The 72,089-nt window shown below is 33.4% G+C and overlaps 4 protein-coding genes across 5 annotated transcripts; 3 read left to right on the top strand and 1 right to left on the bottom strand.

Moving 5' to 3' along the window:
* The first annotated feature begins 24,472 nt into the window (after nt 1–24,472).
* Nucleotides 24,473–27,589, top strand: LOC103502929 (uncharacterized). The gene is made up of 3 exons (XM_008467051.3): nt 24,473–25,030; nt 25,230–26,316; nt 26,878–27,589. The coding sequence occupies exons 1-3, from the start codon at nt 24,654–24,656 to the stop codon at nt 27,166–27,168; spliced, it is 1,755 nt and encodes a 584-aa protein (XP_008465273.1). The 5' UTR covers nt 24,473–24,653; the 3' UTR covers nt 27,169–27,589.
* A 16,825-nt stretch (nt 27,590–44,414) lies between these two features.
* LOC103502928 (ubiquitin-activating enzyme E1 1) lies at nt 44,415–53,638 on the top strand. 2 transcript variants are annotated; one of them, XM_008467050.2, is made up of 7 exons: nt 44,415–44,769; nt 44,999–45,393; nt 46,089–46,306; nt 50,127–50,921; nt 51,185–52,053; nt 52,156–52,588; nt 52,751–53,638. In XM_008467050.2, the coding sequence occupies exons 2-7, from the start codon at nt 45,015–45,017 to the stop codon at nt 53,345–53,347; spliced, it is 3,291 nt and encodes a 1,096-aa protein (XP_008465272.1). In that variant the 5' UTR covers nt 44,415–44,769; nt 44,999–45,014; the 3' UTR covers nt 53,348–53,638. The 2 variants fall into 2 exon arrangements, with proteins under 2 accessions (XP_008465272.1, XP_050947653.1); XM_051091696.1 differs by having other exon boundaries at nt 44,463–44,769; nt 45,002–45,393.
* Nucleotides 53,639–55,293: 1,655 nt separating this feature from the next.
* On the bottom strand, nt 55,294–59,288 carry LOC103502927 (LRR repeats and ubiquitin-like domain-containing protein At2g30105). The gene is made up of 10 exons (XM_008467049.3): nt 59,039–59,288; nt 58,850–58,944; nt 58,367–58,528; nt 58,173–58,283; nt 57,991–58,091; nt 57,739–57,876; nt 57,493–57,541; nt 57,293–57,358; nt 55,822–55,941; nt 55,294–55,665 (listed from the first exon to the last, which is right to left on the bottom strand). Exons 1-10 carry the CDS (start codon nt 59,220–59,222, stop codon nt 55,555–55,557), a joined length of 1,137 nt encoding a protein of 378 aa, XP_008465271.1. The 5' UTR covers nt 59,223–59,288; the 3' UTR covers nt 55,294–55,554.
* A 5,868-nt stretch (nt 59,289–65,156) lies between these two features.
* LOC103502926 (uncharacterized protein At5g39865) lies at nt 65,157–66,482 on the top strand. Its single transcript, XM_008467048.3, has one exon. The coding sequence runs from the start codon at nt 65,497–65,499 to the stop codon at nt 66,271–66,273; it is 777 nt and encodes a 258-aa protein (XP_008465270.1). The 5' UTR covers nt 65,157–65,496; the 3' UTR covers nt 66,274–66,482.
* Nucleotides 66,483–72,089: the final 5,607 nt, after the last annotated feature.

Genomic DNA, 72,089 nt, shown 5'->3' with positions numbered 1-72,089 from the left:
CTTTTGAATATGAATCTAAATTCATATTTTTAATACTTAAATCACATTTAAATAGAAAGCTCTATCTCAAACTAATAATCGACAACTATATCACATATATTTCTCGATTTCTCTCTCTTTACCTAATTTGAATAATTCAAATTATTCTAACATATTGTTCTAATTTAATTCTATATGAGCCAGCACGGGATCCTAATGGACCAATAGATCATGGACCCCAATGATTCGAGATTAACTGGCTATACCCTTTTAGACCGACCTAATCAACATTCGTTAACTAACGGGTTATTCTATTAAAGTCTTGTAATTGCACTCCACTCACTATAGATATATTTTTGTCCATATTATATAACCATGATCAGTAAGTTAATACTTCACAAGTTGTTCGTAACCTCGATTAGGTCAAAATACCATTTTAACCCTGAGACTACAACTTGCTCCTTAAGTCCCACTAATTCTAGTATTAAACAATTGGTTTAAGGTCTAACCTATAAACCAAACAACCTATCTACTAACCCTAAAGCAGGTAGGAGGAAATTCTATCTTGCACCCTATGCCCCTAGCCATCCACTTGGTCTTACCCTTAAAATGGGAGGCTTATTGGGCCAGTGCCATTAAGCTGCCCTTACCTATGCAGATCTAAGGATAATTCCTTATGAATAGAAGTTCATAGTTAGCTCAAGATTAAGATTAAGTTACCTAGGTCATCAATAAACGAAACAGTTAGTTTTATACAGTTAACATTGTTATAACTTAAAATTGACTGGTTCCAGTCTTATGTAAGCTCTTTACATAGAATGCCCCACTTTCATGTCTTTACATGAACGATTCAGGATCAAATCATTTGTACTAACTACAAAGTGGGTCGCATCTATAGTGTCCCCAGAATAAGATGCCCAACGTTATTCATACATTATAGACTGTTTGAGTTATTTTCTCAAACTTGATCAACGATTATGGCTCTACATAAAATTCAAGTCTAGACTTGATAGTCTCGGGACCTTAGTTTATTAGATACAAGATTATAACATTCTATTTTCACTAATAAGTTCTCAATAACCACTTTTTTGAATGGAATATAATTTAAACTACAAACTCCCACTTGGACTAAAACTCCTAGTGTGAGAAAACAATGTTGAATTTAACCATGTGAGAATAAAACATATGAGTATGATTAAACGTATGAATATAATAAACTAGGACATACGTTCAAAAATTCTCTCACTTGTCCTAGTTCATAAACTTCGTAGACCTAAAATATATAGGTGGCCTTCAAACACTTTAGCCGAGAAGGACTTTCTAAACCAAACAGGCATGATTTGCTCAACAAGTATCGAGGTTACTACAACGTCACCACAATGCACAATTACCCGAATAAGCTTGTACAAATTGACCGTGCGCTTCTTCACACTATTGCTCCTCTATTTTGAGTGAACACTTATTTCGACGTAGACTTTCGACCATCCTTAGAAATAAAAATCAGTGTATCCAATAAGGATAAGATCCTTAACACTATATAACGAGCACATAGTCTTTTAACTTCCTAAACTATTTTAGGATATTCTTAACGGATGTTTGGGCAATTAATAACCCATTTATTTGAACATTATTCTCAATTTATAGTATACATATAGTCATTATTTTGATATTTTAGTGCATAATATGAAAGAAGGCTTCGAAACGAACCTAACACAATGAAAATCACCTAAAACGAAGTCCAAACGAAGAAGAACAAGTAATTTGAAGATCATGGGTAAATTGGTAAATATTCAAAAAGTCATGACACGTGCCAGCCATCCGTACATGCGAGCCACCCTTAGGTCACGAGTTCAAACCCCAAGCACCGTATTATTTTTTGGATTTTTTAAAGCCAAAACGTCGTCGTTTTGATCCTTTTCGCGCAACCAGACGTCATTGGTTCGAACCTCACGCAACGCGAAATAATTCATAATTATTTGATCCCACCGGTCTCCTTTTCCATGTGTTGTAACTAGAGCGCGCGCCTCCTCCCCACCTGAGTTCAAATCCCCAACGCTGCATTTCCTTTTTTTATAGAATTTTAGTGGCAATTTCGTAAAATTTTAGCAAAAATCTGAAAAATAACTTATTTCTCTATCAATTGAAGCGTGCGCACGAGTAAGAGATCACGGAGTTTGAGCCTTCTGAGTGATTATCTCCAAAAAAAATTCTATACATACCCATCCCCCCCCCCCCTCAAATTCATCAAAAATTCACCATCAATTCACCAAAAAAAATCTCAAAGTCTCCCAAAGTTCTCTCAATTTTTTCCAAAATACTTTCCCGTATTTTGCCTTTTTTTCTTCCCTCAATTAATTTCCAACAATCTTTTTTCAAGAGGTAAGTTTTTCTTGTAATTTTCCTTATTAATTAGACATGATTGAATCTTTGAATTTCTTGTTGTTTTTGTGAAATCTTTAATTTTCTTGTACCAATAACATTTCCTTCTTTCAACCACAAGTGTTCCTTGCAATTTAATTCTTGAAATTGTTCTTGTTCACCAATTTGTATGCAAGATACTCCTTCCTCAAAAAATTAATGCAAGATTGATTTGATTATCCTTATCTACACAAAAAATCAATTTATATCTTGCTTATAATCAAACATGTCAAATCTTGAAATTGATTCTGAAAAAACAGTGAGATAATCAATTTGAACTCCAGTTAATATTAAAGCTAATAACAGTTGTAATAGTTAGAGGGACAGCAGAGGAGAATAACACATGAAACTTTGTTAACCCAGTTCGGCTAATATTGCCTACGTCTGAGGAGCTGCGTACAGCCCTGATGAGTAATCTTTATTAATATTCACTTGAGTTAATATACATCGATACAGCATATGGTACTCTATTCAATAATATAACTTAATAACATGCGTCTTAACATCAGACTCCAGGCTCCCCCTGAGTTACTTATCTTCACGATGTCTAGCTTCAGGCTCCCCTTGAACAAGTGAGTGAATATCTTTGGTGACGTCTTTAGATCCCTCTAAAGATCCTCGTGATCATACCAATCACTTGTTTTTTTCTGTTACTCATCAATAATTGTTACTACGATCAACATAACGACCTCGTTGACATAAGATCATCGTACCTTTTTAACTCTATAGCTTCTGCGAACGACCTTGATGCAAAAGACTATCTTCAACTTGTATTTTTGCTTTTTCGCCGCAAAGCCTCACTACTACGTAATGTCACATATATAATATATGTATAGATCTTTTACTCTTCACAAGATTCCTAGAATAGTGGAAAATCTTTTTATCTCTTAAATATCTCATCTTTTAATTCATTAATCAAAGATAATTAGTCAAAGATATTCCATAAAATCTTTTAGACAAAAACTCCAACAAACTCCCCATTTTGTCTAAAAGAGAATTTCTTTTCTGGTTCAACTGAGTCGCTCATTCGAGTGATAACAATGTGTCATAAACCACAGACTTCAGCACTGATGAATTAATTTCTAAAAAAACAAACTACATGTTTTCCATTTCTTTAGTAAAAAAAACTTCTGTTAACATAGTAAACAGTCTTAAGTAAACAATCTTCAACCAAAAAAGAATAACAAAAACAGCAACAAAAACAGAAACACTATCCGCCTGCACCAGCACCATCAACACTCCCCCTTTGAACCAGAAAAAAAGGTTCCCTCGGCTTAAAGAAGGAGCAAAAGTCTTCAGATGTTGAATAAGAGAGTCAATTTCCAAACGCCGTTCAGACATCAGACTAATGGCAGTAGCTAGTGAACGAGACTCAGCTGTAAGAAAATTTAGAATTCTGGAAGCCAATTCTTTATCAACAAAGAACCCATCAGTAGCTTCATCCCAGTCTGTCGTATCAAACACTCGAGACCCGAGAAACGGATGCACGTCATGATCTATGCACATGACTGCCCTGAAATAGTTTGTAGCTCAGTGACAATGTCTTAGGATCAGGGCCAGGTGCGTCCGAGGTGGTCAATATAGCAGCTTTTAAATGTAACAGTAACCCCGAAAAGAACCTTAGTAGAGCAATCGGAAGCTTGACTCCAAAGGATCCTACATGTCTTAATAGATGATTGTAGATAAATGCACCAGCGTCTACTCTGTCATCATTGTAGATGCGATACAAGAAGGTGCCCAACGCAACAGAAACACTAGAGGCATGGGATGAATGAAACCAATTGGCAATACCAATTTTATGCAGTATGGCATACTTAGCACTTAACGCAGCAGCAGGTATACCACTCACAGGCCACGGGGATAATGTCCCTCCAGAAAATTCAGAGGCCAAAACATCGGTTGACGAGGATAATGGAGCAAAGTTAATGGAGACAGCATTACCCAGAAAACCATTTATAACAGCCGGAGTAATTGAAAACTTAAAGCCCCTAATATGAACCATCTAATAATCCGGGCTACTAGGGTTATTGAAATCAGTTGGCAAATTAACTACAAATTCTCTAATAAGTTGAGGATAGAACGGGCTCACATCCGAAATAGTTTTAGATAGTTCAGCCTTCGCAATCAGATTCATATTGCTCACACATGAATGATGTTTGTCCGAAATATTCACCTCGTCTGCTATCCATCGTTGCACAACAAACTTCCAACGCTGTACATTTTCTTCAAGATGAAAAGATATACCATCAATTGGGACAGATGGAATATTGAGAGGAATTTTCTTTCGACTAGCTTTAGTGGTATTGTTTCGTCGAAGTTATTGACCTTTCTTCCTAGACATCTTTGGTTATGTAGGAACTGAAGGAGTTTCTTGTTAAGCACTTGGATCGACAAAATCAACAACATGAACTTCGTCATTATGATCCCAAGGGGCATCAGGCTCAACATCGTCAACATTATCAGGAGGGGTGACATTTTGATCAATTGGAGCTTCAGTTCCTTCTTCAGAAGCAGCAGGCAGAACATCCTATGAATCAGTCAGAGCAGCAATGTCCGGAATAGGAGGCTGAATTAGAGAAGAATAAAGCGATGGGCCTGGTTCTACAGAAGACGTTTGACGAAGACTAAGGGTAGGGACGAACACTCCCTCAGACGATGAGCTCTCTTGGGAGTGATCAGACAAGACATTATCATTAACATTTTTAGGAATAGCATTAGGTGCAGTAACCTTCTTCACTAATCGGGCCAGAGGTACATCATCTAGGTCTTCAGAGTCCAGGTCAGAGAGATGAGCCTCAGATGCAGCCGGTGCAGTTTCGACATCCTTCATAACATTCCCAGAGACTATTTCTTCGAGTACCGATTCAGTCGAACCATTAGGAATGTCTACGTGTGCTTTTTCAAACGGAAGTTTATACGGTCTCCGTGGCGAACTGCTTTTGAATCGCCGCCCACGAACTCGTATGCCATGCACAGCTGCTCTTGGACTCGGAGGTTCAGGCACATCCTTAGTGGACTTGTAGGTTCCCTTTCGAGTGTTCACCATTATTGAATCTTCTTAAGAGTAATGAACTTCAACTAAGATCACAATTGAATATATGAAGGGGAAGAAATATGTCGATTCGAGAATGAAACACGTAGCTTAAAAAGCCCTAAAGCCTTCGTAATTACTCTCTCTTACCAAGGAGGATCTCCACAGAAGCCGAAGAGACAGGCGTTAAACCTATTTTGGTGCAGACAAGTCCATCATTACAAAACGTGCAATAGTGCTCCGTTATTTTAGCTAATTAAGGAGCTATATTTTACAAACTCCTAAACACGCACGTAAATGCTCAAACGTGGTTGCATCAAGGGGTTTAGTGAAAATGTCAGCCAATTGTGAGTTCGAGTGAATGTGTTGTAATGTAATGACTTTATTTTCAATGAGATCCCTAATAAAGTGATGTGTTATATCAATATGCTTAGTGTGACTATGCTAGACTGGATTTTTCGAAATATCTATGGCACTCATATTATCACAATACAAGGTCATAACTCCTTGTATAATCCCACATTCATTTAACATATTTTTCATCCATATCATTTGTGTACACCCACTCCCTGCAGCTATATATTCCGCTTCATCTGTTGACCTAGACACAATTTTGCTTCTTACTGAACCATGAGACAAGATTATTCCCCAGAAAGAAACATCCACCAGAAGTGCTTTTTCTATCATCAGTAGAACCTGCCCAGTCGGCATCACAATATCCCACCAGAATCAACAAACCCTTTAGGTTGTGCTTCATAGACTTCCTCATTTAAGTATCCATTCAGGAAGGTACTTTTAACGTCCATTTGAAACAAATTAAATTTTTGGAAACATGATATACAGAGCAAGAGGCAAATAGCTTTAAGTCTAGCCACAGGTGCAAAAGTTTCATCAAAATCCACACCTTCTACCTGTGCATAATCTTGAGCTACCAAACGGGCCTTGTTTCTTATTACACTTCCATATTCATCAGTTTTATTTTTAAATATCCACTTAGTTCCTATGACGTTCGCCCCATTAGGTTTAGGAACCAAAGTCCAAACGTTGTTACGCTTGAACTGTAATAACTCTTCTTGCATGGCATTTATCCAGTATTCATCCTTGAGAGCATTTTCAACAGATGTGGGTTCTATTGCTGATACATAGCATAAATCAGCAATCAATTTCATGTAATCTACCTTTTCTTTTCTTCTGGTAGTAATTCCAGCTGACGGATCGCCTATTATGAAACTTGATGGATGATTCTTTTTCACATGTGCAGAGGGGACAAGCACAGTTTCATTGTTTATGACCTCATCAGTTATGTTTGAATCGGTCTTAGCACTGTCTGGCTGCGAATCACCTTTAGACATTTCATCAAGGGGAGTAGAAGTAACTTCAGGTGTAACATGGGTAGTCATCCTCAATATTAAACTGATTGACATTAGACTCAAAATCATTAACCACGACATTGATTGTTTCCATGACTGTTCTGGATTTAATATTGAAGACTCTGTACACTCGAGTATTCTGAGAATAACCAAGAAAGATCCCTTGATCAGATTTCACATCCCACTTACGATGATACTCTCTATCGGCTCAATTGTAACAAGTACTTCCAAAAATATGAAAATACTTAACATTTGGTTTCCTTCCCTTCCATAATTCATACAATGTAACTGTCGTACCAGATCGTGTAGTGACCCTGTTGTGAATGTGACATGCTGTGTTTACAGCTTCTGTCCAAAAATTCAAAGGTAAATTTTTGGCATGTATCATAACTCGAGCCATTTCTTGTAACATTCTGTTCTTCCGTTCAACTACTCCATTTTGCTGAGGAGTTATGGGAGCTGCAAATTCATGATGGATTCCTTCAGTCTGACAGAATTTATTCAGATCTTCAATATCAAATTCCTTCCCATGATCACTACAAATCCTGATTATCTTTTACCGCTTCTCACATTGCAAGTTCAAACATAGATTGATACATAGTTTAACAGTATCTAATTTTCCTTTTAAGAACCGAACCCAGGTGAATCTGGAGTAGTCATCCACAACAACTAACACATACTTCTTTCCCCCCAAACTTTCAGTTTGCATGAGACCCATGAGGTCAAGATGTAGAAGTTCAAGTACTCTGATTGTATAACATTCCTTTATCCTTCTATGGAAGGTTCTAGTTTGCTTTTCAACTTGACAGTCACCACAAAAGAATTTGCCATTTATGTCTAACGAAGGAATGCCTACAACTGCCTTGTTTCTGATAACTTTATCTAAACTTCTCAAGCTGATGTGCCCCAATTTCCTATGCCACAACCAGGTTTGATCAACTTTAGTTAAGTGACATATGTTTGAACCATTGGAACTCCAATGATAACAGTTATCTGTTTCTCGTCTGCCACTCATGAACACTTGATTACTCTTGTCTGTAACTACACAACCAGTGTTGTTAAAGTTTACACTGTATCCTTGATCACATAGTTGACCTACACTAATCAAGTTTGCCTTCAGCCCATCCACATATCTAACTTCATTAAGACAGGGTAGATTACATTTGTCAATGTTTCCTTTTGCAATAATTTTCCTTTGGCCCCATCTCTAAAAGTGACATGACCTGAGGCACATTCTTCTAATCAGTAAAGAAAGATCAATTGCCAGTCATATGTATTGAGCATCCACTGTCAAAGTACCAAGCATCAACATGGGTTTGAACTGTTGTAAATGCTACATTGCACTTCTCAGAAGTCTTCACCCTCTAGATCAAGTGAGTTCCCCTTACATCATTGTTCCTTTTGGTGATCCTATACTGATTTTGCTGGTTTACAAGTTTTGATCTCTGTTGATGTCTCCTATCTCTCAGTAATTTATAGCAAAATGACCGTATATGACCTCTTCTGCCACAATAATAGCAGACCTATCTGGAGAATTTGGCACTGGTATTGGTACTCAACTTTTTACAACTTGGGTCTGTTGTTTCTTTTACTGAAGCTGGAACAAATTTTACTTCTGGAGTAATCTTGAAACCCCTAGTTGAAGTATCAAATCCGAGGCCATATTTACTTGAACCATTCTGCCCTGAATTCAGAATTGAGTCTAAGCTGTCGGTTCCAAAATTCAATATTTTCACAGACTTAATTGTCTGATCATACACATTATGAACTTCTTTCAACTTTACTTTCAGAGATGATATAACCCCCATCAATCGTTCATTTTCATCCATTAAATCTTGAATTCTTTCTTTTTTTAATAGCTCTGGCTTCTGAGTCTTCTTTCCTCAGCATTTTGAGTTCTTCAAGCGTTAGCTCTTCATCCTCATCAATATCGGAACGCTCACTATCAGCTTTTGAATTGATTTTTGTAATACACGCGATGAAAGAATTCATACCATGATCATCTTCATCGTCATCTGAATTCTCATCAGACAGGGTAGCACAATAATTTTTCTTTTGTCTTCTGAGATAAGTGGGACATTCGGCCTAATAATGACCAAACCCCTCACACTCTCTACATCTAAACGACCTCCCTACATCCTCCTTTTTCTTACCATGGTCGCTATTTCTTCTGTAAGAGAAGTCATTAACCTTTCTTATAGAGTTCTCACCATCATATCTTCCAGTTTTTTTAGTTTTTCCAACAGTATTCAAACTTTTGAACTTTCTGGCCATCTTAGAGAATTACTTCGTTAAGAGAGCTATTGACTCATCTTGATTAGCTTCATTACCAGACTGATTTACAGTGGTCTCCTGATCATGAACTGATTTGAATGCTATCTCCTTACCTTTCTTACTTTCTGTATCTGACATAGCCATTTCAAACGTAAATAGCGACCCATATAGCTCGTCAAGTTTTAACGTCGTTATATCGTGGGCTTCTTCTATGGCAGTGACCTTCATGTCAAACTTTCTGGGTGAGGAGAGAAACACTTTGCGAACAATTTTAGACTCAGATATCTTTTCACCAAGTAGTAATGAATCATTAGCTATCTCCAGGACCCTCTCATTGTATTCAGAGACTGTCTTATCTTCAGTCATTTTCAAGGCTTCGAATTTTGAAGTTATCAACTGCAGTCTGGTTATCTTCACTTTAGAAGTTCCTTCATATGCAACTTCTAGTATTTTCCATGCCACTTTAGCAGTAGTGCAGGAATTAATAAGTTTGAACGCGTTTAAATCGACACCATTGAAGATAGCATTTATGGCTCTTGCATTTCCAACTGAAGCTTGTTCTTCAGCATCTGTCCAATCAATTTCTGGTTTTGGCATTGATACTCCATTCACAGTAACCATTTGGAGGTTCATAACCACCAACAAGTGCACTCCATACTTTTCCATCCAAAGTTTTAATGAAAAATATCATGCGAGGCTTCCAATAAGAGTAATTTTTACCGTCCAGGACAAGAGGACGTGAAGCTGATGGGCTTTCTCTGATTATCTCCATGATCTAATAACCTACTCTGATACCAATTGAAAAAACAGTGAGATAATCAATTTGAACTCCAGTTAATACTGAAGCTAATAACAGTTGTAATAGCTAGAGGGATAGCAGAGGAGAATAACACATGAAACTTTGTTAACCCAGTTCGGCTAATATTGCCTACATCTGGGGAGCTGCATACAGCCCTGATGAGTAATCTTTATTAATATTCACTTGAGTTAATATACATCGATACAGCATATGGTACTCTGTTCAATAATATAACTTAATAACATGCGTCTTGATATCAGACTTCAGGCTCCCCTGAGTTACTTATCTTCACGATGTCTAGCTTCAGGCTCCCCCTGAAACACATGAGTGAATATCTTTGGTGACGTCTTTAGATCCCTCTAAATATCTTCGTGATCATACCAATCACTTGTTTTTTTTTCTGTTACTCATCAATAATTGTTACTACTATCAATATGATGACCTCGTTGACATAAGATCATCATACCTTTTTAACTCCGTAGCTTCTGCGGACGACCTTGATGCAAAAGACCGTCTTCAACCTGTATTTTTGCTTTTTCTTTGCAAAGCCTCATCACTACGTAACGTCACATATATAATATATGTATAGATCTTCTAATCTTAACAAGATTCCTAGAATAGTGAGAAATCTTTTAATCTCTTAAATATCTCATCTTTTAATTCATTAATCAAAGATAATTAGTCAAAGATATTCCATAAAATCTTTTAGACAAAAACTCCAACAGATTCATGCTTAGGATAATCACCTTGTTCTTGGCAATTTATGATTTAATTGCATCAATTTTATGTGCACAATTAAAATCAATTAAATCATGATTTTAATTTGTTTCTAAAAAGTATGAAAGATACTTTGATTTTCTTTAAGAGCAACAATTAGACATTAGTTGTTATTGCAAGAACACAGTAAATGCTTATGATGATTATCTCTTTTCTTGAATCTTAATCAAAGCTTTTACAAGAATCAAGCAAGTTGATCTTGCGAGAACCTTGATCAAGAATCCCCTTTTAAAGTAAAAAATCATTTCATACTTCTTTTAATTCGATGATAAGAATTGAATAACGCTCATTGCCCATCACCTCATTTTTTCTCATAAGAGTTTAATTTCTACTTTTTTTTTCTGTGAATTAAATTTACATCTCAAATTCCCTTGATTCTTGGTTCAATTTGATGTTCTCTATACTTTCTTTAATGCTTTCCTTTTGCTACTTGATTTCTTTCAAGCTTGATTTCAAGAATTTTTCTTTGCAACCATTCCCGTAGGTTCAACACCCCTACTTACCACTGAGCTACGGTAAAAAGTAAGGGTAAATTTGAAAATACTTTTGTCATGGTAAATCCTTGTAAGCATCCTACCCTTAGCAAGTTACATTTCATTTTTAAACATATTAGTGTTTGATTCTAATGACCTTACCGATACATACTTTAATACGCACCATCATTGCCTTGTCAATGGCAATCCATTCTTTAAGAAAGAAATAATTGCAAAATAAGATGCCTAAAGTTATTCATACACTATAGAATGTTTGGGTTATATACTCGAACTTGATCCATATTTATGTCTCTACATAAAGTTCAAGTCTACACTTGATAGCCTCAGGATCTTAGTTTATTGGATTCAAGATTACAACATTCTATTTTCACTAATAAATCCTCAATAACCACTTTATTGAATAGAATATAATTTAAACTACAAACTATGAGTTTTAGGACATAAATTCCTTTAGATAGCTGTGACCCATCGGAAGAAAAGACAATTAAATATAGTTCAAAAAGAGTACCCCTCCTATGGGAATTATAGAAGAGGGAATAAGACCCAACAAGCATAAGAGGAAGAAAAAGACTTGGAAGCCTAAGCTCGTGGAGGAGGAAAACAAGGTTTTTCCTCGATCGCAAAGCCTGGTAAATTTATAGATTTTCTTCCAAAAAGAATTCACTATGATCATTTGGATGAAATTCTAGGATTCGTTGCATGTTATAAACCCCGAATCTTAGGAAAAACTTAAATCTTTTGAAGAGCTTGAAAGGATAAGAGTTGATTCAGGTTAAGTTTAAAAAGAAACTCAAAGTGTCATTAAAGGTGTGCTATGGCTGTTAGAAAAAGAGAAAAATTTGGCTTTAGTGTCAAGGGATGAAGTACTGGGCGTTTAAAGGTTATTTGGTGATAGGTGGCCAAAAGGAAGGAAAATAACCTCTAAAGAGCGTTATTAGGCATTTAGAGCTTGTCTAGGCGGCCAAGAAATTGTTGGATGGGCATTAGGCGAGAAAAACATCCAAATGAGTGTCACGGGCAACTAAGTTGGAGTGTATGCTTGGTTAGGCGAGAAAAGCTTGTCCATAGTTATTGGGCGATGAAGGGTGTCTCTAGGAATTTAAGTTGGGTGGCCAAGACCAAAAGAGGTTAGCAAGGCTTGAGGTTAAGGCTTTCACGCGAGGAAGATGGGTGCTTGCGACCATGCTTTGAAGTTATCTAGGCATTTGAATTGTTGTTGGACAAATAGACATTTTGCTTAGGTGAGATGATGAAGAGGAGGAATCAATGAAGTACTTTACAGGTGTCCTTTACATGCTTAAGTTAAATTTTGACAAGTATGTGGTGTCAATAAAGGTCCATGCAAGGTTCTGTATAAATAGGTAACTTTAAAAGGATATTTCTCCCAATTCACTCTTGAGTCTTGGCTGAAATTACTTTCAAAAGTTCACATTGAGTCTAGTTTCAAGAATTGGGCTGCTGGGTCAATTTAAGTAGAGGAAGGTTGAGTTTGAGTTGAAGAAAAGGAGAAAGGTCAAATTTTGGAGCAATCTGAACAAGATACACTTCCAGAATGCTAGAGAGCATATCCTTTAGAATTAGTAGCCACACATTTGAGGTAAGAAAGTTACGATATTTCTAAGAAACTTTGTAGAAGAAAGTTTCTTTAAATGAGTTGTGGATTTTAAGTTATGATTTTCCAAAGTGCGCTTATGTTTCTAGACGAAAAATTTGTTTCTGGGCAAGTTAGAGACTATTCGAGTGGCAAGGTTTATTAGGCAAGATGGGTGTATGTGTTCGAGTTAAGAGAGCTATGCGAGACGCCAGGTGTCACAATCGTAACCTTTCAAATACGATTGTGCGGCACTTGTTCTGCTTGGTCAACAAGTCAGCCGTATAAAATTCAAAAACTGCAGACAAACTCACGGTATGATGTACCCTTCCTTCACGTTTTTGAGAAAATTATTTTATAAAATATGAGAGAGAAAAGAAATCATTGAAAACATCATAAATAAAAGCATTGAAGACTGTCAATTGTAAAGAAAAACTGAGTTTGCAAAGAGTGCAATAAAGCTTGGTTGGGGATTCAACTACTATGCCTCATCTATAGTATATTTTGAACATTTTTAGCCTTGGCAAGCTTGCATATGAAAATACCAAAACCTCATACTCTAGCTCGATGACACAAAAATGAAAGTAATAGACTAAATAATAAAGAAAATATAAAGATAAGATAATTTGGGGTATTTGGACATGCGGCCATAAGCGAACAACGCCCTGGACAAGCACGTTCGTGACATTCTCCCACACCTAAACAATTGATGTCCCTGTCAACTGGCGAAGCTTGAATTCTTCTATCTTCTACGTTCTGGTTCTAGATCTTCGACACGTTCCAAACTGGTTTCTTCAAGAGGAAGGTTCTTCCAATTTACCAGATACTCGTGGATCCTTCTTGTGGGTCTTCTGCCTTTCTTACTCATTCAGCTAGAATTTCTTCAACATCTTTGTCTTCTTTCTGACAAAGATTGATGATTGGACGAATTACGACATTCTACTGTAGGTCTTTGGTATCTTGATGGTAGGGCTTCAGGTTACTCACATGAATTACTTGGTGGATTTACATCCATGTGGGTAACGCTACTCTGTAGAATATATTCCCTACCCTTTTCAATACTTCTACTAATCCTTCATACTTTTTGACAAGGACCTGGTCTTTGCGTCCCCAAAATCTAATATGTTCTGGTTGTAGTTTAACGAGCATCTGGTCCCCTACTCGAAACTCAACGGGGCATTGCTTCTTATCTGCCTCGAGGCCTTCGCTAGGTACACTCGGGCGATGTCTGTTGTCTGTTTCCACTCCTTTGTAAAGTTATGGGTTTGAGGGTCTTTCCCTATGTAGGGATGATCGACAAGGTGTGGCAATACAAGTTGCCTACTAGAAACAATCTCAAACGAGCTTCTCCCAGTAGATGAACTCATCTGAGCATTGAAACAGATGTGGGCTACATCCAACAGCTGGACCCAATTCTTTTGTCTTGCGTTTACAAAATGACGCAAATATTCCTCAAGCATGAGGATATGTTCACTCGGTCTGATCGTCAGTCTAAGGGTGGTAGCTTGAGGATATGTTCAGACTTGTCCCAAGGTAAATAACTTCGTCCAGAAGGAGCCAATAAATCTACCATCCCTATCGCTCACTATTCTTGTCAGGACTCCCCACAACTTAACAACATGCTTGAAGACCAACTGGACTGTCAGTTCGGTTGAACACTACTTGGTAGTGGGGATGAAGGTGGCATATTTTGAGAATCGATTAATGATAACCAAGATGGCCTCAAAGTCACTTACCTTGGAAAGATGAGTGATGAAGTCCATAGAAACTCTCTCCCAAGGTCTTGTTGGAACTGGCAGAGGGTCGAGAAGTTCGACTATCTTTGCTTTTTCGACTTTATCCTGTTGACATATGAGACATATCTTTGTGTACTGCATGACATCATCTCTCATGTTTGGCCAAAAGTAGTCCTTCAACAAAGTGTACGTCCTCTGCCTTCCAAGATGACCAGCCTATAAAGTGTCATGACAATCATGAAACAATTTCTTCCTTAGGTCCCCTACTTTAAGGACGTACAACCAATTACCCTTTGTTATCAACAAGCCTTCCTTAACCCAAAACTGTCTTGTTTTAACTGCCTTAGTTAAAACATGACGTTCTGAGTGGCGGGATCTTTGTGCAAGAACTCTCTTAAGACATCTCCAACTAACCTATCAATCTTACTCGTCTAGAGGTGAGCTAACATGCACATGGCCGTATGTTCATTTTTCTGACTCAGGGCATCAGCAGCCCGATTACTCGACCCCTTCTTGTGTTCAAATTCGAAATCAAACTTGACCAGAAATTCCTACCACCTAGCTTGCTTCGAAGTCAACTTTGGTTGAGTAAAGAAGTGGCAGGTCGCACTATTGTCCATCTTCACCATAAATGACGAACTCAGTAGGTATTGTCTCCAGGCCTACAAGCAATGTACTACTGCGAGCATCTCTTTTTCAGACACGGTATACCTCTTCTCAGTTGCATTCAGCTTTCAACTTTTGTATGCGAGGTGTCCATTTTGTAGGAGAACACCGCCCAACAAATAATCAGATGCATCCGTCTCAACCTCGAAAGGTTTGGTCACATTAGAAATTCCCAAAACTGACCCCATCCATCATGGCTTGCTTCAGGTCATCAAAGGCGGTTATACACTCAGGGGTCCAACCCCATTGAATATCCTTTTTCAGTAACTCAGTCAGCGAACTTGCTCTTTTAGAGAATCCCTCTACAAATCATCTATAATAATTTACTAACCCGAGGAAAGAGCGTAATTCTTAGACTGGTTTTGGTATTGCCCAATCACGTATTGCAGAAATTTCCCTCTTCCATCCCAATTCAGCCATACTCTATCACATAGCCCAAGAAGTTTATTCGCTTTTGTGTAAATGAGCACTTTTCTCTCTTGACATACAGTTGGTTCTCCTTCAATTTCTAAAAAACCTTTTGAAGGTCGTCCCTGTGTTCTTCCATGGACGAGCTATAGACCACTATATCATCTAGGTAGATCACTACAAATTTGTCAAGATATTCATGGAAGACCTGGTTCATCATTGTACAGAAGGTTGCAGGGGCATTGGTAACCAAATGGCATTACGAGAAACTCAAACGCTCCATATCTGGTGACACAGATTATCTTAGGCTCATCTCCCTATGTAATTCTTACTTGGTAATATCCTGACCATAGGTCTAACTTCGAAAAATATTTTGCCTCATGTAAGCGATCAAACAAGTCACTGATTATGGGAAGTGGATATTTGTTGCAAATCGTGAGCTTGTTCAAGGCACAATAGTCGATACACACCCGTAAACTCCCATTCTTCTTTTTCTGGAAAAGACCTGGGGCCCCATATGTGTTGGAATTATTGTCCTAAAACTCGTAGTTTGTAATCATATTTTTTTCGATAAAGTCGTTATTGAGAAATTGAATACTATATTCTTAAAAACCAATAAACATAGATCCCAAGACTATTTTTGAGTAAACTTAAACTTTATGTAGAGACATAAACATGGATTAAGTTCGAGTAAATAGTCTAAATAGTCTATAATATATGATTAAAGGTTGGGCGCTTTATTCAGAGATACTATGGATGCGGCCCACTTTGTAGATAATACAAACGATGTAATCCTCAATCGTTCATGTAGAGACATGAAAGAGGGGGCATCCTATGTAAAAGGTTTACATAAGACAGAACCATGAAATAGTCTTTTTTACGTAATAACGTTGTTTACTGTTTAAAACTGACTATCTCGATTATTGATGACATAGGTAACTTAATTTTAATCCTGAGCTACCTGTGAACCCCTGTTCGCACGAGATTAACCTTAGATCTGCATAGGTGACGGCAACTCATTAGCGTTGGCCCAATAAGCCTCCCATTTCAGGGATAAGATCGGATGAACAGGTGGGAGCATAGGGTGCAAGACGGAATTCACTCTTACCCGCTTTAGGGTTAGTAGATAGGTTGTTCCCCAACCTCTCATTGGCCTGAGAGGGATTTGGTTTATATGTTGGACCTTAAACCAAATGTTCAATAGTGGATCAGTAGGACTTAAGGAACAAGATGTAGTCTTAGGGGTAAAAACGGTATTTTGACCCAGCTGAGGTTACGAACAACCTGTGAAGGATTAACTTATTGATCATGGTTATATCAAAAGGACAGAAATATATCTATGATGAGGGGAGTGCAGCTACGAGACTTTAGTGGAATGACTCGTTAGTTAACAAATGTTAATTAGCTTAGTCTAAAAGGGTTTAGTCAGTTAATCACGGATTGTTGGAGCCCATGATCTATAGGTCCATTAGGTTCCCCTGCTAGCTCATATGGAATTAACTTAGAACAACATGTTGGAATAATTCGAATTGTTTGAATTATGTAAAGAGAGAGAAACCAACAACTACATGGAATGTAATAGTCGATTATAGCTTTGAGCAAGAGCTCTATGTTTAAATATGATTTAAATATTAAAAATATGAATGGAGATTCATATACGAAAGCTCAAAATAATGGAGATGGTCAAAGTTGTAAAAAGTCAAAATGATTTTTTAAATCAAATCAAACTTTGACCGGCTTTAATATTCAAATGTGATTTGAATTTAGGAAAAATGAATGCAGATTCATGCTCAGAAGATTGGAATTAGTCAAGACGGACAAAATGGTAAAAAATCAAAAAGGTTGACTTTTGACTTGAAAAATCAAAGTTTGACTTTGACTAAAATGGTCAAATGACCATTTTGCCCCTTGCCCAAAATTAATGGGAATATCCAAAGAGAAATGGAGTAGTAAGTAATTCCACTAAATGTTAGTGGAATACTAAGTGTTGAGATCTTGGCTAACTAATTACATGCAATTATGCATGTAATTAGGTTATAAATAGTTCTCTTTTCCAAGCTAAAAAGAGACCTTTTTTGGCTAATTTCATTATCAAAACTCAATTCCATATCTCTCTTTAATTTCTTCATTCGACGGGTACCACAACCCGGTTCTTAGTCTGAAGTATAGCGGGTCTTCTCTAGTGGTGGTTCCGAGTTTTGTGTTCGTGAAAAGATTTGGAGCATTAGGGAGCTTCAAAGGTAAACGTTTCTTTTAACCCTAATTTTGTAATTAGAGTTGTGCTTAATGCATGTTAATCACTAAATTTAAGTTTAGTTGCAATTAGAGTAAAATTATCAATCCTGTTTTTTTGCTGTGTATGTATGCTTTCCAACAAGTCAGAGCTTTGCAGGCCTAATAAACCTTGTATTCAAATAACTCATCTAACTATTTTCAAAGTTCAGCTAACTCTGGTGGTGTCATACGATAAGCATTCTTTGTAGGCAATTTTTTCCCTGGCAATAACTCGATCTCATGATCAATCATCCTTCAAGGCGAAAAAAACTTGGGCAAACTGTTAGGCATCATGTCATGGTACTTCTCTAAGACACACAGAATGTTCTTGGAGACTGTCTCCCCTGGGTTCTCCAACGAATCAAGTAGGATGGCCATAAACGTTAGTTCGTCTAGAGCGACACCCTTCTTCAATTGCATGGCTGAAATCATTTTCAACCCGCTAAGCTGGCAAATGTCAGTCTATACAACAATGGGGGCAGATCCAATGATCACCAAACATTTGGCTAAAGGCATTGGTATTACCTGATGTTCGAGTAGAAACTCCATTCCTAGTACCACATCAAAGTCATCAATTTTCACAACCACAAAATCTACGAGGTTGTTTCATCCTCCCAACCTTGTCATCGTTCGTTTCACTAATCCAACGATAGGTAGGGCAGCAGAATTCACGACTTTCATTCTTCCTGTATCCTTCTCCTAACGAAGATTTAATCGCTAGCTTCTGCCTCGTTATAAAATTGTGAGTTGCACCAGAATCAACCATAGTGTTCTTGGTCGGTTTCTGGTTGATCCAGGTGTCAACACACATTAAGCCCCTTTCCACTAGTATACTTGTCTCCCCTACCTTCTTTTAGAGAGACGACAAGAATTTTAAGGCCCACATTCGAGGATTATCACCTTCCTCTGCTAGTCCACTTTCCTCTCCATTTGACTCAGTTTATCGTCTAAATCTGTGGTTAAAGAGGCCTGGAAGGCATTGAAGGTTGTTTTGTTTGGACATTCTCTAGCCAAGTGTAGTCCCTTACATATGAAACAACTGAGAGGACGATTGGACACATTCTGATTATTTTGTCTCGTCAAGTGATTCCTATATTCAATTGTTAGGGCCTGCGATCTCCACTAGGATGTTTGTCTCCTCTAACAGTTTTGGGAGAACTTGGGCGGTTATTCTTATTTCCCTTAGACGAGAAGCTTGGACGGTGTCTCACATCCTAAGAGTCATTGCACAAGTCAAATAATCATTCGGCCGCAGCATATGCTGATGTGACCTCTTAAACTCTTTATTCATATAACTTTGTTTGTATTAACTACAAAGCGAGCCGCATCCATAGTATCTCTGAATAAGGCGCTCAACCTTTATTCATATACTATAGACTATTTAGGTTATTTACTCGAACTTAATCCATGTTTATGTCTCTACATAAAGTTCAAGTTTACTTAAAAATAGCCTTGGGATCTTAGTTTATTGGATTTAAGATTATAGTATTCAATTTCTCAATAACGACTTTATTGAATAGAATATGATTACAAACTACGAGTTTTAGGACATAAATTTGACTAAAACTCCTAGTGGGATAAAAATGTTTAAACTTAACCATAAGAGAGAATAATACATATGAGTACAATAAACATGTGAATATAATAAACTAGGGCACATGCCCAATAAGTTTTTGACTTTTTACAATTTTATCCGTCTTGACTAATTTTGATCTTATATTTTGCAAACTTAACCATCTAATCTATATATATATCCAAATAAAGTGGAAGATAGAAAGATTTAGTTGTGTTATAACATATAGCATTATGTAATATCAATTATGTTATGGAATATGAAAAAGTTACATTATAACTCTCATGACATAGAACATTAACTAATATCAGTTATAGAAGATGAAAAGCTAACGAAGTGTAACTTTTATCTTGTTGAATATGAAAATGACAAAAAAACCTGTAATCTATGTAAATGAGAAAGTTGCCACTAAAGCAAGACTTAAAAAAAGTTCTAATGAAAGGGTAAAAACATCCACCAAAATCATATTTCTTATGAAATTATGAAATTATAAATGTGAAATCATAATTTTTTTCAATCATTTTATAGGTAAAAAATTAAAGGAAAAACTTTAATATTTCCTGTTTTACACATTTTATTACTTTTATGTATAGTTTATAAATTTCAACAATACTTACATTGTTTTAACAAAATCAAAGTATAAGTCACTCAACCATTTCATTAATAAAATAGCTTTGATAAAAAAATAATAAAGAAAAAAACATGAGCAAGATTCCCATGGTTACATTAAAAAAAGATTCTCAATATTACATGACTTAAACATAAAGAGCATAGACATTTGTACATCCAATCACGAAGTCGATGGTTCAAGTTTCCCCAACTTTTGTTATATACTACAAAGAAACCTATATAAATCAAGGAATATGCACAAGCATACTTCTATTTACAAAAAATAGGCAACAAAAAAATTAGAAGAGAATAGAAAAACATGATTTGATTTCTTCTTCACCCTTAGCATTTTGTTGTGACTTGTGAACATGAATAAAAAAATGGGTATTTATACCTAAAGAATTTGAAAGGTTGTAAGAGATACAAAAGAGTTAATATGAGATAAGGAAATGTGAACAGTTGGGAAATGGAAGATTAAGAGAGAGAGATGAATGTAAATAGATTTGGATAAATTTAAATGATATAATTAATTGGAGAGAAAATTTTAAAATTTTGAGAAAAGTTGAGATGAAAAGTTAACAAAGTGTAACTTCTATTTTGTTGAGTGTGTGGAAATGATCACAAACATTAAATTTATGTAAATGACAAAATTGTCACTAACGTAATACTAAAAAAAAGTTATAACGAAAGGGTAAAATGGGACTAAAAAGTTTCTTCACTTTCACCCTTTTATATATACTATAGATATAGATAAACACATTTATTAAACATTCTAGTGCAAGTTGTTTCACTAGATGTCAAGTTTTTTCACTAGATGTGAAGAAATATATATTTTGAAGAAATTTTTTGTCCTGAAGTACCATATCTAAGTGCAATTGATGTACTTATGTATCTTACTAATAATACAAAACCAGATATTGTATTTTTAGTAAATTTGTTAGCTAAATACTATTTCTCTTCAATGAATAGACATTAAAATTGAATTAAGTATATACTCTATCATCTTTGAGGAACGATCAACATAGGCTTGTTTTGTTCAAATAAATCAAATTTTAATCTAGTTGACTTTGTAGATTCTGGATATTTATCTAATCCACACAAAGCAAAGTCATGTTATTTTTTTTACATATGGAGGAATCGCTATATCATGGTGATTAATGAAACAAACCAGAACCGCTACTTCCTCAAATCATGCTGAAATTCTTGTCATTCATGAGGCAAGTCAAGAATGTGTATGGCTAAAACAAATGATTCAACACACTTCGTGGAACACGTGCTTTGTCTTCTAGCAAAAATCTTCAAATGATATTATATGAAGGTAACATGACATGAATAGCCCAAATCAAAAGGAGATAGAACAAAACATATTTCACCAAAAAAAATTTGCACTCGTTATTATGAAGAAAAATGTGACATACTATACAACAAATTTGTTCGAAGAACAATTTGACAGAGTTGTTTATAAAATTATTACCTACCACAACTTTTCAAAAATTGGTATACAAAATTGAAATACATCGACTTAGAGATCCCAAATGATGTTTTAATTTCATGAGGGAGAGTAGAAACGTATTTTTGTAAAAATTATATGAAATATATACTATCTTTCTTTCACTATAATTTTTTTCTCATTAGGTTTTTTCCTATATACATAATAAGTATCTAAAGAAAGTATTATCAATATCTTAATATATGGTTAAATATATGCTTATCTTAATGTCCATTGTCAAGTGTCAAAAATAACCATCTCATTTGTTGTTTATGTGTCTCAAGATAACATATCAATAGTGTCCATTTTGTCTACCATCTACTTTCCATTTTACCTATTAATTGAGATCTTTTGTGGTTGTAAGTACACACGACATTGGTTGAAATTTCAAAGATCTGGGGATAGTGTAAAAACTTGGAGTGTAAAAACTTGGAGTGCTCTTTTTTAGTAATTTTATTATTTATTTATTTTATATTGAAAAAACAGTGCGATAATCAATTAAACCTTCAGTTAATACTAAAGCTAATAACAGTTATAATAGCTAGAGGGATGGCAGAAGAGAATAACACAAAAAACTTTGGTAACCCAGTTCGGCCAATGTTGCCTACGTCTAGGGAGCTGCGCACAGCCTTGATGAGTAATTTTATTAAGATTCACTTTAGTCAATATACATCGATACAGTATATGTACTCTGTTCAACTATATGACTATATAACATGTGTCTCAGCTTCAGACTCCAGGCTCCCTGAATGCATGAGTAACTCTCCTCAATGATGTATGACTTCAGGCTCCCCCCTAAATGCATGAGTGAATGTCTTCGACGATATCTTTATATACTTCTAAAGATTACTGTGATCACGCAAACCATTGTCTCGTTCTTTTCATTACTCATCAACAATAGCAACTTAGATCAACATGTTGATCTTATAGACATAAGATCATACTGTCTTTTTGTTCCTGCAGCTTCTGCAATCAATTCTTCGTTAACCTTCAACCGTGAATGATCTTTTTTTAATATTTTTCCGCTGTCGAACCCTGTATTCGAAAATCCTAATTATACATATAAGATTTCTTCAAAGATAATTAGCAAGATTCCTAAAATAAAGGAGGATCTTTTATCCTTTAATTATCTTATCTTTTAAAAGAATAATCTCATGATATCTTTTAGATAAAATTCTTTTTATCCTTTAATTATCTTATCTTTTAAAAGAATAATCTCATAATATCTTTTAGACAAAATCTTCAACATATATATTGTTATTATTATATTTTTCTTCATATCCATACTTTCGTTGTGCGTCATTGGACTCCTCAATTTCACAACAATTTTTATATTATTTAGTTTTAAGTTTAGTTTTTATTTTAGTCTCTAAGAGAGTGGAGTGGATTATAATATAATAGCTCACTCTATTTCTACTTTTCAATTATCATAATTGGCATTTTCAATTATTATAATTTATAAAATTAACTACAATGTTACTATTTCAATTTTTTTATATGATGTTTACTATTTATTATTCATGCTAAAATAGTTTGTAATTCAAACACAAATTATTATAATTTATAGACTATTTTCCTGCAAATTATAATAACCATGGTAGCAACAAGCCATAACATGTAAACTAAAAAAAAACTATAATATGTGTACTTTGTTAACTATTCAAATGTGTAACATATTTGTTGAACAGGCTTTTAGGTTTATGTTTCTAGTCGATCCTAACAAACTTAATGTTTTTCCTTTTAAAACCAAATGTTCTATTAGATGTAGATATGTATCTTACGTCTAATGGGACTTCAAACTTTTAGTTCTATATCCAATAAGAAAACAATGGTAGCGTTATAGTTATTATTATTTTTTTATTTTTTTTAGGAATTAGGAGATGTTAACCTTTCATTCTAAGATGAGAAGTCATATCAACTACCGCTAAGCTAAACTCATTTTAGCGATGACAGCAATATAGTTAGTCAAAGAAAAGACAACAATAATGTTAAACTCTGTTGAAATATGAAAAATAAGAAAAGCCAAAGAAAAAACATGCTACAATCACCCAAAAATAAATATTAAATTAATTATTATATTTGATAGTAGAGAAAGTTACATAAATGACACTTAAAGCAAAAAATAATAGAATCTAACACAAGAATAAAATAGTCATATGTACTAACAAGCTCACGTTCAACCACCATTTTAAAGGTTTCTTCTCGGTTTCTCAAAATTGAAAAATAATCGACAATAGCACTGGATGATAGTTGTCATCACTAGTAACTTTTTATTTGGGAAATGTGCTATCAGTTGGTATCATTGACGATGTCAACTAATGATAGGTTTTATCATTAAAGAACAAACTTCACATTTTAAAAAAATTTAGTAGTCCGACCAATAACATTTGCTATTAAAAAAAAAAAAAGGATCTTTGTGCTATATTTTTAATTATGGACTGAATTGTGCTATTTAGTATAATAGTTTTAATTTAGAATAATGGCCACTCCAATTTTTGTAAGTCAAATTAATTGGGAATAGTCCATTTTCAATAATTTTCCAATTTTAATAAACTAAAAACGTGTAAATTTTAGAGAAAAAATGTGTATTTTGTTATTAAAGAAACAAAACCATGGAATTATATTTTAAAAATTCCGTAATAAATAGGCTATAAAGTGTTCTCTTATAGCAATATAGTTAGAAAGCTTGACTACGCACCTCACATGCTGCTTAGCATAAAAACATATATTAATTATCATACCTCCACTAGAAAACAGCCACGTGGATCAAAAGGGACTAACTCAATGCAAACATAATCAATTTCTCGAGGTCCCACGTGGCTTCCATAGACATTATCACGTTCACAAATCATACACATCACCATATGATGATCCACCCCCCGCCGTCACATCAGATCGGTGGTTCACCATCATCTTCCATGGACCTCACACACACCAAATAATCTCCCTCACATATTTAATGCTCTACCGCCCATGTCATTACCATTCCTCTCTTAAGAACTCTTTCCCCATTTCTTTCAACGCTCCATTCACAAATCTGCCACCGTCGCCATCTTCCCTGACGGAGTTTTCAATCGCTTTCTTCTTCTAATTCTTGTTCTCCAAGGTTCTACTACATGTAGTTGTAGTGAACGGAGTGTGGTTTGTACGGCGGAAGGCGGAGTTATGGCTACTGCATTGGAGTGTTGGTCTAGTAGAGCTAGTACTGATGAGGATATGGTGGAGCAGGTGTTGATGAGGACTCAAGATAGATCGGAAGGTTCTAAGGCGGAGAGTTCGTTTGGTATTGGAGAGAAGGAGTCGTCGGCCATGCACAGACGGCTGCAGAGATTTAGTCGGAATGTTTCTGAGGCGGTTGCGTCGCTTAAAAACTCTTTGAATTTGGATTCTATTCGCGATCCTTCACCTACGAGAACTGAGGGGTCCAAGAAGGCTGTTTGGGGGAGTGTTGTACGGAATCTTACTCAGCTTTATCCTGGAAGTCAGTTGCCGGAAAAGCTCGTCTCCAACATTCGTAAGCATTATGATTCGCTGCCTCTCAGGTTTGGATTCTGATTTGTAATGTGTTTTTGTTAGTTTAGGGTTTGTGAACTGAGTAGATGGATTGAGAAAGAACGAAATGTATAATCCGGAACTGTTTGGAGCGTCGTAATGGATGATAGATCAGATGTCTATTTTGTCAACATTTGATAATAGTCTTATTGCTGTATTTTTTTTGTTTGTGTTTGGTGGTGTGAACAGTTATGCTCTGGCGGGTTTTGACATGAAAGATGTCTTTCTCCACATCAAATTGATGGAGCAGGCGTCTGTTTATGATCATCCTGCTATACTATTTCAAGAAGTGACGAATCGTGACGTTCAGAAACCTATAATGAAGTTCACATTTGCTTGCAACTCTTCAGTTTCGTGGTCAGCGATGTCTGGAGCGTTGGAGAGCGCTGCCATTCGTTGTGAAAAGATTCAGATTTTTGAGAAGAAGAAATTTACGCTTGGAGTCATTCTTTTTGTAAATCTTGATGTTCAGGAGAAACTCTTCAAATCGAAGGTTGAAAATGCTCTAAAGTTGGCTATTAAGAAGCCGAAAACCACTGCAGTGAAACTCCCATTTGGATTTTGTGGATGTCAAGAAGGTAACACTGGTGGGAAAGATCTGAGAGAAACTGAGGAGGATGGTGTTGAACCAAATTGCATAAGTGGTTTTGAGAACTCGAATTTGAGTGAAAACTTACAGATTGAAATGCCCTTATGTACTTCATCTTTTGCTGTAACCGTCGATGAGTGGCAGACAGTCCAATCTGGTGGAAATGAGCTGGGTAAATGGCTGCTGAGCTCTGAGAATCTTGAATTCGTTGATCAGATTGGACCCAACTCGTTCAAGGGTGTCTATAAAGGAAGAAGAGTTGCTATAGAGAAGATTAAAGGGTGTGAAAAGGGAGTTTCTTACAAGTTTGAACTCCGAAAAGACTTGTTGGAGTTGATGACATGTGGGCACAAGAACATTCTGATGTTCTACGGTGTTTGTATTGATGAAAATCATGGCTTGTGTGTGGTAACCAAACTAATGGAGGGCGGGTCAGTCCATGAATTGATGCTGAAAAACAAAAAGCTTCAAACCAAAGAAATAACAAGGATTGCTATTGATATTGTAGAAGGGATCAAATTCATGAATGACCATGGTGTTGCTTATCGAGATCTGAACACACAGAGAATATTGTTAGACAAGAACGGCAATGCTTGTTTGGGCGACATGGGCATACTTACTGCATGCAAAAACTTGGGAGAGGCAATGGAGTACGAGACAGATGGGTATCGTTGGCTCGCTCCTGAGGTTTGTTCACTAACTAAAGCAAGTTCCAAATATAGCATTTAACAGAATCCAAACCCGTATCTCTCTGCTGTTATCTGAACAACGCAAAATCTTCTCGCTTTTTTGTGGTGTAATTAGTTGGATTCATTACTTTAAACCGCATGGGATTGGACGAGCCCCTTTCCATCTAAAGAGACTTTATGTCACTTTCTCCGTGATGGTCCAGCGTGTCTAGCATATAGTCATGATCGAAGATGGTTTACACATCTATATTGTGTTTATATTTGTCTAGGTACTCTCATTTTGTTTAGACCATTAAGTGAATTTCACTGCACCATCTGTTTGGCCGCAACTTTGAATTGTTGCCACTTTCAGCTTAAATGTTTCAATTTGTGGAGTCCGCCATCTTAAAGCTCCTTTAGAAGGAGTCTGCTTCTTTCTTACGGGAATTTGAAATTCCTTTAGATCTTATTTCATTACTATCCTTTACTTGCAAGTTTATTTATGTAGTTCCTAATTCAATTGTCAAATAATGGCAGAAGAGTGTTATTGATCTGTATTTTGCTGTCTGGTTTATAACAGATTATTGCGGGTGACCCGGAGAGTGTTAATGAGACATGGATGAGTAATGTATACAGTTTTGGTATGGTAATTTGGGAGATGGTAACTGGTGAGGCAGCTTATGGTGCGTATTCGCCAGTGCAAGCGGCAGTCGGCATAGCTGCTTGTGGCCTAAGACCCGATGTTCCAAAGGACTGTTCATCCATCTTGAAATCTCTGATGATCAGATGCTGGAACAATTGCCCATCAAAACGCCCTCAGTTCTCCGAAATTTTATCATTACTTCTAGACTCCAACAACAATCATAGATAAAGTAAGTATATTCATTCCTCCCAATCTAAATTGAATCGAAATGTCTACTCTTATGAAGTCATTGTAAAGGGTCCTATCATGTAGAAGATATGCTCTATGTTCAATGTAGATGAGAGAAATTTGTGTTTAGATATTAATCCAACTACTTCTCAATGATGGATTAAAAATAGAAATTCATAGGCAAAGAAAATACTAATCTCACAATAGAAAACTGGACCTTCTTGCCCAGTCAAAAGGGGGAAGATGACAAAGGGGAAGATCTTTCTTTCCCCCCTTTTCTTTAAATTTTCTGTCATCATCATGCAAGACCATTTATTATGTGAATGACAAGGTAGTTCACGTCTGTATTGTATGAAATAGACAATTGTTTCTTAATTGATTATTTAATGTATGACTGACGCAGAGTCTTTCTAGCTGGCCATTTATCAAATGGTAGAGATAGGAAAGGGTATGAAACTATAAAGATTCGAAGTGTTAAATCTCTGCCTGAATAGGTTAGTTTGTATAAATTTATTCTTATATTATATGGGTTTAGGTGGATATATTGTAGCTTCATCTTACAATCATATCTGTCATCTCAAAAATGTGAAAAGAAAAAAGGGTACTCTTATTTCTCCTACCTTTATCTTTTATCTTTTATCTTTTACTTTAAAAGCATATGTGAGAGACAACACACAATCTACTTTTGTAATGGGTTCTTGTATTTCTAATCCCCTTTTTCTTTTTGGTACTTTTTCTTAAACATGAATATTTGTATGCCAACTATTGACTAGGGTGGATCTTAGGTTGCCTCCATATTTGTATATCCTATCTACTTGCCCATTTATATTTTGTCAAATCAATTGTGTGACGCGCGTGAGATGTATAGCGACAGCTGAATTTAAAGAACAGCTAAATCTTTTATTGATGGGGAAGAGAAGATACAATTGATTTGTGGGAACATTTTGGGGTGTTTAGAACAAAGGAGTGGGAGGAGTTGAGAAGTTAGGGTTGGCAACAGGCAGGGGCGGGGCAAAGGTAGGATCCCACATCCCGTCCAGGAGATACTTCCCTCCATTCCCTCCTTCCCACCCACCTCCATACTTGCCAATGGAAGGTGGGGACGGGGTTCCCAGTCCGAGGGACGAGGACCCATCCCTCAGATGAGTAGTGGCGATCAGCAACAGCAGGCATCGCCGGTGAGTAGTGAGAAATGAAGAATGTTTTAAGAAAAATTGAAGCACGTTAAGTATACATATTGAAATTATAAATTGTAAGTTAAAATAAATAATAAAATCTAAATATTGAAGAAAATTCCAAATTGTTTTTTTAAAAAAGCATACAATAGGAAAGTTAATAAAGAATGTAATAAATATAAAAGAAATAAAGTCAATAAACAAAATAAAAGATATAAAGTTTATACAGAAAAGAAAAGGTAAAAAACAAATCAAAGTGACTTAAATGTGATTCAAACTTGCATTCACAAAGCAAATCTGTGGAATAGGCGAGCCTCAGTACCATTGGAGCAGAGTTAAGTTTTGGTTTGTTTTCAGCTCAGTGCAAAGTTGAGTTTTTTGTTTGTTTGTCAAATCATCATATATGAAAAGAACCTAGGTTTGGTTGTTCCTCAATTTTTGCGCTCCTTTCAAAAACATTTTTAAAAATTTAGAAACAAGAAATTAGATCAATTATAAAACAAACCAGTTTCTTAAAAAATGATTAAAAAAAACCAGAAAAAAAGAGTGAATCAAACCAGAAAATAAAAAACGAGAACTATGAAACGAAACCTTTTGACAAATTAACTCCATATTTCCATTACATAATAAATATGATAAACACTTATTTCTAAAGTTAATTATACACTAGTTTAATAGAAAAATGAAAGAAATATGTTTAAAGGAAAATTATTATGGGTAGCAGATAAGAAATGAAGCTATAGAAAAAAATCTAAATTAAAATATAGGAAAAAAAACTTAACTTGACTAAGGGAAAAAAAATACGACTAAAGAAAGTAAAATCGATTTTACTGTAATTTGTGAGTAGTCTTAATATTCTGCTAAAATGTTCATGAAAAATTTGTGGAATATGTATAATCATATGTTCCATATATATGTAAAATTAACGTACCTGTGTGAATGGATATATGTGTACATATGTATGTATCAAAAGATTAAAAAAAAAATTATTCAGCAAGGAGACTCGTCTCTAACTAGTTTGACTCATATTTCATATCAAATTGAGGATTCCTTGTCCTGATAGAGGTGAAGACCATTCTCCTGATAGACTTTTGCAAACCTTATATAAGAAGTGTATTTGTGAGCCATATTCTTCGTTTGGCTCAACAAGTTCGTGGATTTTCTTATTGTTGTAGCATTTCGGTCTTTAATGCAAAAAATCATCCAAGTCCGACAAATAGTGGTGAAAGAAACGAGCCAACAACTGAACGGATTGTTAAAAAGAACAAAGACTGCAAAACAAAAACTGGATTAGTGAAAGGTTGAGTTGCGGAATACGCTTTCTTTAAGACATTTTGCGGCTTTGCTCTGAATCGTGCAAATAGAATTATGTCATGTCGTCCCTAGGATAAACAACCCTTTTTCGTCCATTAGTTTTACACATGAACTAATTGGAACCGAAACACTCAAAAAAGAACACAGTTTGGGAAATTTTATAAAAAATGAGAAGAATGTTTATTGTGTGTTTTGAGAATGAGAGTGAGGGATCTATTTATAGTGTGGGCGGATTTCCAACAGTCATATTCACAAAAGTAACAAATTAATTTTGTAATCAGTCAATTTAATTCTTAATGGTCAAACAGTCAATTTAATTCTTAACGATCAAATGGTCAAAAAATTATTTTCGTAACATTTAACGGTCAAAAAATTAATTTTGTATCGTTTAACGGTTAAAAAATTAATTTGTAATAAACATTAAAACGTTTCATAATTCCTTACAAATTTTTCATACAATAATCCCCCACTTGAAAAATTTTTACTATCAATCCCCTACTTGAAAATTTTTAAAAACATTCTCATCGAGTAGTGTCTATCTCTATAATGATGTGTTTAAGTAAAGGTGTCGATGACTTGAACTTTTACATAGTAACAATAGTTTAGAGTATTGTAAATTAACTCGTAGTCTTGAACTTTACTTCTAACACTATCATACACACAACATTATTTGAGTGAAGTTCTAAAATAGCCCGTGCTTTATGGCCTTGCATGTATATCCTAGTTTAGTGAATGCTCTAGGGATTTATCCGAAATTCCATGGAAAGCGGCCCTCGCTTCCACATTCACAAAGGTGAATCTATCAAGAGTACTTCTGTAGCTAGGTACTCTACTCGATATCAAGTATAGATTTCATTAAGAACAAAGTTTAGCCTCATCATACTTTTCAGAATGATATGCTAATCACTGAAACATAAGAATGGGACTTTTATGTTTAGCATGATTCTCATCATCTTATTTGTGATCAATTATTACTCATTGAACTTGTTTCTTGGGATCTCCAGTCTTTCAAGTTGGGTTTATTGGGGTTGATGCCCTAAATCTCGTGGTCTTGTAGTTTGTAATTGTATATATGATACAAACTTTTTTATTTATCTAATAAAATAAAGTGTTTTATTTTATTTGACATTTAGTTGCATTAACTCACAAAACCAATAAACTAACATCCAAGGTTATCTTCTGTAACCTAAACATGTATGTGGAGACATACAAGTGGATCATGTTTAAGTGATAACCTAAATGGTCTGTAGTAAATGGATAAGGCTGGATACCTTATACTGATGACACTACGAATACGGTCTGCTTTGTAGTTGTTACAATTGTTCTAAAGTGCTACAAATGATTTGATCCTAATCATTCATGTCGAGACATTAGAGCGAGGGTATTCTATACAAAGAGTTTGTATAAGACCGGACCATGAAATGAATAGTCTCTCTTATTAATACCGTTACTAGTTGAGACTACATTTCACCAGGATGACTATAGGTGACTTGACCTGAATTCTGAGTGAGTTGTGAACTCCTGCCTATGAAGGCGATTCTTTAATTTGTATGGGTGAGAGTTGTAGGAATAGAATTCCTAAAGCGAAAGCTTATGAACGCCCGTGCGAGTGAAATTCAATTTATGAAACCAATAAATTCAAAGAAAAATAATAAACATGCTTCTCATGGAAAAGGTGAAAATAAACTGACCTTTGTAGAACCAATTCTTCTTCCAAGCTTCGTGACATCACAAAATCTTCCTCGTTATTCTCCACGTAAAGAATCACAGAGAGTTGTGGGCTTCTGTAATTTTGATGAGGGAAGAAGCTTTTGAGAGAATTTTGTTTTGTTGGGATACAGAGAGAGATCGTCAGATTGTGTTGTGCTGTTCTAAAAAGAAAAATCTTCCCTTTTTTTTTCTTTTGGAAGTTATCAAATAACTTCCCCATCCTTCCCACTCCTATTCTATTTAAATATATTAATATATATATATATATATATATATATATATATATATATATTAATTAAATTAAATTAAATCAATATAAATTTAATTAATATATATTATATCTCATATAATATAAACTTTATATTATATCATATATAATATAACCAATGATTTAGATCTCTCATATAATCTATAGTTCTAATATGAATCAAATTCAATTTTAACCTATAGTTTATTTATGAATCTCATTCACATTATTATTATTATTTGAACCATATTCAAATATTAACTTCTCTCATAAAAAACTTTACATTATAATGTATCAAATACATTATATTAATTGTATCATATACAATTTATTCCCTTTAATCAATTTGAACAATTCAAATTAAACCAAAATAAATTTGATTCTCATTTATCCTTATTGAGCTAACAAGGGGACCTTATGGACCTACAGATTGAAGCTCTAATGAAATGAGATTAATTAATTAAACTCTTTAATTAAATTTAATCTCTATTCATTAACTATTAGTCATTCCACTAAAGACTAATAGTTGCACTCTTCTAATTGTAGATATATTTTTGTGTCCATTAGATATAACCAATCAACAGTGCAATGACCCTTCACAAATTGCTCGTAAGTACAGCTAGGTCAAAAATTACCGTTTTGCCCCTGTAGTTACATCTAACTCCTTAAGTACCATTGATTCCTCTAATGAACAATAATTATAGTCCTACTTTAACTGAACTCTTCTCAGGCCAAGAGAGGGTGTGACGCCACATTGTTCAAGCCCTGAAATCAACCCTTAAGAGAGCAAATTCTCTACTTACTCTATCTATAGAGAAGGAGTGAATTCCTTCTTGTGTAGCTGCGTTCCCAGCTCCCCAATCAGACGAATCCCCAAAATGGTAGGCATATTGAGTCGGCTACATAAGCCACTCTCACCCATACAAATCAAAGGATCGCCTACATAGGCAGGAGTTCACAACTCACTCAAGATTCAGGTCAAGTCACCTATAGTCATCCTGGTGAAATGTAGTCTCAACTAGTAACGGTGTTAATAAGAGAGACTATTCATTTCATGGTCCGGTCTTATACAAACTCTTTGTATAGAATACCCCCGCTCTAATGTCTCGACATAAATGATTAGGATCAAATCATTTGTAGCACTTTAGAACAATTGTAACAACTACAAAGCAGGTCGTATTCGTAGTGTCACCAGGATAAGGTATCCAGCCTTATCCATTTACTACAGACCATTTAGGTTATCACTTAAACATGATCCACTTGTATGTCTCCACATACATGTTTAGGTTACAGAAGATAACCTTGGATGTTAGTTTATTGGTTTTGTGAGTTAATGCAACTAAATATCAAATAAAATAAAACACTTTATTTTATTAGATAAATAAAAAGTTTGTATAATATATACAATTACAAACTACATGACCACGAGATTTAGGGCATCAACCCCAACAAGAGTGGCCTATGTAGCCGACTCAATATGCCTACCATTTTGGGGATTCGTCTGATTGGGGAGCTGGGAACACAGCTACACAAGAAGGAATTCACTCCTTCTCTATAGATAGAGTAAGTAGAGAAATTACTCTCTTAAAGGTTGATTTCATGGCTTGAACAATGTGGCGCCACACCCTCTCTTGCCTGAGAGGAGTTCAGTTATAGTAGGACTATAATTATTGTTCATTAGAGGAATCAGTGGTACTTAAGGAGTTAGATGTAACTACAGGAGCAAAACGGTAATTTTTGGCCTAGCTGTACTTACGAGCAACTTGTGAAGGGTCATTGCACTGTTGATTGGTTATATCTAATGGACACAAAAATATATCTACAGTTAGAAGAGTGCAACTATTAGTCTTTAGTGGAATGACTAATAGTTAATGAATAGAGATTAATTTAATTAAAGAGTTTAATTAATTAATCTCATTTCATTGGAGCTTCAATCTGTAGGTCCATAAGGTCCCCTTGTTAGCTCAATAAGGATAAATGAGAATCAAATTTATTTTGGTTTAATTTGAATTGTTCAAATTGATTAAAGAGAATAAATTGTATATGATACAATTAATATAATGTATTTGATACATTATAATGTAAAGTCTTTACGAGAGAAGTTAATATTTAAATATGATTCAAATAATAATAATATGAATAAGATTCATAAATAAACTATAGGTTAAAATTGAATTCGATTCATATTAGAACTATAGATTATATGAGAGATCTAAACCATTGGTTATATTATATATGATATAATATAAAGTTTATATTAAATGAGATATAATATATTTTAATTAAATTTATATTGATTTTATTTAATTTAATATATATATATATATATATATTTAAATAGAATGAATAACTCCCTTGGGAGTTATTCTACGTGGGAAAGAAGGGGAAGTTATTTTGATAACTTCCCCCTCCATGGTTAAGATTTGTTTTTAAAAAAAAAAAAAAAAAAAACAATCTTACGATCTCTCTGTATTCCAAAGGAAACAAAATTCTCCCAAAAAAATTTCTTCCCTCACCAAAATTACAGAAGCCTACAACTCTATGTGATTTTTACTTGGAGAATAACAAGGAAGATTTTGTGGTGTGTTGAAAGCTTGGAAGAAGAATTGGTTCTACAAATGTTAGTTTATTTTCACATTTTCCTTTATGAGAAGCATGTTTATTATTTTTCTTTGGATTTATTGGCTTTATAAATTGAATTTCACTTGCACGGCGTTCATACGCTTCCGCTTTGGGAATTCCATTCCTTCAGGGTTTACCTCACAATACTTCAAGTTTTAATAGGCTTGAGTCTCATTATTTCTGAGGTTTTAAAAACCTTTTCTCTAGCGAATCTTTTTGTCAAAGGATAAGCCAAGTTATTGTCAGACCGTACATAATCCATTATCATTGCACCAGTAGTGAGTAATTCTCTAGAGGCTGTCGTCTCTTACCATTATAGTAACGGTTTTGAACTTTTGCGATAGCTACAGTACTATCACAATGGATTAGTATGGCTGGTATCGGTCTTTCCCATGTGGGAATCTCTGATAGCAAGCTTCGAAGCCAGCTTGCTTCTTCACTAGCAGTAGCTAGTGCTATCATCTCTGACTCCATCGTTAACTGGGCTAAGATTGTCTATTTCTTGGATTTCCATTTGTAGCCTTTGAGTCATTTGAGAGGGAGTTCCAATTAGCATCGTTGTAACCTTCAAGTACAGCGGGAAACTTGTTATAATGTAATCCTAGGTTTTGGGTTTTCTTAAGATATCTCGTTATTCTCTCTATCGCATTCGTATGTTCTAGTCTGGGTCTGCTGGTAAACCAACATAGTAATCCTATGGCGTAAGCTATGTCTGATCTAATGCAATCAGCAGCATACCTCAAACTACCAATGATACTAGCGTACTTAGATTGGTTAACACTGTCACCAGTGTTTTTGAATAATTTCACACTAGAGTCATAAGGTGTACAAGTTGGTTTACTATCGAAGAACTTATACTTCTTTAGAATTTTTTCTATGTAATGAGATTGATCTAAAGAAATTCCATTTTCAGTTCTTGTAATTTCGATGCCTAAGATTACGTCAGCTTCACATAGGCCTTCCATGTCAAAGTTTGCACTCAACATAGATTTTACATCATTTATGACGTGCGAGTTTGATCCAAAGATTAACATGTCATCTACGTATAGGCATATGATAGTACATAGCCTACCTTCAGTCTTATGGTAGATACATTTGTCTCTTTCATTTACATTGAATCCTTTTCACATGAGTAAGTTATCAAACTTTTCGTGCCATTGTTTGGGAGCTTGTTTTAGGTCATAGAGGGATTTATCTAGTTTGTAAACTTTGGATTCTTGGACGTGAACTATGAAACCTTCAAATCGTTCCATGTAAATCTCTTCTTCTAAATCACCATTTAGGAAAGCAGTTTTAACATCCATCTGATGGATTAAGAGATTGTTCAGGGCAGCTATAGATATCAACACTCTAATAGAGGTGATTCTAGCGATCGAGGAAAAAGTATCAAAGAAATCTATGTTCTCCTTCTGCCTAAATCCTTTTGCTACTAATTATCTAGCCTTATACTTATCTACTGATCCATCAGGTTTGAATTTCTTCCTTAAAACCCATTTGCAGCCTATAGCTTTACATCCAGGGGGTAAGTCAACTAGGTGCCAAGTTCTATTGGACTCAAGAGAGTCCATTTCATCATTTATAGCTTCTTGCCATAAATTGGCATCTACTGAGGATAAGGCTTCTGTTAGATCTTCTTATCCTTAACTTCATTATATTTTCTTATCTTTAACTTCATTATATTTTCTTATCTTTAACTTCATTATATTTTCTTATCCTTAACTTCATTATATTTTCTAAAAAGACTAAGGTTGTGACAAACATGGCGGGATGCACCGGTGTCTAGCCACTAACCTTCAGACCCCCCAATCACATTAACGTCAGATAACATAACTACTAATTCATTTTCTATCAGGTTCGCCTGCGCAGTAGGACGACTCCTGTTTCTACCATTTCTAGCTAAATGACCAAGCTTATTACAATTATAACAAACAATTTGTACCGTACTACTGGACTGTAGGTTGTTTTGTTTGTTGGATCCTCGTTTTATCTTGTTTCCTTTCGACTTCAGGTCCGGTTTTAAAAGTGCAATGGGCTTCTTTCTGGGGATAACGTTTACCTTTTCTTTTTTATCATGCTTCCTCCTCTATCCTTAGCCTCGTGATTAGGCTTTTCAGTGAGAACTCTTTGGTTTTGTGCCTTAGAGTGTTCTTGAAATCCTTCCACAGTGGAGGTAATTTATCAATAATAACATCAACTTGAAGTTGATCATCGAGTGGCATACCTTCACTGATAATCTCGTGAGCTATTTTCTAGATTTCATGTGACTATGCCTTCACAAATCTGTCATCAGTCATTTGATATCTCAGGTATCGGCTGACAGCGTACTTCTTCGACCCCGCTTCCTCAGTATCATACTTCTTCTGTAAGATCATTAAGAATTAGGTTCTTACATATGAAGTCAGTTTCTGTCCAGGTGACGAGGTTCTTTAGTTGTTCTTCTGTAGGATCTTTTTCTGAAACCTTCGGCTTTTCAGTAGTACAAGCAGTGGTCACCTTCTTCAGCGTGAGGAAAAATAACATCTTTTGTTTCTACCTTTTGAAGTGTGCTCCTTAAAAATGGACTGAACAGTTGAGATCAGAAGACATCAAGTCGAATTGGATTTGTTCGGCCATCACAGCAGAAAAGAAAACATCTTAAAATTGTTGTTGCACTTCGATTTTCAATGCAAAAAATCGTCCAAGTCCGGCAAATAGTGGTGAAAGAAACGAGGCTGCAACTGAACGGATTGTTAAAAGGAATAGAGACTGCAAAACAGAAACTGGATTAGTGAAAGGCTGAGTTGCAGAACATGCTTTCTTTAAGACGTTTCGCGACTCTGCTCTAAATCATGCAAACAGAATTATGTCTCGTTGTCCCTATGATAAAACAACCCTTTTTCATCATTAGTTTTGCACAGAAACTAATTGGAATCGAAATACTAAAAAAGAACATAGTTCGGTAAACTTTGTAAGAAATGAGAAGAATGTTTTTTGTGTGTTTTGAGAATGAGAGTGAGGGATCTATTTATAGTGTGGGCGGATTACCAACGGTCATATTTACAACAGTCACAAATTAATTTTGTAAACAGTCAATTTAATTTTTAACGGCCAAACGGTCAAACGGTCAATTTAATTCTTAACGGTCAAACGGTCAAAAAATTAATTTCGTAACGTTTAACGATCAAAAAATTAATTTGTAATAAACGTTAAAATGTTTCATAATTCCTTACAAATTTTTGATCCAATGATTACTAAACAACAATATGTTATATCCTATTAATTCTTTATATTGTGGGTTCTAAGAGTTGCAACTTCCTAGAGATTGTATAACTTTATGAAGTTTACTACTCTACTTTTTATTTTGAGTACTCTCGTGTCATTTACTTATTTCAGCCGATCAAATTGGTAAAGATGGTGAAGAGTAGTATTTAAAAATTTGTTTGAATAAAAGAAAATGACATTGATTTAGACCTCTCGAACATGATATACGAAATGATTATGAGAAGTATATGTTTTTCTTTAATTGTCTAGTTTAGTAATAATTGTCCTTCTAAATGTGGTGAGATCTCTATCTTACTAATTGGTGTGCAAAATAATCTTTTGAATGCCTTAAAAAAAAATTTAAGGCTCAATCGAAACGTGAAAATCGAAAAAAACATAATATTAAAATAAATAAATAATAGAGGAAATAAGAAATTAGAAAATTCTTTTCGAATCTCACTTTCATTATATTTGCTTAGAAAGGTCACCAACATGTATCTCGTTCAAAGCTCATAAAATGTCACTATTAATAAACAATTTGACAAATAATAGGTGGAACATATATAAGCTCAATGGAAAATGAACACCTATTTGTCTAATATTTATAATAGAGAAATTTTCATAAATATAACGAAATATTAAAATATTTACTATGCCTAGCAAATTCTATAAAGTTAGCCATTTTTTTAAATATTTCAGGTTTGTTTTTCAATCTTTTTTCAATCGTCTTTCTTCCTTTACTGTTCTTTTTTTTTCGGCTACGAATCGTCTTTGCGTGCATCATTTTTCTTCTTTTCCTTCTCTTTCTTTATGTCGTTTAAATTTAGGATAACCAAATCTAAAAGATCATGTATAAAAAGAATCTTAAAGAAAAATCGTTCCAAAAGAATTAAAAAAATCGTCTAGTCAAATCTAAACGATCGTGTACCAAAGAATCTTGAAAAAAATAAACGATCATGTAAACAAATTTAAACGATTATGTAAACAAATCTAAACAATCGTACACCTTGAAAAAAATCTTTTAGCTAAATCGTACCAAATCTTGAAAAAAAATCATTTAGATTTGGGACGATCGTGTAACCAAATCTAAACGATAAAATCGAAACTCAATTAAATGATGGTGTAATAGAATTGAAAAAATAAATCGTTTAAATTTGGCTATCCAAATCTAGAAAATAGTCAAATCTAAAGATCGTGTACCAAATTTGATATTTTTCATTGTGGACCTAATTCCTTATAATTTCACGTTTCAATGTCATTTTTAACAAACGATGAAGTTTGTCGATGTACTATTTAATTTCAAATTTTAGTTAAATTTTCAAATGCACGTCCTTCGGTCTTAAGAAAATTCAATTTTAAAAAATAAATGAAAAGAAAGGTGTCCTTATTTTTTAACCTCAAACAAACTTTTGTGATTAAACTTTTTCTAAACTTATGCCCCCACTTGACATTTACATAATTAATTATAATATACCTCTAAATGTTGTCATAGCTTTGATTAAAATGTCTTAAATACGTCGTATCTAACCTTACATAAGATGAGGTTAAAAGGATATAAATTTTGGTACGTGTTATTGTAAAATTTCAGTTTATACTTTGAAGCATAAGATCAAGAAGAGGCTTTGTGGTACACGTAATACTGCTGATAAAAGATTAATAAATGAAGAAATAAATAGAAAAAACGATGAAACCTAAAACAAACATTATTTATTTTATCTTAAAGAAAGAAAAAGAAAAGGAAGAGAGAGGGAAGTATCCACCCTGCTTGCTCTCCAAGTAACAAAATTAAATACTTTGGACTTAGTTTCATCTTTGACAAAAGGAGCCTTTCGTAATTTACTACAAAATTTCCACACTCCTATCTCTAACCTTTATTTATCGTATTTGTTCGTGTCGAGATGTTTGAGGTGTTAGTTAATTGATTATAATTGTGTTTATTTATAGTGTAAACTATTTTAGTATTTTGTAAAAAGTAAACAAATGAGGAGATAACACGATTTTCAAATACTAATAGCAATCGATCAAAATTTTCAAATATTTTTTAAAAATCTCATTTAAATTTTAATAATGTTTTGCTTACAAAGCTACTTTTAGTCTTATAAAGTAATAATAGTTTTCAAGTTAGATAAATTTAATAATGTTTTGCTTACAATGGTACGCTTTAGTCTTATAAAGTAATAATAGTTTTCAAGTTAGATGATATATTATGCGATATTTGGAAAAATATGGAGAATAGAGTAATAAGTAATAATTTACATTAAAAAAAATTAATAATTAATCTAGAACTATGGACTAAATTTAAGATTTATGGAAGATATATAGACTATAGTTGTAGATATAGAAGTATTGAAGATTGTTTAACAAATTTTGTCACATTAATTAAATGATATTTTAACCCGGTATATCTGTATCTATAGTATATATAAAAGCTTCAATGTGGAGAAATTTTTTTCACTCAATTATATCATTGAGTTTAGTTCTATGTTCCAAATCAATCTTTGGTTTTATGATAAATTTATTTTAATTTTTTTTTTTTGTAATATATAATTATAAAATACACACCATTTCCCACTACATTTTGAATTAATTCTAATTAAAGTATGCACAATGTGAAATGAATGCAAATTATTTTTCATTTACCCACTACTTTTTTAATTAATTATACTTAATTTTAGTAAAATTAAAGGATGTACTAAAATTAAAGGATGTGAAGGGTTGGAATGCAAACGGTTTTTCATTTACATTTCAGAAATTAGTTACAAATTAAATATCTTATTAATTCTAATTAACAATACAAATTTAAAGACTTGAAAATTGAAAAGTTTTACTATATAAAAGGCTTTCTTGATTTTTTTTCTACCAACATTATTATTGAGAAATTTGGATCTATCCAATGGATTGTGTAATGGAACAAGATTGGTATGTCGATCATTTAGCAAAAATATTATACATGTTAAAATATCAATGGGTGATCATGCAAGAAAACAAGTTTTTCTTCCACGAATATCATTAAGCCGATATCCATTCAAGTTCAAGAGAAAACAATTTCTCATTCATTTATGCTTTGCAATAACAATTAACAAAACAATTAACAAAGCACAATGACAAACAAATCCTAATGTCTAATATATCTTCCTGAAAAATATGTTTTTTCATGGATAACTTTATATTACACTATCTAAATTTCAATGAAAACAACAAAAATTTGGATCAAGTCCATATGTGACAATAAGTTACCTTAAAATTGTACCCAAAAAATATTGTTAATAAAAAAATTCTTTTTTGATATATGCAAGTCTTACATTTAAATTTTTATATTTTAATCTAATTATTGTAACTTCTTCCCATGTACATCTAATTCTATTACATTTTGAAATTCGTATTTTTAAATTTAACACAACTTAAACATATACATGCAATGTTTACTATAATATAAAGCTATACATTATACGTGTCATGCACGTGTCTTTTACTAGTCTATAGTATATATAAAAACTTGAATGAGGAGAAATTTTTTTTCCATTTTTTACCTTTCTTTATAAGTAACTTCTATAATAAGGTAGATGACAATGTTGTCTTTTTCCTTTCCTATTTTTATGCTAATTGAAGAAGAAATGAGGTAATTTTATAAATTGATTAGGCAAATTAATTGTAACTTATGAATAACTAATAGCTCAAAAAAATCGAAAATCTTTCCAACTTCTAATAGCTCAAGAAAACCAAAAGTTGTAACTAATAAACAATTTTATAGCTAAGGAAATCCATAAGTTCATCTTCTAAATGGAAATAACTAATAATCCATTTAATTATTAATTCTTACGCAAAATAAAATGAACGAACATTTAGGAATTCTTAAATATGGATAGCTATAAAAATCATTTTTCTACTTTGGAGTTTGCACACAATTTGGATAGTCTTTCAAATAAGAAGGAATATCTTAGTTACATGTAGTTTTCAGTCCTAAGTTGTTCATTTCCTTACTATTCTTTTTTTTTTTTTTTTGGTTTTTATGCTTTTCTAGATGTGTTTATTTTAAAAATATATCTCTCGAATATCTTTTACATTTCATCAATGTTTCAAGTTGATATATAAAACATGCACTTTAGAATATCTCCATTAGTTGTCGAGTGTTCGTTCGATCTACCAACCTAGGGGCTAGGTTGATCAAATCGAGAAGATATTGGGTATGATCTAATAAATCCATAAACATCACTAAAAAGGAAAGCATTTCCGAAGGCCAATACAAACAACGATAGAAAAAGATTCCATTGGTAGAAAAAATATATCCTTAATTGATAGTATGTGATTTATGAAGTTATTGTTTTTTTTTTAAAAAAAAAAATTATCTCATCAATTGACATCTTTAAGAATATCTATATGTACTTACATAAGAAAAAAACTTTGGGTTTGCCACCCTCTCTTAATTTGTATTTTTCTATTCACTCATCAACTCTCTTCTTTAAAAGTGTCTATAATTTAGAATGGTAAACCGATGTAGTATAGTTAATTTATTTTTCTAATAGTTATGCGAAGTATGATTGTCAAGCAATCATCATAGCATTCTGTTTTAAGAACTATTTATGAGTTTAATCTTAAAGAACAATTAGGAGGAAAATTAATCAATTGAAAATGAATATGCTTAAAAAAAAATTTTGTTAGGAGGAAAAAATCAAGCTAGGCAATAAAATGAAAATGAAACACAAATGTCACGTGTTAAGAACTAATATATATATAAAATGATGGAAATTGAGAAACTTTTTAGCTCTATTTTATCCTTTTATTATAATCTATTTTTTTAATCTTCCTTTAGAGCGATTTTGTCATTCAATGTAAAAAAGTTGATTTAGAGAACCGATAATAAATTTGGAGAATTGCCAATTTTGTCTTTTTCAATATAAACTTTTTCGACAATTTCGTCGATTCAATATACTTTATTTATTAAATTCAATTTGTTATTGTAAATGCTAATGTGAATCATATGATTTTTCTATATAAAGATATGAAAATTTTAAAGGTTAAATATCACTCTTTTGTATCTTGAATGCAATTTTTTCATTAAAATTTTAATCAATAATTTATCTCTCACTCATTCACCATGATTAAGTATGGTTTTAAAATAATATTTATATCAAATCTAAAAGTAGTCCCTCTAACTTCCATAAGGCTTTTAGGTATCTTCTTGATGATGTCATCTTTGTTTAATGAATTATTAATGTTATAATGGTAGGGTTTAATTGTAATTATATGTAAGATAAAAATCATATACTATAATTATACTTTTTGATTACACATTGAAATCCACTTGGTTATTATTTGAAAATGTACAAAGAGACTAATTAAGTTTGATAAGTTGTAAATATGAAAAGACTCTTAGCATAGGAAAAGATACAATATTTATATATGTTATATAAATGGGTGTGTGTGGTTTGTGGAGGTTGAAGTGCAATTGCATGCATAAAAGAGAAGCCCTGATAATGCATAGTGAGTTTTATGCTTTGCTATTCCAAGTGCTTACTTAAGTTTTCTTTTATTTCTTTTTACATTCGTTTGATAGTGGTTAAAAAAGCATTTTATTTTATTTTCTTCTAATTTTGACTTGATTTCATAGATATGAAATGAAAGTTCTATTCCATGCATTCAGTTAAAAACATCTAGCAGAGAGATTACCAGTCAATGATGTACTTTCACTGAGCATATCTCTTTCAAATCAAGGACGTGACTACTAAAAAAGAGTTTGTGAACGAAGTAAAACAGAAGAGATTGAGAAAATTTTTAAATTTAGGATTATTTTGTTAATATTACTAAATCTTATTTAGATCGTACAAATTTAAGAATAACATGTATTCAAGTAATTCGAATGCACCAAATTATGTATGTATTTCCTTGAAATGAGTAGGTTTAATCAACAAGCTTTTAAATTGTTATACTAAAAATAAAATTATTTAATTTTATTAGACAATACATTTTTTATTGCATTTTTACTATTTTAAATTTCTGATAGTTGATTTTCTTATTTAGTATAAAGTTAGCAAAAAAAATGTCTATAAAAATTAATTTTATTTCCTCCTTTTCCAACGTGATAAGACTTTCGTGCAATATTTCAAACTAGTAGATTTAAATAATTAAAATGCTATTTTAATTCACTATATATATTTTTAAAATTAAAAAATTTACAAGAATTCCAATAAGTTGATGGTTTAAGTTATTTTTTAGAATTTTTATTTGTTATTCTTAGTTTTGAGAGGAAGGAAAAATCTCACAAGATTTTTGAAAGAATTGAAATTTCAAGTAAAATACATACAAATCTTAAATTATGACAAATATAAATAAAACTTTGAATCCTTGAAATTAGAAATTGCAATATATACAATATTGGACCATTTGAAAAGTTGATTATGGAAGACTATAATAATCTTTGATGTTATTTTACATTTTCTGTTTTATTATTATTTACAACAATATTTACTATTTTTCTAATTATTTACTATCGTGATTATTATTTTTTTAAAAATTAAAATAATATATATCACAAATACGTATTATTATCACCAAAACTAAAATTATGTATGCTCTATACACTAGCCTACCCGGTTACCCAAGCACTAGATGTAAGTATTAGTTTAGTATGAAAATTGGTGTTAAGTAGAGGTAAAATCAAACTTAGTGAATGAGGGACAAAATGGTAATTTCGTTATTGGATAATTTTAAAATTTGAAAAAGAAGTAAATTAAAAAGAAAAAGAAGTAAAAATTTAGAAAGATTGGAAAATGTAGGAGTGAAACAAAGGCGGCAGGGCATAGCATGAAATCCCGTGAAATGAAGAGGAGAGGTCAATTACAAATAGAACAACGAACAACAAACAACAAGAAAGGAGGGCCCAGTGCCCACCCCTACTGAAATTATCCTACTCCTTACTCTACACAACCATTTCTCTCTCGGTGTGTCACTGCTCCTCTCTTTTTCTCTCTCAAAAACCAAAGCTAAAGCCGGGAAGAAGAGAGATGGAATAAACAGCATCTGTCCCCCCTAATCTTCCATAGAAAGTCCCCCCCCCCCCCCCAAACCCTAAACCATGTCACTGCAAAAACCCATTTTTACCCTTCTTCTTCCCTTCCATATATGAATCGACCAACCCCACTTCATTTTTCTTCTTCTTCTTCTTCTTCTTCGTCTTCCATTTCCCACTTCTCCTCTTCAAGAAACCTCTCGATTCCCATCACATTCCTCACTGTTCCTCCTTTAACCCCCCTTTCATCAGATTCCTTCCTTCCTCTTCGTTTACGGTCCTAATCGGTACGTTCCCCTTCACCCCCTTTTTTCTTAATTACTCTTTTTTCACTTTTAAATCTGTTTCCCCCACTTCCTGGATCATGTTACCTTCCTTAGGGTTTATGGGTCTTCTCCCGATCGCTCTTCTTTTACTGTTTCATGGGGTTTATGGATATGATATGAATGGATTTTTTCTGGGTTTTCTTGTTTTCTTTGTTTCGTTCTTGATTCTGAGGTGTTTTGGGATTTTCAGCAGCCTACTGCACTTTATGCTTCCCAGGAAGAGAGCTGGTGAAGAAGGTGTGGTTGTAGAAGAAGAAACTGATAACGGTAGTACCAGTGTCGTCTTTAACAACAACAACAGTAGTGTTCAGAACGTGGGTGCGTCTTTGATCAAGAAGCAACGGATCGATTCCGATTCTAATTCTAATACCAACGTTGCTGCTGTTGCCACCGTTCCTACCACTGCTAACAATATTGTGAACGACGCTGCATCCTTGATCATGGCATCGGGTAATTCTAATCCACCGGATATTGATGAGGATCTGCATAGCAGACAACTTGCTGTGTATGGACGTGAAACTATGCGGAAACTTTTTGCTTCCAATGTTCTCATTTCTGGGATGCAAGGTCTTGGTGCTGAGATTGGTAAATACTCTTATGGAACTCTCTTACTTTCTGCCTAGGCTGTTCAGCTCCCCTGGATGTTTGCTGTCTGGTGCATGTGTCTTTTTGTTTCTCGCCTTGCCAGATGTTTCTTGATAAATAACGAGCGACTCAATGTTGACCCTTTATGGTTTAGAATATAGGACGCTTCAGTTATATGGCTTTCTGAATTTTGATTTATTGATACATATTCGTTCCCTTATCTTTCTTACCTTGAAGCGAATTCTTTTGGTCTTTTATTCTGTAGGTCTGGAAAAGTTTGAAACTTGGGTTTGATTTAATGATCACCTTTTCTTTAACTAGCTTGGGACTAAGATTATGCCTTTCCTTTAAACTCTCTTTCCATAAACGTATATGCATGCTTTTTTAGAAATATATAGTTTAACATCTTATATTCATGTATACAGACATTGTTTATTTATTTTTTAATTTTTTGAGCTATCACAACTTCTGACAATATCTATCGAACCGTGGTTTTGGATTTTGCACAGTGGTAAACACTAGATCATGTCACGATAGAGCTGATTGTGTTTTCAGTTTTTGCATACTCTTGTGATTTTATTTGGATTCATTTGTGTGGGTATTTTCTTTATGCATGCTTGCCTGCTTTTAGTTCTTAATGTTTGGTTTCTAAGTTTTCTGTTTTGATGTCTTATTTTATCGCCCTCTTTCTGCAGCAAAGAATGTTATTCTTGCTGGGGTGAAGTCGGTGACCTTGCATGACGAAGGTGTAGTGGAGTTGTGGGATCTGTCTAGTAATTTTGTATTCTCAGAGAGTGATGTTGGTAAAAACAGGGCACTTGCCTCTGCTCAGAAGTTGCAAGATCTCAACAATTCTGTTATTGTCCACACATTGACGACTAAATTGGTGAAAGAACAACTTTCTGATTTTGAGGTATACAACTGCATATTTTCTACTCATTTCTTTTAGGAGTGCATATACTCATTTGATGATATGAAACTGCATGAGATAATAAAAAAAATTATGTTATGAACTGGAAGAGGTTGAATTGCATCCACTGGAATCTGAAGCCCAGTTTTTAAACTTGTGTGCCTTTTGTTTTTTGGTCTTGTGCAGAGACTAAGGAACTCCAAATGAACTGTGTTCATACATTAAATGAAAGCTAGGAAGGTTAACGAACAAATCCTACATTTCACTTCCTAGCGTTTGCATTTCTCTATTTATTGTCTGAAAGTCAGACAAGAACTCTAGAAGTTATGGTCATCTAATTTGAGCATCCCACACAAGCTCTTATTGAATGCCAACTTGTCCACTCTTCATTTTATTTGCTTATAATTGTGTGCTTGTGTCTTCGATTCTAGTATGATAGCATCATGTATTACTGTTATGCTTCCAACATAGTGGAGCATTTCTATATATTAGCTTTCTTAGCACAAGATTCATGGCAGAACATCTCTAGCTGCCATTTGGAATGGTGATTTGACACCTTCTCGTGCTTCCGAACAGCCTGTTCATTCCAAAGTTCAGTTTGTGTTCATATCTCCCACCAAACTTTGCAGGGTAGGAAAACAATGCAACAAGAGTGCCTTTTGTTTTCTTGCCATAGTTATACCAATTTGGTCTGAATGTGAATTTTGGAGCCTCGGCTAGAGAACCCTGAAGGATCACTTTTAACTCTTTTAGGGTGTTATGTTTTCCAAAGTGCTGTTAGGATGTCTATTGGCATTTGAAATTTTCTTCAAAGAGGCCGTGATTGGTAATTTTACAGATTATATAATATTATAACCAGACACATCTTGAGGCATTGCCTGAATCTTTTGTTACTAGTTGAAAGAACATAGTGGTAAGTTGCTGTTGTAGTTCTTGTGGAAGTCTTTTAAGAAAGATTTTTTACTATTATGGTTCATTTCTATATTTGAGGAACCCTAAACTTTCTTATTATTTGTAGATGAATTTGGGATTATTTTTTGTGCTAGAGAACTATCCAAAAAATGGTAGTGGGCTAGGTGGTCTTAATTTATTTGAAGGAGCTTTTGCCTCAATTTTGTGGTATTTGGTTAGAGTTATAAAAGATTCCTTAGTAGTAGCAGGCAATATCAAGTTTCATCAAGTTCAGAGAAGGGTGTAATCAGGGGAGGGTGCGTAAGGGGCTAGTTCATTTGACCTACCTTTAAGTTTTTCAAGTGTGTGTGTGTGTTAATCTTAACAGGTTTTTGTCTTGTTTTCAAGGGATTTTTGGGCTTAAGATTAATGCAGGTTAGAGCTCCAAAAAGGTATAAATTGCTGTTCTTTCAAGTTTGACCTTTTGGTTGGTTTTGAGGCTGCAAGTTCCCTTATAGTTGTACCTTTAGCTCCCCTAGTGAGGAAAATGAGGAACTTGAATTTTTGGAACCATCTTGGTTAAAGTGAGAAGAGATTGTTTGCCTTGTAGAGAGTTGTCATTTTTCTTTTCCTTTCTCTATGTGAAAGAGGAAGACCTACACTCATCCATCATGTGTTGAGATGAATGCCAAGTTTTTTTTTGTTGATTTTTAGGATTCTGACCATGGTAAGCCCATTGAGAAAGTGTTGGAGGTGATTTTGGGAAGGGGTTGACGAGGGGGAGATCCCACCTGGTCAAGTGGCAGGAGGTGGTTTCAAACTCTTTATCGAGGAGGTTTAGGCATTGGAAGCTTGGGGTTACATAGCGAGGCTTTTGTGGGTAAGTGGTTGTGGTGTTCCTTCCACTGGGGCATAGGGTTATATCGTGATATCCAACATCCTTTCAAGTTGTGTGAGGATGGTGGTTACTGGTGGAGACTCTTAGCTAATCCTCTGGAAAGCCTTTACTCAGGGGTTTCTTCTCTTTTCCTCAGTTTATGTGTTGTTTTATTGGGGATGGTTCGAACGCTTAACTTGGGGGGATTGTTGGGTGGGGAAGAAATCTGTGTGTTGTCTTGCAATTATAGATCTTCTCAGATAAAAACCCTACAATTATATTGTATTTCAAACTTAAGTTTGCATTTGGTAGCTCAGTGTTGTTGTCCCTTGTTCTTCCTTGCTTCCCTTAGACTTTTGGTGCCTTTTCTTTTTTCGGTCTTCTCTTCATTTCGTGAGACCTCCAAGTGTGCCTAGGAAGAAGGGGTGTTCATTTGCGGTCTCCAGATCCTTCTAGAGGGTTGTCATGACTCATGCCATTTTTCTCACTTTTTGTCTGCACATTCTACCTCCCCAATTGTCTCAACTTTTCTCTCTCACAAGCATGTTATGATTCTAATGAAGGTTAAGGTTTGTGTGACAAGTTGTACACCAGAGTGGACACCTTGGATTATGTCCAAAGGGATGAGTTTTGGAGGCATGTAATGCCTTCTTTTGACGACTTTTTGTTGCTCCCAAATTCATGTTGCTGGGATGATTCTTAATTCATGTGTTGTAGGAGGAACTTATGTCACCACAAGTAGAGACTAAAGCAAGTGTTTGATATCCGTGAGTGTTTAGACTAGTTTACCTTGACTCATCTCATAGGTCAACTTGTTTGACCTTACAACATTTGGGTTTGTATAATATTAAATTTTAGATAGGCCCTAGACAGGTGGCCAGCATGCATTGAACCCATTACGTCTTAGCCCTTTATCAAACTCATGCCTTTTATTCTTCTGGAGGTATTCAAACTGGATCTGTTATGTAAACCTTTCTTCCTTCATTTTTTCCTGCAATTGTGATCAATAATTTGTTTTAGGATTGCCAATTTTCTCCATTCATTTTGGATTATTGGAGAAAATCTCATTTGACATCTGTGGTGCTTGGGGGTAGGGTGGTGGTTTTTGGCGTGGCGGGGATGTGTTTTTACACCCCTTGATTAAGGAAGAAAGGGTAAAACCTTGTGGCAAGGCAGGTTTTTTCTTTTGATTTTGAGGTGCCTAGATTTTAATGCTTTTTTTTGGCCTTAGTCACCATACATTTTTGTAGTTGTGATATATATATATATATATATATATATATATATATTGGATTGAAGTTGTTTTCTTGTAGTTTACTGTGGACTCCTCTTGCTCGGGCTTTTTATTTATTTGTTTGCCCTTATTTCCTTTCAGTTTTTTCCATGAAAGAAAGTATCTGCAAAAGCAGCTCATAAAATCTTGCTTGTGATCTATAAAAAATTAAAACTTCAAATTAAAAATGTAGTAGACTTTTGGGACATGAAAACACAACAATAAAGATTTTATTGAACTTTCGATTGATTGCAAATTCATAGAAAGGATCATGGCATCTGCTAGTTAAGGGAAGTAATATAGTTGCTGAATGCAGGCCATGAACTCAGTAATGAAAAATTATAGACCGCCCACAGTTTTCATTTATTAATAGTGGCCAGATGTTGGCAAATACCTTCCTTTGCACTTACTCATCTCCTCTGAGCTGGTAAACGGAGTAGCCAAACTGAAGGTATGCATGCCTTCGTCTGCTCCCAGTTCTCTCTGGATAGCATGGTCCTTGCTTCACACCAAAACACCTCTCGAAAAGAAGATTTTTCCCTTTTCTCAGTTGTCAGCCCTGTATAAAAGGGTTTTTGATTTATTAAGACTCAAGGTGGGGTAATATCTCAATCTCCTGGCCTCACTGACTAGTGAAATTCCTTACTTTCTTAACTGTATTGTAACAAATAGCTGGTTTCTGTTACTGGGATTTACATCTTTAACATCAACAATGTGTGCTTATCTTTCTCTTTTACAAGTTCCATGTACATGATTTAACCTTCCATGTCTGTTGGATGCAGGTTGTTGTCTTCACTGATACTAGCCTTGACAAGGCTATGGAATTCGATGACTTTTGTCACAACCACCAGCCTCCTATTTCATTCATCAAGTCTGAAGTTAGAGGGCTCTTTGGTTCAGTGTTCTGTGACTTTGGGCCTGAGTTCACTGTTTACGATGTATATGGAGAGGATCCACACACTGGCATAATTGCGTCCATTAGCAATGACAATCCTGCACTCGTTTCCTGTGTTGATGATGAGAGGCTTGAGTTTCAAGATGGAGATCTTGTGGTGTTCTCTGAAGTTCATGGTATGACAGAGCTGAATGATGGGAAGCCAAGAAGGATTAAGAATTGCAGGGCCTATTCATTTACTCTCGAGGAGGATACTGCAAACTTTGGTAGCTATGAGAAAGGTGGCATTGTCACACAGGTGAAACAGCCCAAGGTGTTGAACTTCAAGCCATTAAGAGAAGCAATTAACGATCCTGGTGATTTCCTTCTGAGTGATTTCTCCAAGTTTGATCGTCCTCCTCTCATACACTTGGCATTCTTGGCATTGGATAAATTTGTGACTGAGTTGGGTCGCCTACCAATTGCTGGTTCTGAGGAGGATGCTCAGAAGCTGATCTCTGTTGCCAGTACCATTAACGAGAGTCTCGGAGATGGGAGAGTTGAAGATATTAATCCTAAGCTTTTGAGACATTTTGCATTTGGTGCCAAGGCAGTACTGAATCCCATGGCAGCCATGTTTGGTGGTATTGTCGCTCAAGAGGTTCTCAAAGCATGCTCAGGAAAGTTTCATCCACTTGTCCAGGTTAGTAGATGTCTTAGTGAACCGACCTTTGTGTTGAAATGCTTTGGACCTTTTTGTTCAAGAAGTTTCTTTAATGTCTCGAGAGTCCCCCATAAGTACGCACATATATAAGTATGCATTTCTCTCTAATTACATGAAATAGATCATAATCTTTTGGGACCAGTGATGTAATTGCAGCTGACCATGTTTTAACTTTACCTGCAGGGATTGTCATTCGATTACTCTTTCTTACGTTCTCATGTTATGTTCTTTCTAATATGCAGTTCTTCTATTTTGACTCAGTGGAGTCACTTCCCACGGAATCATTGGATGCCAGTGATTTTAGACCCTTGAATAGCCGTTATGATGCACAGATTTCAGTGTTTGGGTCTAAGCTTCAGAAGAAACTGGAAAATGCGAAAGTTTTTATGGTTGGATCTGGTGCTCTAGGCTGTGAGTTTTTGAAGAACCTTGCACTTATGGGAGTTTCATGTAGCAGTGAAGGGAAGTTAACGATTACTGATGATGATGTAATTGAAAAAAGCAACCTTAGTAGGCAGTTTCTTTTCCGTGATTGGAACATCGGGCAGGCCAAATCCACTGTTGCTGCTGCTGCTGCTGTTGCAATTAACCGTCACCTTAATATTGAAGCTTTGCAGAACCGAGTTAGTCCTGAGACTGAAAATGTCTTCGATGATAGCTTTTGGGAGAATTTGAGTGTTGTAGTTAATGCACTAGATAATGTAAATGCAAGGCTATATGTTGATCAAAGATGCTTATACTTTCAGAAGCCACTTTTAGAATCTGGTACTCTTGGTGCTAAATGCAATACTCAAATGGTCATTCCTCACCTGACTGAAAACTATGGTGCATCAAGAGACCCACCTGAGAAACAAGCCCCCATGTGTACTGTGCATTCATTTCCACACAACATCGATCACTGTTTGACTTGGGCTCGATCTGAGTTTGAGGGATTGCTGGAGAAGACACCTACCGATGTGAATGCTTATCTATCTAATCCCAATGAATATACTTCTGCAATGATGAATGCTGGTGATGCTCAGTCTAGGGATACTTTGGAGCGAATTCTTGAGTGTCTTGATAGAGAAAGATGCGAGACATTTGAAGACTGCATTACATGGGCTCGTTTGAAGTACTATTCTTTACGATCTCAACTTTCATTTGTCTGCTTTGAACCTTTTGATTCTTCAGTTGTCCAATGGTATTAATTCCTAGTGTGTTTTTATTTTGACAGGTTTGAAGATTATTTTGCCAACCGTGTAAAGCAGTTGATATACACATTTCCTGAAGATGCTCAAACCAGTAATGGGGCTCCATTCTGGTCTGCTCCAAAGAGATTTCCTCATCCACTGCAGTTTTCAACTTCTGATCAAAGTCACCTTCAGTTCGTTTTGGCGGCTGCTATATTAAGAGCGGAGTCATATGCCATTCCAGTTCCTGACTGGGTTAAGAACCCCAGGAAATTGGCCGATGCAATTGACAGAGTTATAGTACCAGATTTTATGCCCAAAAAAGATGCCAAGATAGTGACTGATGAGAAGGCAACCAGTCTATCTACAGCATCTGTTGATGATGCTGCCGTCATTCATGACCTAGCAGGCAAATTGGAGGAAACTCGCAGGAAGCTACCAGAGGGATTCAGGATGAAACCAATCCAGTTCGAGAAGGTCTTTCTTTAAACAATTTATTGACAATGGATCTTTTACGATCATCTTTGGGGAAAAAAACAGAAAATACAAGCAGAAAGATAGTTGTCATCAATTAAAAAGTTTTTGAGAGTTTTTAGAATCAAGTGTGTAAAATTAACTAGCTTAGTTTCAATGGTGCAGGATGATGATTCAAATTTCCATATGGATCTCATAGCTGGGCTTGCTAACATGAGAGCGAGGAATTACAGCATTCCTGAAGTAGATAAGTTGAAAGCCAAGTTTATCGCTGGAAGGATCATCCCTGCCATTGCAACCTCGACTGCAATGGCAACAGGTCTCGTCTGCCTTGAACTGTATAAAGTTCTTGATGGCGGCCACAAGGTGGAGGACTACCGCAACACATTTGCCAACCTTGCATTGCCTTTATTTTCTATGGCTGAGCCAGTGCCACCGAAGGTGATTAAGCACCGGGACATGAGCTGGACTGTCTGGGACAGATGGATCATCAAAGATAACCCTACTCTCAGAGAACTTATTGATTGGTTGAAAAACAAGGGATTGAATGCCTACAGCATCTCATGTGGTAGCTGTCTTCTGTACAATAGCATGTTCCCTCGACACAGAGATCGAATGGACAAGAAGGTAGTCGACTTAGCTCGTGACGTTGCAAAGGTGGAGCTTCCTCTGTATCGTCGACATTTGGATGTTGTTGTGGCATGCGAGGATGATGAGGACAATGATATTGACATCCCTCTTGTGTCTGTTTACTTCCGTTAGGTACTCTTCTTTCACTGGATCATTCTTCCGACCTTGGTCAGACTTTGTTTTTAAAGTCTTTTATGAAAGAGTTTAGTACTACTCTAGAGCTCATGAGTATTCAAAAATATTTAATGCCGGAGACAGTTGATATATTCATACATAAATTTGGAAGAAACTTTTGATTTGTGCAATATAAATGTACCTTTCTCGTATGGTTGGTTGGAGCTATCTCCACCTATCCACTGGCTTTGGGGATGTTCGACTCCTCTCACTAAGATAAGTTGGAAGTGTTTTCCTCTTCTTTACAAATTTCTTTCTTCTTGTTCTTCATTGGTATATTAACATTCTCATTTCTCGCCTACCTAAAATGTCTGACCAGTCTTAATGTGGAAGGCTATTTGTTGTGAAGTGAATGTTTAAAATTATGATGTTTTGGGAGTTCTAATCAGTTCTTAGAAAGAGAGGGAAGTATTTGTTTTCTTGCAGTGTTGCTTATGAGTTTGTGTATAATTATTGAAGTGTTCAGCCTCTGTCGTCTTGTTGTTAGTAAATATTGTGCAAGATCAAGATGAAGGGATGAAAAATATTAGTAAGCATGTTCTCTATTTATTCGTTTATGGCAAAGTGGTCAAAGGGAATACAGGGAAAATTAATAATGTGCGATCTACTTGTACTAAAAATTGTCCCGGGAATAGGCATAGTTTGTCTAGTAACTGCTTTTCATGATTATTTCGGAAAATTTACGTAGGAGGCCACCTAGAATTTAAGGCCCAAACGAAAATGCTTATGTCTTTATCGTATAAAATTACCGTTTTAACTTTTAATGCTTTCATTTTTATTTTATTTTTTCCATTTTGCATTTTTCTTCTGTGTTCATAATTTTTTTTTTTTTTAATTTTTTTTATATTTCTTCTTCCATCCTTTTTTAGCACTCTCTTTTTTAATGTGTTTCTTTAGGAAACGTTCCTCGAGTGAGGAGCATATAACATAAATTGAAAAGTAGCTTGGTATTGAATATTTAATATCCAGTAAATAGCATAGATCGTACAATATAAAACATACAACCTAGAGCATCAAGTAGCTATTATCTGTGGATTAGTAAATTTACAAAGTACCGTATTTGCTGTTTGCTAGATTTATGATTTCAAACCATCTATGATATCCTTATCTTAGAGGTGAAAGTCAGTATCATTATCTTAGAAGTGAAAATTTGAAGAGGAAAAAAAAAAATGATTGTTGTAAAATTTTTAAAATTGGACAATAAATACTCAGATTTAAATTTGTAAACGAGTTTTGGAGGTGGAAATGCCAAATAAGATATACTTTATTTTATTTATGTTTATGGAAAGATTACTTATACTAAAAACTTGCCAACCTTCATACACGGTAATTCAAACCTTTGCAGCCTATCTAATTGCATACAATGTAATAATACATACACCGCTGTTCCATTGCAAATTCATTATTTGATTTATCTCTCGTGAAAAATCTTCGTCCCTGTTTGATCAAATAATTTAATTTTCTCGGTTACTTATTCTAATTCTTTTAGTCTCTAATCTATTTATGATTCTCTTCTTATAGTACTTCCAGTAAAATTACATATTTAGAATTAACCTTAAAGATTCATAATTTTTCACTTTCATGGTAGCTAACACCACTAACAGTGGTGACGACCTTAATGCATCCAAGATGTTTGACTTTCGTTTAGAGTTTATAATCATATGGATTTTATTGAGACAACTGAACCAACGTGTGTTCATAGAAGAATTTTCTAAAAGACAAAATCATCTTCACACGTTGGAAGTGAGACCAGTGTCAAAATCATTTAACAATCTAAACTTGATAGAGAGTATTTAAATTCTAACAATATTTGCAATAAGTTTGTTGATATTTTAATTCTGGATTAATTTATTTTATAGGTCACACACTACCATAGATTTATAATAGATTTCAAAACGTAAATGTATTGTAGAATATAAAACTTTCCATATAAATTATCCCAAACCAAACTTTGGGAAAACGAGTTTTAGAAGATGATGTGAAGGGCTGCAGTGGCACAACCATCGGAAGTAAAACATGAAAAAAAGATCATCTAATCCCAAATATTTTGCCAATAATCATTTCCCAACACCACAATCTAACAAATTTATATAGTTGAAATAAAACTGGCAAATTTCTGGTTCTTGCTACATCTTCTAACTTAAACAAATGGCAATGAAGAATCCTCAATGTTTATCAGCACCTTCATCAAAATCAGCCTGGTTCATTACCCGAAAATCGAGTTGTTTCTGGTGCTTTAAACGCCGACGTTCATCGAAAGCTTCCCATCCTTCATACTGTCAAAAGAGTTGGTCAGATTATTCGAGGTACAAATTAATTCGAACTAAGTATTAGACAATGATAATCTATGAAATAAAGTAATGTGCCATTTAATGAGAACAAATTTTGAAGGGGAAGAGTATGTATTGCACAATTGCAGCATGAGCGAGTACCTGCCGGAGAAGGTCTATGGTGATCTCTGTGTTGTGGAGATCAAGGGTAGAGAGTTGGATGCACATCTTAAATAATGTAGAAGGTAGGGACGTCAGGCCATTATGATTGAGATGCAAAGCCTGCAGTGCATGACATAATAATTAGCACAGAAAACTCCGATTGAAGTTTGTTCAAACAAACCTTGTACCTAGCTCATGCAGCTACTATGAATCCTTATAATACAATGTAAAACAAATAACTGAAAAGATGAGTTTAATAATTCATTTAACATGAAATCAGACCCGTTTGGTTATGTTCAAATTTTTATGATATATGATCTCTCGAAATTAATAGCCTATACTTGATGGCTCTTGTGAGTCAGATTACACATGAGCCAATATTTGAGGAGGTTTAACTCCCCGAACCAACAGTAAGTTTTAGGCCAAGGATGGTTTAACGGTAATTATTTTCCATTTGTACTTCGCTCGTTGTAATGTCCCTTCATGAAGTGGAAGTTTGAAAGACTATTGAGAAACAACATCGACGGCTAATGGTTAAAGCACCAAATTACAAATTTGGATGCTTTTTTTGGAGTTGCAATTCAAATTGTGATAGCAATTTGATGGTCATGCGGTTATCCAATGAAATTATTTGAGGTTTCTAGTTTGGGAGCAAGCTCTATGGAAACTTACGTTTCATGAAGAACACCTGTTGTTTTGGCGATAGATTGACACCTTATCTATGCACATAATTTCAACTTAGCGAGGCGTTTTCTGTAGAACAATGGCAATTGCCAGTCTATCAGAACTCTTGAAGAAGATTGGAGGAAAAGGAAGAAGAAAGGCTACTTCTCAAGCTGGATCTTGAGACAGCTAGTAAGTGGACTCGATTGAGATTTTTTTTAAATCTCAAGGGCTAAGATTTTGGACATGTTCATAGGTGCTTCCACATCCCTTTCAGCTGAATGCAAGACCAACGAGCAAGATTTTAGCTTTCAGAGGAAAGCATCAGAGTTATCCTCTCTCTCCATTCTTATATTTCCTGGTGGTGAGTCGCATCAGCCAGTATTGACCAAGGTGGGATGCTTTCAAGTTATGGTAATTCTGTTACTTCCATAAGTACTTATCACCAGTTTGGGGAAACAGGTATATTATTTCCCTATATCAAATAGCAGAGTTACCTTAAAACTAACTGGAAAACAAAACCTGGAAGTTTTAGGATAACAGCAACTAGATATTACATAGATTTAGACATACATTCTATTTAAATGAGTGTTTTCAGTTTGCAAAGAAAGAGAGAATTGAAAGAACAGACAAGGAAATTTCATGTAAGTTGCTCCCAAAGAATTATCTTTTAAGAGCAACTTCTAATGAAAGAAACATGCTTCTATTTTACGTATTCTGTATAACGTTCCATAATTTCCACTACTGGATAATAATTGATCATTCGAAGAAAGTATATGATTTGATAGATAATGAAGTGGGTAGGAACCTTCAAATTGAGCAGGCAACCTAGTGTCTCGGGTAACTCCGACAGAAGATTTGATGACAGATCCACCTGTGTACGATAGTCAAGCATGTCAATATTTGTTGGATGGGGGGAGGGAAGGGGGGACAATGTTAGGAGTTGATATTTCTTAGACTAAAAAGAAGAGTGCGAAAGAATGGTTCTTTTAAAAATAAGTCTTGTACCTCTGTAAGAGAACTACATTCCCCAATTGTTGAAGGGACAATGCTTATCCTGAGCCATGTATGGAGAGAGACGCATTAATAATAGATAACAGAGGATAAAGTTATTCGCATTAGATAAACTAGGAAATGTTTATCTGCACCACAAGAAAAAAAAAGTGTAAATAAACTATAAATTATCTAGTAAGGACCACAATTATAGAGTTTACTGACGAGGAATTTGTGCGAGTATATGTGGCTCACTGTTACCTATTATGGCCGACTTTCAAAACTTCCAGTCGGGTCAAAAATTTTATTTCATCTGGGAGACTCGTCAATTTGTTATTATTCACATGGAGTTGCTTTAGTGAAGTCAAACTCCCAAGTGCAGAAGGTAAAGTAGTTAACCTGCATCAACCAACTTGGATCAGTCGATAAAGAATACCTAACTTGATCATTTTTTCTTCTGATATTGCAAAAAGTAGATATCAACTAATCATTGAAACAACTGAAGCTACTTACAGATTATGAGATAGAGACAAAACTGCTAGATGCTTCAAAAATGCAAAACCATCCCAACTTATAGACTCATCAGATATCTCATTAACATTCAGCAATAATTTCTGCAGATCATGATAAAATTGGAGAGACTATACAAAGATAAAACACTCAAATGTGAAAAGGAAGACAGGAATTAACTTCACCTGCAGTTTTCTTAGACTGCCAACTTGAGAAGGAACACGGTTAATAGAGTTGTTGCTCAAATCAAGTACTCTGGCTGAAGTTTCGCAAGACCACACTTCATTGGGAATTACCTATAGGAGATTCCAATGAAAATTTAGAAAAAAAAAACATCACAAATTTGATTTGTTCTGCGAAAAGATGGTTTGATCTATACTTTCAAATTGCAGTCAGACAACGCTATCACTCCAGTGGCCTTCCATCTTTCATAACGGCTTTTATCTACAGATAGACGCTGTTTTTCATCAACCAATTTACTGGCATTTTGCATGCTCCTTTCTCTGGAACGAGTTCTCGCTTCTCGAAGGATAGGGCCATCCTATTCAATCAAATTCAAAGAGAGAGAACTAATTGCAAAATGCCTAATCTCAAATCTACCAATGTCCAAATGAAAACATATAACAATATACAATTCCGTTTAATTTTCAACTACAAATCGAATATACGATGAATCCACAAAGCTTAAAAGACAAATTTCCTTTCTATCAGTTTTAACAAATTAACCCTAAGAACTAACACAAGCGGAAGAGACATGTAAATCCCTCAAAAGCATATAATAGTAGAGATTGAAATAAAGATTTAGCAAAATTGAAATCCAGATGCAAGAAACAAGAATTCAATTGAAAATGAAACCAATTACCCCTTGGTGTAGTCCCTGAGAAGTCATGAGCATCATTTTCGCTCCATTAGCCACCTCCGACGCCGCCAACGTCATCTCGTCCGCCAAAACCTTCCCTGAAATCACATATCACGAACTTAATAAGAATCCGCTACTGCTCATGTCTCTCAGAAAAATTCTTCCATAAGAAGCATGGGCAGAATCCACAACCTTTGAAGATGAGCTTCTGGCCACGAGGTAGGACATTGGTTAAAGGTTGAAGAAGGGATTTCAGATCCTTCACAGTCGAATCGGCGGGAAGAATAATTGGTATTGACTTTCCGGTGAACTTGACGTTGATAGTGATAGACTTTCCATTACCATCAGATGTAGTCGCCGTCGCTCCGACCTCCATTTCTGGCTGCCTGAGAGGTGTCCTGAGATTCTTCCTTTAAGACGATGAAGATTTATTTTTATTATTTTTGAAAATTAACGAATATTTTTTTTTATATTATTATTTCTTTTGAGTAAACGATGATTAGTTGAGATAATTGTATAGTAAACCTAAATTTTGGACCAAAATGAAATATGTTGCACTCTTTAAAATGGCTTTTGGGTGGACTAAGTGAATTTTTTAAGCATAGAGTTAAACATTTGATTTTGTACACATGGAATTAACTCTATGAATATGTAAAAGAGAAAATGAGTTTACATTGTATTTGGAATTAACTCTATGAATACGAAGATGTTGAGTTGACATTGTGTTTGTGTATTTGATGCGAGTTCGATCTTTAGTACAAAATTTTTCTTCCAAAACTATTTTATTCATAGAGTTATTTGGCCGATTTTATGAGCTTGGACTTAGTTGGTTCATAGATTGATTGAACCATATTGAAACATTTAGTACATATATTACATTACATTGCCACATAATTGAACTTTAACTTAAATAAATAATATTTAATTCGATAAAAATAATTTATTTGATATAATAAAATAGATTTATATCTTCAATTTCAATTGGAGACACATATTAACTTTTTAATTTTAACTTGGAACATATGTCAACTTTTAATTAGTATCGAATTCGATTATTAGTATTTTCGTTAGTAAATGAGCGTGATAAAAATGATTTTATTTGTGGCTCTCACCGTTTGATTTTCAATTGGAGACACTCTTTACTTCATAACAGTGAGAGCGAGATAGAGAGGAGAAAATCAAAGGAAAGGGAGTAAGAGAAGATAGAAAGTGCAATGAGCTGAAATGGTGTATGTATGTGGCTGAAGGACATATTTCATTTTGGACGGCCAAGTTTTTTGATAATTCACTACGACTCTCACCAATTAGTTAGAGAAGCAACTATTCTCCCTTGTTACTTGTTAGTCCGTTCAGAATTCTTAATAATTCTTTTTAACCTTATAGGTCTAGCCTTGGGCTAGACATAAATCCCCTTTTCCTAAACCCACCTTTTGGTCTTTAGTTGCCACTTTTTGCTTGTATTATGCTTTTTGTTCCAAATGTTAACTCTCCATTCAATCCAAAATCATCCATAACAGTGATGATCCTTTGGTATCTTATATATTACACAAAGTAGGGAAAGAGTAATCACTCAACACTCCAAAATGTTTTTTTCTAAAGTGAATTTAAGATTTTCTCCCAAACCAATTTATTTTATAAGATTAAACACTTGAAAATTTTAACTAAACACACCACCCTAATATTAATATTAGATGTTTGCAAGAATGTTGTAAAAAAAAACCAGTACTTAAAATAGTATGGGTAGTGCCTAGTGAAAATTAGAAGATAAAACGGTTGCAAATCACATTCACAGTTATTGCAAATTAATATTCCAACTTTAAGAAGAATATAAGTATATATGTTTTAGCAACAAAGTTCAATAAATAAACCTTCTCTAGAGCACAATTTTTCTTTACCATTTTGATGCCTGGAAAATAGTTTATTAAAATCACTTTTAATTACATTTCATATATTCTAGTGGTTTTTAAATTTTGTTCTTTACTAGCTTTTAAAAATATAATTTTCTCATAAATTTTCAATTTTCAATTCTCAAATTTATTCTTTATAAATTAAATTTTGATTGTATATGTTTTATATATTTTTCACACACTCATGCAAACAATTTTCACCTCCTAAATTTTCAAATAATATCTTATTTTATTTCGTTTTTCTTACAAAAAAAAATGCTCCTATTTCTATTATATTTAACAAATAATTAAAGAAAATCAATTTTGATGTAAAATTTAAAATAATTAATTAAAATTATAAATTATATATAAAGAGCCGTATAAATTTTGATGATTGATCTATTCAATCGTTATTGTTAAACAAACAAATTTAATATGAGTTCAATACTATAACTTACTCGTTCAAATTTAGATATACATAACCTTTTTTTATTATTGAAATTAATTAGCTCATAGATTTTCTTACATCTTTTTTTTTTTATTAACAAGGGTTGGTTGCAAAATCAAACCCAAAGTATTTGTAAATATATTACATTACATAAAATTTTCATATATAGTAAACTTTAGATCCAATTGATCTCGAATCTTATCAATAGTAGAGCATGTATATTGCTAATAGGAGTCTATCATTAATAAAAGTCTATTAGAGTCTATATCATTGTTAGATTTTTCTATAATATAGATCATTTAATTATTCATAAAATCAAATAAATAAATTTATTTTCTTAAAAGAGAAAAAAGAACAAAGAGATGGTAAGAATTAGTAAAGATGGGTAATAAATAAAGTAGAACATTACTATATTAGAAATAAATGTTGAGCATATGGTGTAGAGTAGAATTCCTTAAATGATCAGATCTTATGAAGTTTTAATTAAACTTTAATCACAGAACCCAGTTATTTAATAATGTAAAAAGAAAAAGACACGAAAATTTTAATTTAATTAATTAATCTAAAAACATTCTAAATAAATAATATAATATGAAAACACGTAGATGTGATTTGTGGGTAAGACGGTACAATGAGAATCTTTTGTAAACCTAAATGCTAACAACAAACAAAACAAACCAAATCCATGTCTTAATTAAACATCATCTATTCATATTTTAGCAGAATTAGTGAAAATAATAAATTATTTTCAAAATATTTATAAAATATAGCAAATAACTAATAAATTATAGACATGGATGTTAATAATTGAAATTAGAGACTTAAATATTTAATTGTATTATTTATTCATTTAAATAAATAAGCGTAATGTGAACCATCCACTTTGGCAGAGTGAAGGAAGAAGAAAACAAAAATTGTAAGTATAAATTTCAAAACCCATTACATTTTCAAGGATTCACACACGGGATTTATGGTACCATTTCTTTAAATTGTTGCTTTCTAATAAAATACTATATATATATATATATATATTCTTTTAGTATAACAATTACGACATGGAACACCGAGTCTTAGACCTTTAGAAATGGAGTACATGTATATAATGATAAGATGGAATCTTTGAATTCTAGAGACAAAATACTACTGCCAATTTTATTGAGTTAAATTCACTTTAACATTTCAAAAATTGATAGTGTCAAAAACTCAACCTATTAAAAATATCAACAAAAATAGAAAAAAGTTTTAAATGACAAAATATTTGAAACTATTTACAAAAGTTTATATTTTTCACTAAAGTGATGGATGTTTATTGGTGTCTATCGCACATAAAAAGTAAAAACTTAATACATTTGTAAATAAGTTAACTCGTTAAGTTATATTTGAAATCATCACTGGAATAAAATTAAATTATCGGAGATAAATTCATAAAGTTATGGTTTTAGAGGGGGAGGAGATGTTAATTAAAATGATGAAGTAAGAATTGAAAGGTTGAGGTTGTATATGGACCATTGTGAAAAGAAATATTGAGTAAGATTTTAGGGAAGGAAATGTAATATAATAGATGAATGTATGAATTGATGGAGTTAAAAAAGGTTTAAATTGAGATAAGGTTTAATTAAGTAGGGAGTGGGCATATGGTAATTTATGATAGCATGTGAAACTTTTTAGTTTTTAGAGACCACCAAACTTTAGTAATCACATTCCACTTTTTTTAACTTTTTTTCTTTTTTTTTAAACGGAAAAATAAAAAGAAATGAAATAAATAAATAAAAAGAAAAATCTGTTTCTGAGACCAAACACGCCGTGTCACCACACCACACTCATTACATTCTAAATTTATGGTTCCGGTGGGCCATACTGCACGTGATCCCATCCCTTTTTTCTTTTTTCCACCAAAACTTATTTCTAAAAAAACCGCAAATAAATAATTTAAGGACATGGTCACTGTCATAAATACAAAAGTCCATACAATATTTACACTTCACTATTTACCCTTCATATATGATACAAAACAAAATTTCCAGTAACAAATATTTATTAAACTTCATTTTTCTATAAAAAAAACTAACCCTTTTTTCCTTTTTATCTATTTTTTTAATTATTGACAATTACTCTTTAATTCAAGGGTTTTTTAAATTAATTTTTAAATTGATAAAATAAATAATAGAAAATTTATTAAAATTAACCAAAAAATAAAATTATTTATAAAATATATCAAATTTGTTATATTTTGTAAATAGTTTTAATATTTTATTATTTTTAAGAATGTCCATAAATAAAAGTTGAACTTTTTCTTCCGACTCATTTTGACGATCTTAATTTCATTTATAATTTTTAAATATGTCTTTAAATAATTAAAACTATTAATAAAGTTAAAAAAAATAAAATTTAAGTATTTTGTTTTTCATGGACCGATTTTGAGATATAAGAATTTCTCTTAAAAGTTTTGGATTTTAGAAGAAAATCACGACTAATAGTTTTAGTCCCTATACTTATGGTAATAATATTCTATTTCTCATACCAACTTAATGGTATAATTTAAAACTTTAAAGATTTAATGATATTTTAATTTTATTTTTAGTTAAAGAGTATTATTGGGAATATATTTTAGATAAAATATAAAGCTAGAGATAATAACTCATTCAAAATTAATTAGGGGAATTAGAAAAAGTATTTTAGCCTTTATAAATTAACTCCCATGAAAAGTTTCACTATAAAGTGTTCTCCAAGATGCCCAACAACATGCAGCCATTTCTTACACAATTAACAATTATATGTTTCATCTTCTTCCCATATAAGATTTTCTTTCCTTAAGAATAAAAGCATGAGGTGGATTTTAATTCATTAATTTCTCTTCCTAGCTTTATATAATATATTGATTTGACCTTGAGCACATATCTTTTTGTGACGTGTTTATACTATAAACATGTTGTACAACAACACTATGATCATATCATTTATTTTATTTTATGGATTTACTAAACTATAATGAAATCTCAATTCCAACTCAATTCAATTAAAGTTTTCTGATTCATTTTTAATTAGAGGTTCAAGAAAACGAACATAAGATTTGTACTACTAACTTTAAAGTTATAAATCATTTTCTCCACTCATGCATGGTAAAAATAGAACGATTAAAAATTAGAAAACACGATAATGTTATATTAACAAATTGAAATGAAAAATTGTATGAAATAGAAATATTTATAAAAGGCAAGTAAAAAGTCGATATATATAGATTTGCTGGACAACTAATTATAATATTTTAGACACGGTTTGTTTTGCAAGCATCTAAATTGAGTATCGTAAAATGCTTTGATATTAAATGTTCTTAGACATTTTAAGATGCCCTTATAAAAATTTTAGAGTTTTAGATGACTTCTTAAAATATATCTTTTCTCAACTTCTCGTATTAAGGACATCTTACTTTTGTCGAGTTGTGTTTTTAGAAAGTTAATTAACTTCAAATATAAGTATTTATTTTATAAAAAAATATTAATATATATTAGTTTTGAAGAATACAAGTGATCTCTATTATTATTTCTTTTTGCTCTTTTGAATAAAAGGCAAGCATGAAATCAAAGCCAATAAGAAAATAAAAGTAGTAATTTAACTTTTTATAGATTAAACTACAAGTTTAATCTCTTACTTTTCCATTTTATATAATCTTCAAAACTTTAAAATTACAAATTAAATTTCTAAGCTTTTATTATTAAAAAAAAAAAGAATTAAAAATTTAATAGACACAAAATTAATTTAATTGATATGGGATGAAAGGAAAGTGGATTTGGTACAAAAATATTAATAAACCATGAAAGATAAGAGAAAAATGTGTGATAAAGAGAGTTAAATTAAAGTAATATAATTAAGAAAGTACTTAAAATGATTTAAAACATAAGTAAATCAACATTAAATATAAATAAACAACAAATAAAGACGTTACTTAAAGAAAATTATGATTTGTCTTTTTTAATTACAACCTCTCATAAAAAGCAAAACCGCCTTTCTTTTTCAAACCGCTACAATACCCTTCACCTTCAATCTTCAACCTTTCTTTTCCCTTTTTAATCTTATTTTTCTCTCTCTTCTTTAGCCTAAAAACTGAAAAAGCTTCATTCCCCTGCAAAATTAAACCCTTTCCCCCCTTTTTCTTCACACATTGAATCATCCAAGTCTTCGCTTCAAGCAATTGAGAACTTTTTTTTTTCTTTTGTGGAATTTGAGCCGCCGTGAGGTATAATTTGTTCTTTTCTTTTTGTGTTGTTTTTTTTTTTGTTGTTGTTGTTTACGATTCCCGGCGAGGAATTCCGGCCTCGATGTGGCGGTCGTGGAGCAAATCGATGGTACAGATTCCTGATAAGTCTTCACAATCGTCTCCATTCTCTTGTTCTTCATTCAAAGACGTTCAAGAACTTTTCGCTGACGAAACCCCTCCTAAACCTACTTCGAGAAAAGCTTCAATCGTTTTCCATCGTGTTCGATTTGTTAATTCATTACTTAGGGCGTGGTCAAATCTCCCGTCCGATAGTCAATCGCAGCTTCGATTTCAACCTGAGTCTGAACCGGTCCTCAAATTTCTAGACCCTAAATCGACTAAATCGCCGCAGGTTCCGTCGCGATCTGAGTCCGGGCCTGTTTCGGATAAACGAATCGTGGTTTACTTCACTAGCTTACGTGTTGTGAGGTCTACGTTTGAGGATTGTAAGACCGTCCGTTCAATACTTCGAGGGTTTCGTGTTTCGATTGATGAACGAGATCTGTCGATGGATTCAGGATTTGTGGCGGAATTACAGCAGATACTTGGTAAAAAGGAGTTGCCCTTACCGACGGTTTTCATCGGCGGGGAGTACATCGGTGGAGCAGAGGAAATCAGGCAGTTGCACGAGATTGGTGAGCTGAAGAAGCTGATCGAAGGCTTGCCAACGGCGGATTCCAGTGTTTGTGAGGTTTGCGGTGGGTACAGATTCATATTGTGTGAGGATTGTAATGGAAGCCATAAATTGTTCACAGAGAAGAGTGGGTTCAAGACATGTACGACTTGCAATGAGAACGGTCTAATCAGGTGCCATTCTTGCTCTTCTGCAACATTGTGAATCATTCTGATTTCTCATCCTTTCTCTTTGGTTAATTTAAAGAAAAAATGATGAAAGGGAAAAAGAAATCATCCCCATAAAAGGAAACCCAACAACAACAAGAAGAAAAAAGGAAACTAATTTTTATTGACCAATTTTTCTTTTCTTGGATCAGTTCTTAACATTTTTGTATCTAAAAAGTAGCTTTTAACGAGTTTAGCTTCTTCTTATTAAGCTGCCTCTATAGATTTCTCTGGTAATGTTGTTGTTTGCATAAGAAAGCAATCACGAAAATGTCTTTAATTTCCCTTGGAAATTTCCCTTCATTTCAAATATGAATTCATGATATAGTTAAGTTAGATTTAAAAGAAAATTTTGATTTTGCCATTGGAATTGAGCTGGGCTGGCCTTGATTTGTGGTGGGAAGATCATTTTTGTTTTGTTTGTAGAGACTGTACGGCTACAGTGGGAAATAATTGATTCATAATTTGGGGAAATTGGAAGGCCTTTGTTGATATTATTTTTAAATGAACAAATATTTTGTTAAGTAGTGGTTGTTTTCTTTTGGGCTATGCTTTATGAATCTAATGTGTATTGATTAAATTAATGTTACATATTCAACAAAGATGTGTCACATCAAACCTAAGTTAGTGACCAGTAATGCCTAATAACTCTTATTTAGGGATTTTTTTTCTTTGTTTTGAATTTATGGACACCTAGAATTTGCACAAACCATATATCCTAAATTATTTACACGGGCCTGAAATGTGAAAACATGATTGAGTTTAGATTTCCAAGTGCACCCTAATTGCCTTGTTTTTAACCTGTAGTATTAGTATCGGAATTTTTTATTTTAGTTCATGTAATTTCAAATATTTTAATAATTTTATTTTGAATAATTAAAAAGAAAAGAAAGAGAGAGAGAATTACTCTGTTTGAACACGTCAAATGATATATATATATTTTTTTAAAAATAAAACATGTATTTATGGATTTTTTTATTCAAAAATAGAAATTGTTCCAAAAATATTTGTGAAACAGTGTTGCAGTTTTTAATGGTTTTTAATTCAGTTACATGTTTTCTATGTATCTAAAGCAAGGTGAGATGAACCACAATATTCTATGCCAAATAATCCTTATTTTAATGTTTCTTTTTAAATTTTGGATTTTTAGTACCATATATAATATAACATTGTTCTTGTGATATTTAGATGATTGATCCTTGATTTAGGCTTTTAGATTTAAAAAATGTTACAGTCAAGAGTTTACTTTGTTAAGTATTGTCTTTGCTTATTGTTAAGATGTATTCAAAATTAAAAATTGAGTGTTTCGCCTTATTTGAAACTCACCCATTCTAATTCTAATTATGCTTCTTTTCTTAAATTTTCTTATAAGTAACCAAAAGTTTCATTCTTGTGTAAATGGGTAATAATTTAATTCTTGAACTAAATACATAATTGTTTATTTTTGTTTCTTTGAATTTATAAGTATTTAGTCTTCATTGAAAAAGATGTTATCAAATTTAATAGTTAACAAAGATAAAATTGACTCCCAATATGTTTATTAGTCTATACAGATAAGAAATTTTTCTTAAACCTTAAACATTTTCTTCCACAATATGGATTTGACTGTTATAAATCGTATGAGGACTACATTGATTCTAAATGGTTATATATGTAACACATGAAGACTAAATTGATACTAATTAACGTTCGAGCATTACATCGTTACCAAGTTGGAAGTACACGAGTTCGGAAATAAATATACCAAGTTGTTACCCAAGAAGTGCACAAGAAAATGTATGGAGTTTTTATGCTTCATCATAGTACAGTGACTTTGGAGATGGAAAGACAAATCTTTCATTTTGTGGTTGGGAGGTTTCATCAATTGTCAATTGCTTTCAAGTTAAGTTTAATTTGACAGAACAATTGAGGCATTTGTGAAAATTTAAAGATCAAAGATGATTTTTAACCGATCAATAGAAAAATTATTTTTACACAACTCAATTGGGTTGATTCTTCTTTTAAAAATTTTATGTATACACACATATGCACACATATTTCCAACACAAACATATTCGTTGCGAAAAGTTTATCTGCTGGCCTATTGTTTGCTTTGACTTCCAATGTGCAACTTTTGAGTACTTTACCAATTTGTAGCTTCTTTGTTCACAATGTGTTAGCTAATTCAGCCCCTACAACAATATAGTTTCAAATAAAACTTCAATCTCAAATTAGTCATAATTTTGAAGGTCTCGTGAACCCTTTGCCTGCCATATACGTCTTCTATATGTACCCTTCATATATTTATACAAAACTCAATGTTATGTCACATTTCCATTTCTATTTTAATGAAAAAAAAAAGTTAATAGAGGGGTGTTTTGAAGCAAATCTAAGGTAGAGGTTGTAATAAAATTCGAAACCAATAGCAAAATATTGAAACCTTCTAAATTCACACACATATACCCTTCTTTGTGTGTGTGTGTTTTTTTTTCTTAATTCTATTTTCTAGAAAAGTTGATATAAAAGATTGGGGTATGAAGCTTTTAATTTTGGTTTAAGATCCACTAAATGCTCAATGCGTAATAGTTTCTTGAGAATAATATTATTGAGGAAGGCTACTAAATAATCTTACTATAGGAGGTTCAAAGAAAGCATAGGAATCCATAAAAAAAAAAAAAAAAAAAAAGCCTAAGAATAGAGTTAACTTATTCCCAAGAACTAGTTGCAAATATAATAATTCTATTTTTTGAAGTCTATTAATGATGAACCCATCGTTCGTAGGATCTATTGGTGGTAGACAATAAGGTTGATAGGAGTATTAATGATAGAGTATATCACTAGTAAACCATATCATTAGAAAGAGTTTATCATTTAATAACTTTTGTTATATTTGCAGTTTTTTAAAAATGTTGCTATCACTATAATTGTGTCAAAGACAAAGAGTTTAACTCTTTTTGTTCGTTCTTCTTGGCATGTCTAGTTGGTTCTGGAGTACGAGATTTGCCACGGTGGAGACATGAAAAGTTTCACTCTCATCCATAGCATAAAAGAACAACACATTCCTTGTAATAAACAACAAACTTCCTAAATGGATCAACAAAAAAAAAAATAAATAAATAAAAAATCTTACTTACTAATTAGATAAGTGTTTTATCATCCAAAAACAACCCATCACAATTAAATTGAAATTTGAAAACAAAGTCATGGGTAGGTATTGTTTGATGTCACTTCTTAACCACATCTCTATCTAAAGAGTTTTTGAAAGTATACAATTGAAACCTATAAAAATTAGTCATGCTACCCAAAGCTAGACTAATTAGGATTATTAATAATAGTGTCGACCCATGTTTGAGTTCGAAGACATTTTTCTTTGTTCACTTTTATATATACTAGATTTTTTCATGTACATGGCACGTGGATGCGTATTATCTTTTAGAATATAAAATTAACAATATAAATTATAATAGTATTTGACTAATAATTATATTTTCATATTTTTATAAATTTTTTTTACCTAACTTAGAGTTACATGTCATCATTTTTTTTACTTCTATTTAGAATTAATATTCCATTGTTAATCATAATTAATGATAGAGTTGTTTCAAAATTAATTTCTATAAAATAGTGTATACAAATTAACTTTTTTTTTTTTTTTGTTAGTGTCTTTATTTTAAGTTTAGTTATGAATAAAGAATGTGATAATATTTAATTTATCTTTTTTAAAAATTAATATTATATCTCTAAATTATACAATAATTTTGAATTATATTATATTATTGAAGTTTATTGAAAGAAGTAGAAGTTATAAAGAAAAAGAAGAAAAAAAAAAGTTAAGTAATATATAGAAACATGATAGCAATGACTCTTGGAGAGTTGATGTAGAGAGTATAGGTATGTATAAAAGGTTAGTTTTTTAGAAGATTAAATAGTTAATTTATTGTCTTTTACTATTTTAGAATTTGAACGTTTGTAACATAAATATTCTGTGCATAGTAGCTATGAAATATAAAGGTCATATAATATTTTTAAACTAAAAATTTGAAAACGTGTATGTAAAATCATTGATTTGAATTTAGTTTCACCATATTTTAATTCCAATTTTTTGGGTTTTGTGCTTATGTCTAAATATTAAAATTTTATCATATAAAATAATACTAATTTTAAATTTAAAAATATATTCTCCAAAAAAATATTAGAAATTTTAGAATGTTATCTAAAAAAAAACATAACGAAGAGATATACTAATTTATGATAAAAGACATAAAGACAAATAAGGTCTTATGTAAGACTTTCTTATTTAGCTAGAAATAAAAAGGAAAAATATAATATGCAAGAAAAATTTTCATTTACTTATTTATATAACTAAAAAAAAATAGTTTCAAAGAAATAAAAAGAAGATAAAATTTACCACCCCTATTCAAGCATGGGAGTTAAGTGACAAAATTGTTGTAAAATGAATGGTAAAAATACTTATAATCAAAAGAGTAAAACGGACTAAAAAAAGCTCTTCGTATAAGAGCTTCTATGTATACGGTAGGAGATAGATATAGATATATTCACATTGGCACCAAATGTAAAACGCCCAAACTTGTTGTACTATAATTCACCGGCTCTTTAACACCTCCCAATAGCCCTATACTTTGCTTCCTAGGAAGAGCAATTATTCACTTTGTAGGTGAAACCACCAAATAAAAAGCCACCAAATTGTATGTCTTTAACTATTATTTGAAATAAAGAAAGGATCATAAGCCATAGCTTATTAAGTTTTGTTGGTGGGAGGGACACTAGTTTTTATGTGAGAAAATATGGTTAAGTATTTAGCTTTAAATTGATGATAGTTTAAGGGAACAAAGATCTTTGAGAGTATGAAAGCTGATTCATAGGCTTGTACATAGAGATTAAAGAGATCAAAATTCACATCATATAGGATCAACAACAACTAGAAGTTAAGAAGGTCAAAGAGAGCGACACCATAGACTCCATGAAGGCCGACCCTTGGTTTATAAGATCGACCATGAGTGAAAACTTATGTTTAATTTTCGCCTGCCAATTACCAATTGCATGTACTGTTTTGATTTGTCATCAATGGACTAAATCCAATGATTTGTAACCATCAATTTAAATTAGTAATGGTCAAATTGATGACCCAATAAGTTAATTAGCTAAGTGATTATTATGAAACAACATCTCTACATAAGCAAAAAGCATTATACATTTGAGACGCGCTAAAAATAGACTATGAGTTACTTTACTTCTATAAAATCTCTAAAATTGTTATCTACTTTATGGTTGAAGTATAGGAAGCTAAGGATCATACTTGGCAAGATGCTTATTGTCTTACAAGACCAATCGATTAGTTTTTAGTATAGATACTATTCTACCTTTTTAAAGTAGTAAAATAATCGTGAAGGTAGAATCGAACCTTTCACCCTCTTTCAATACTATTCTCTTTTCTTATTAGTGCACACACGAGTTTGGAGGTCATTTAAATCTTGAGGGAGTAATTGACAATGGGGATCTAACACCGAGGTTGTTCTAAATTTTGCTTCCAAGACAATGAATCACAATAGTGGTTTCCATTTAAAATTATATAACTAATCAACTAATTTTCAATTTCTTGAATAACTACATAAAATTGAATGGATGAAAATAAATATATGTTGATATTTTTTAAAAATATATAAATAAAGAAATTATGAGACAAAATAATTATCTTGAAAAAATTTCATAAATAAGGTGGTTGAATTTTTGTCAAATAAAACTATCATTCTTCTTGAAAAATCATTAATTTTTTGTTGACACATCTTGGTCTACATGGACTATCAAGATTTTGTT

This window comes from Cucumis melo, chromosome 11 (genome assembly GCF_025177605.1).
Source record: "Cucumis melo cultivar AY chromosome 11, USDA_Cmelo_AY_1.0, whole genome shotgun sequence".
NCBI classification, from domain to species: Eukaryota; Viridiplantae; Streptophyta; class Magnoliopsida; order Cucurbitales; family Cucurbitaceae; genus Cucumis; species Cucumis melo.
Note: the sequence above shows the minus strand (reverse complement) of the source record. Positions and strands in the feature narration are given on the sequence as shown.

Bases quoted from the DNA above. Each gene is read 5' to 3' on its own strand.
- LOC103502929 (XM_008467051.3), top strand. From the start codon at position 24,654: ATGGCTACTGCATTGGAGTGTTGGTCTAGTAGAGCTAGTACTGATGAG. The intron at 25,031-25,229 runs GTTTGGATTCTG...TGGTGTGAACAG, and splicing joins TATGATTCGCTGCCTCTCAG to TTATGCTCTGGCGGGTTTTG. The intron at 26,317-26,877 runs GTTTGTTCACTA...GGTTTATAACAG, and splicing joins ATCGTTGGCTCGCTCCTGAG to ATTATTGCGGGTGACCCGGA.
- LOC103502928 (XM_008467050.2), top strand. From the start codon at position 45,015: ATGCTTCCCAGGAAGAGAGCTGGTGAAGAAGGTGTGGTTGTAGAAGAA. The intron at 50,922-51,184 runs GTTAGTAGATGT...TCTAATATGCAG, and splicing joins AGTTTCATCCACTTGTCCAG to TTCTTCTATTTTGACTCAGT. The intron at 52,589-52,750 runs GTCTTTCTTTAA...TCAATGGTGCAG, and splicing joins AACCAATCCAGTTCGAGAAG to GATGATGATTCAAATTTCCA.
- LOC103502927 (XM_008467049.3), bottom strand. From the start codon at position 59,222: ATGGAGGTCGGAGCGACGGCGACTACATCTGATGGTAATGGAAAGTCT. The intron at 58,945-59,038 runs GTTGTGGATTCT...ATGTGATTTCAG, and splicing joins CCAGAAGCTCATCTTCAAAG to GGAAGGTTTTGGCGGACGAG. The intron at 55,666-55,821 runs GTACTCGCTCAT...CTCTTTTGACAG, and splicing joins CCATAGACCTTCTCCGGCAG to TATGAAGGATGGGAAGCTTT.
- LOC103502926 (XM_008467048.3), top strand. From the start codon at position 65,497: ATGTGGCGGTCGTGGAGCAAATCGATGGTACAGATTCCTGATAAGTCT.